The 72,089-nt window shown below is 38.2% G+C and overlaps 3 protein-coding genes and 1 pseudogene across 3 annotated transcripts; 1 reads left to right on the top strand and 3 right to left on the bottom strand.

Annotated features, from left to right (window-relative positions):
* Positions 1-12,160: 12,160 nt before the first annotated feature.
* On the bottom strand, positions 12,161-13,439 carry LOC149180177 (uncharacterized). Its single transcript, XM_089418146.1, has 2 exons — positions 13,173-13,439; positions 12,161-12,581 (listed from the first exon to the last, which is right to left on the bottom strand). The coding sequence occupies exons 1-2, from the start codon at positions 13,371-13,373 to the stop codon at positions 12,399-12,401; spliced, it is 384 nt and encodes a 127-aa protein (XP_089274272.1). The 5' UTR covers positions 13,374-13,439; the 3' UTR covers positions 12,161-12,398.
* A 7,205-nt stretch (positions 13,440-20,644) lies between these two features.
* On the bottom strand, positions 20,645-21,872 carry LOC149180176 (uncharacterized). The gene is made up of 2 exons (XM_089418145.1): positions 21,603-21,872; positions 20,645-20,878 (listed from the first exon to the last, which is right to left on the bottom strand). Exons 1-2 carry the CDS (start codon positions 21,804-21,806, stop codon positions 20,696-20,698), a joined length of 387 nt encoding a protein of 128 aa, XP_089274271.1. The 5' UTR covers positions 21,807-21,872; the 3' UTR covers positions 20,645-20,695.
* A 1,117-nt stretch (positions 21,873-22,989) lies between these two features.
* Positions 22,990-23,859, bottom strand: LOC149180175 (uncharacterized). Its single transcript, XM_089413786.1, has one exon. The coding sequence runs from the start codon at positions 23,857-23,859 to the stop codon at positions 22,990-22,992; it is 870 nt and encodes a 289-aa protein (XP_089269912.1).
* A 3,381-nt stretch (positions 23,860-27,240) lies between these two features.
* On the top strand, positions 27,241-44,056 carry LOC149180174 (uncharacterized; annotated as a pseudogene).
* The last annotated feature ends 28,033 nt before the right edge of the window (positions 44,057-72,089 follow it).

Here is a 72,089-nt window from a genome sequence, read left to right as displayed (position 1 = left end):
TTTGTTTCTAAGGCAACTGTCACACCTTAGTGGGATATGTAGAAATTTTGAATAATTTAACACATATTCAACAGAGATTATCCTGATCATGTACTATTGCGGAATACATACACAATACATAAGCTCCTCTACTTTGATCATCAATATAGCAGCATCAATAACAATAAAACATCAAGAGCATTCACACATTAACACAGTATGTAACCCGGGGAAAGCATCTCGCTAAAAACCCCACACTATCTATATATTAATGATTGAGACCATGTAACATTACAAAGTAAAATTCTTATCACAAGCAATCCAGTACCAGCTCCACCTGTTACACACAATACAGCTAAGATCTGATCTCCAAATCTATTCCACTGCTTGCCTGCCTCCACTGCTCAATACTTGCTCAAGAATGAATGAGAATGGTCTACCAAACTCGTATTTCACCTCCAAAGAATCACTCACAATGTGTAAGACGTGAGCAAAAGCTACAAACTGGGAAATACATGAGCAAACTCATTGGCATACTCAATCCCTTGATTGTGCAAGATCTGATGCACAACTATAGTCACAACTGATAGCAATCTGATTCTCTAACACCTGCCCCTGCTGAACTGAAAATGCACTGACATGCAACTGAGTTAACTGATGTATTCTATAGTTGTATTATGAGTTAATAATTAGTTTAACAACTCATCATTAGTCTATTTGCAGTTAGACTAACTAAAACTAGTTTAACCAAGTCAAACTGAACACAACTCCATCAACTCCACAACAACTCAACTGACTCATAAGAAAAGCGTACTTCCTTCTGACAGCTGCATGGGCCACATCTGTAGCTCAAATTGAAGTGCTCCAAGAGAATAAGATCAAGTTTATAGTCCAAATATTATTATGAGACAATAATATTTGACTTTTCTATTTTTGACAGCCAGTCTAAAAATAGACTTTGATCACCCACACTGTGGTCACCCACACTTTGGTCACCCACATTGTGATCACTCACACTGTGATTACTCACACTGTGGTCACCCACACTGTGATCATCCACACTGTGATCAAAAATAGAACTTGCGCCATAATTTTCCTGCGGGCCACTTAGTGAAGGCGACTCTTTTCACTAAGCTCCATCATCTTGTTGCAATCTCAACAGGATAGAGCAGTTCTAAATAGACACTTTTCCCTGTAACATAACCCCCCAATACATGATGTACAACATCACTGAATTGACCGTCAGTTGATGTAGGTATGGAATGGGTTGCCACATAATTGGCCCGTGGCAGGGATGATACCATTGGTACAAAAGGACAATTTAGGGAAGATGATTGATTGGGAGCCATATTTGGACCGGGAAATGAAAGCTGGTCAACAGTGACAATTATGCCTTCATGTGGGAAACAAATCACTCGAAAGAGTGCTAAAACAATAGCTCCCATGTCATAAACATAGTCACACCCCAGAAGTAAGCTGTAATCTAAAGGGCTTGGTACTACCATCACGTTCAGATGAATGATTTTTCCTCCCAAAGTAATGGGTAACTGAGGGAGGATCCCTAATGGTTGACTGGTTCCTCTGTTAAAAGCCAACAGATTCTGGGTAACTGGCACAAGTGGTGGCGAACCGAATGCTTGCCAAAAGGTTGAGGAAATAATACTCACTGATGCACCTTCATCTATAATGGTGTCAAATATAATCATATTACAAACTTGTACTATGATCTGGAAAGGCACATAGGAAGGAAGGCAGAATCCTGCCAGTCGATTCCAATCAAAGGAAGTGACTAGACTACTTGGAGGGGGTACCGTAGAAACGGGATAATTAACCCCTTGAGTTACGAGAACTGGAAGATTTTCTTCCTGTCTTGATGGAATAGGAGGACTACCCCCAAGCTCATTAGAATATGAAGAAACAAAAAGAACCTAAGTGGTATCATATTCATTCTCTTTAGGAAAGATACGATTACTTGAAGGTGAAATTGGGTCAACTGTTACCTCGACCTGTTGATTTGGGTCGGGTATAGACTCATAGGATTCACTTTCAAAGAGAGTGGGTTTGACCAACAGTTGATTTTTGTCAGTCAATTCATCAACTAGTGAAGGATTTAGGGAGAGTTTCCTGTAACCAGATGGAAGTCACTGCAGTGAAGCAGGATGGTTATCCAACACTCTTTTGGTTTCATCCAAATAGGGACAAAGGTGAATGGGATGATTCCCTTCACATAACCTACAAGGAAACTTAACTTTACCCTTATTTCCTTGAACTTTACTACCACTAGTTGATGGTGTGTCACCAACATGATCTCGAGAAGTTGATGACACAGGATGATGTGAACGGGAAGACCATTCTTCTAAGATCTAAGGAATATCAGGACAATTTCAAAGAAAATGGTCTCTCGCAAAAATTTTGCATGGATATCGAACTTTGTGAGGCTTGACGGATGGTTTCTCATCAGATGTTGCATTCAAAGCAATGGTTTCTTGATTGTCCCTCTGCTGAAGTTGCTTCTTCTTCTTCTTCCCTTTCTTCTTCTTCTTAGCCACCTAGTTACTAGTACCAATACTTTCATCAGGTGAAGAGGAAGAAAGGGAGGAAGAAACAATCGAGGAAGAAGGCAAAGGGTCAACTTTAGGATCAACTGGAGGTTGATTTTGTCCAGTTGGAGGAGTACTCGATTGCGTAGAAATCACGACATTTTGAACCAAGGAGGTTGAAAACAACCACATTGGCAAGCCAATGGTAAGTCCCAATAGGGATAATGTAGCCATGTAAGAAGCACCAATATTTCTAAAAGAAGGAAAAGGATTAGGATTCCCATCAAAAGGAATTCATTGATCGGTGGACTCCAGATTTTTCGCCATATGTTTCAACCTAAGATCAACTAAGGAGTGAGCGTGGAGGATGTTATCCGCGGTCAATTAATTTATTTTAATCAAAGTAACATAACAAAATAAAAGAGGGATAATCTAGGAAAAAGGTTTACTAAGCAATTGTGAATTGTAGAATACCTCCTAGCGAACCAAGAAGTACGGGCAGGAAATCTCCCCGAATGCTGTGTTTGGTGTATCATAGTTTACAAGGTGGCCGACTCAGTTACTTAAGTATGGATAGCAACCTAGAGTTGTCCTCCCATATATACCCGAAGGTACGTGGAGGCCTAGTCCGTATAAGTGTTGTCTAATGCAAAACCGCACAGTGAGAGCATTCCCATATACTTTACGTACTATAACACTGCCCTATATACCTGAAGGTACGTGGATGAGCTACGATATACTCACGTACGTGGAATAAGGTATCACACTCGAGATGTATTTCAGACAAGTTAGTGACAACTGCTTTGTTTTATGACGCCGGAACACGTCTCTAGCCTAGACCTCTAAATGTTTTTCGTTAGGTGACAATGCTCCATTAGGTAAATTCAAATAAATTTTAAGTTGATCTTATTTAGAATTTTCCTTTCAAGGTTCCCCATGTGATGTATTTTGTAATTCCTAAAATGCAACTAATATGATAAACAAACTTTTGATTTGGTTTGCATGATGAAAACCTTAGCTAGTAAGGGATAGAGCAATCATATCTTTGGCAAAAAGCAAAGAGCATATCTAATGCAATTTCCCTAGCTATTCCTATCAAGCATTCACAAAATTTAATATGCACAATGCATGCATTTCTTTTCGATTTCCCATAATGTGAATGAACAAAAAGGAAAACTAATGCATAATCGATCAATAAACTCTTTTCATAAAAATGACGATTTTGCGACAGTTTCTTTTCAAGGAAAGGAAGACTTTACGACGTTTCGTTTTCAAATAAATGAGGAATTATGACACTTTCAACGAAAATACTAATCATATGCACACATCAATCAATTGATCTTTCATGAATGAAGACTTTATGACAATTCAATATTGGAAGGAAAAGACGATTTTACGACACTTTCTTTCAACAAAGATCAATCAACCAAAACACTAAATTTCGACTATAGATTGAAAATGACAAAGTAAATACATAAGAAACATTTATTAGTCCTAGTATAATTAGGGCCAGCTGAGGAGATGAAAACCTATTTTCTAAGACATGACATCCATTTACAATCAGCAAACAAGCAATCAGAATAATTTTGGCAAAAAAATTAATTCCAAGGGTGGGAATCTGACCCTAGGAAGATCAGCGCAGGCCAAAGAAGAAGTAATTGCACTGTAGTGCATTGTCTCTAACTGGAGGGTGCATTGCAGCACACTGTCTCTAAGGCTAGCCTGCACTGATTCCTGTGAAGCCACTCAAGAGTCATCTAACCTCAAATTTTGACCAAAATTCAATGCAAAAGGATAAATTACAACAAGTAAAGTATGTCAAGGTGTCTAAGGAGGTGGATTAGCTACTAGGATTGATAATTGATCCCCAATGGAGTCGCCAATTTGTTTTGGGAAGTTTTAGTGTCTACGGATAAACGCTTAAACCCCTAGGCTAGTAGCTAAGTCTAGAACAACAGTGCAAAGCATTCTCTACCTTTTCTATAACCAATAGATTAAATAAGACAGTAAAGATGCCTTCTTGTAGCTTTCGCTTACTCCTTATCTCCCTTGACCAATTTTGTCGCTCCTTTCCGTACTTAATCTACTTGAAAAGTACCTGCACACAGACAGAAGACAAAAACCGATCAAAGCATATGATAATGATCAATTGATTAAACATAGAATGGAGTCAAGTTCATAATACACATATGAAAGCATCAATGGACAATACAAACATATGGAAAAAGCTTTGAACACTTTATTAGTAAAAGGAAGAGTTACGACCCAATTTGCTTGATTCAATATCACTCCTCCAGTTCAATCCCATCCTCTCCTCATAACAAGCAAGACATTTTGACATCATTACAATACTTGAAACCAACTCAAGTCTCATACTAACATCATCTCCCTATAATTCAATGATTTCCAGCCCCTGATCACTTAGATGAGTGGTCTTTTTATAGGTGAATGAAGGAAGTTATGCCATAAATGGTGATAATGAATGCCCTCCCAAACTTAGAATTTAGTTCCATGGAGGAAGGGATAAAGGGATTGATGTTCCTTAACTCCCTACCTCATCCAAATTTGAGCTCAAAGGAGTAGATAAACTTGGGAAACTTCTAGATGCATCCAATGGATAAGAATATTCCCAAACGCCAATGAAATTTCGTTCAAATTCGCCCAACACAGGCCAAATAGGGCTCAAGTGCATTGCATAGCACCCAAGAAATGTACTAGACTGCACTGCGGTGCACCCTAATGAAGGCCTACTTGTGCTGATCTTCTAAGAGGCAGTTTTTGGATGATTTTAGTCATGGAATCTCTTGGAAAGGAGGCATTCTGATGGTTGACTTCATTTAGGGCATGTAACAACTATGTTAGGGTTTGATGGGCCCTAATAGTACTGATCTGTAAGTTGGGGTTGATGTGCCCAAATGGATCTGTAACAATTGGCCTCCGACCAAAATATTTTTTGTGGTGTTCGACTTTAGCTCATCTATTCACACCATATGGATTGTATTGTGGTACCTTGAGAGCCATTAACATCATCGGTGGTTTCTATCGCGTCTGTTAACAACTTGCATCATTGGTCGATAATCATATGGTGTCTATCATGTTCGACTTTAATTCATTTATTCACATGGTTAGACTCGTACATCAAGAAATTGAATGAATGAGATAGAAGACCCCAAATTTAGTTCCATCCATCTGGGTTGTGATTTCATGATTCATACAATATCACAAAAGTATGACGGCTATGATCATACTGAAGATTATCGAAATATGATTCCACACTTTGTCATCAATGGATGAGACTTCTTGATCATTTTACATGTAATATTGGCTTATACGCTGAGCATGGGTATGCCTCCCTCAACAATGATATCATGATGAAAATGTATTGTAATAGATGATGATCTCAACTAGTTTTTCTTGATCCATACTTGTCACAAGGTAAGCACTTCGGTGCTCAGCCATTTCTTTTGACTTTATACTTTAGGGGGAAATCTATTATAGGTAATTTTGTCACATCAGCCCAAAAGGCATGCAAACTGGATCAATCAACATCCATGAACACTTTTTCATCATTCCTTCACAAATCCCTAAGCATCACTTCTCCAAAGAGTCTGATTTTATGGGACAAATTTCTCAAAAAACGTTGTTTTTAACCCTAGTGCTCCTTGCATGATTGGTCACCTATGTTCAGCGCATGTTGCATGCTTTTTCACCAGCGCTAGTCAACACCTATTGCTCCCTTCTACAGGTGCACCGATTCTAGAAATTCGAGAAAATAAAATATATTTCTGAAGCTTCCTCTTCCAGAAGCTTACAAGGTAGTTTTATCTGTTTACCATGTATAGAGAGCTCAAATTCCTATCTAATCCTATCTTGGAGACATTATCTCTTATCCCTTGAGCTCATCCTCCCATCATGTGTGGATATCAAGCTAATATTGGTAAATGTTAAACTACCACATTCATCCCATACATTTACTGCCTCCCATAAGGTCTTAATTGGATTTTGGAGATTGATAGTGCCCTCATGTTGCTTCTTTGAGCCTAAAGGAGTCACCATATTCATTCATTAGGGTTGATGATGAGGGTGCTTTGTGACAAGGAAGGAAAAGTCAATTTGGGGAGACATGTACAAAGTCAACTACTATTTACGGTTGTAAACTCTCTCTTATATTTGTTAATACAAAAAGTATATTGTTTTCATATATTTGTTGTGTTATGTTTCCACTCATGTATTTCAATTCCCTGTTTATTCATTGAATATATATTTTAGATTATGTTATGTGGATTTGTGGATCCTTTTCTTTTTTTAGTCGTGTGTGTAGGTTCTAATTATAACACTTGGAGCTAGAATTGGAGCTGATAAACGAGGAGGAAATAAAGGCTTGCTACAGATTCCAGGTAGGCTTCTTTCCCATACTCTAATTTCTCTAAGGAAAACTTCATATATATTTTTTTTAATTTTGTTGTTCTAGATCAGACCACTATATCTAGGGAATTCACGAAGCTTGTTTTCAATCATGAAAATTTTGTATAAAAGTATCCCTTCAGGGATAGAAGTGGTTGTTTCTCTTCTTGCTTTTGCATAGGTGATTCCTGTGTCTATGTGATCGACATACATGAAGGACACATGGCAAGGGTGTTTCATATGTCTAGGTGAAGTGGAACTTTTCCACCACCAATATTTGTGTAATCGAGGCTAAGCTGACACCTTTCCCTGGTCATCATTTAGGTCTTACACCTAGTGTATTAGGGATGGATGATATTGTGGACATGTTTAGAAGGTTTTATCATTCTGAATGTATTTGTGATGATTTTTGGTGGTTTTCAAGGCCCCGTTGGTGGTTTCCCATTCTGGCTGACGATGGTCATATTGTGTTTTGAGTGTATTGGTGGGGTCTACTAAGGCGATGGCACAAGAAAGGATAGGCATGTGTGACTCAACCCATGGGTTGGACGATCTGATTGAGATGACGATTTTGGATGAAGAAAATGAAAAATATTAGAGAGTAAGTTCATTAAGTGGGATCAGGCATAGTGGTAATATGCAAGGTTCTCGAGTAGATAGGTGGTAAGACTTTGAATCACATTGTAAGTGTGGAGGAGGTTTCGAAGAGTGGGACGAGGATGAAGGTGATTAAGGTGACTAATAAAGCCCAAATTTTAGACTTGGGTGTTGATATCTTTTGGGACAAGGTGGAAGGTTTGAAACAGAAGGCACTAGGGGGAATTCTTGAAAAGGTTTAGGGAGTAGATGAAGGGGTGGGTGGAGAAATGTTGGGCTCCTATTTTAAATTATAGGCCCAATGTTAGTGTCCTATTTAATGGATGGTTTGCATTCCATTTCTTGTGCTCTAAGGACGCAGATCGATTTTTTACCATTCCTTGGCTTAGAGGGAGGGGATTTCTAGCTCTCTAGATATGGCAAGTGGGTTTTAATACCATGAAGGAGTTTCCTAGAAGGAAGTTAATCTGGGCCAAATTACCTGGTTTGCTACTGGAGTTGTGGACAAAGTAGGCAATTGTGGTGATTGCTAATAAAATAGGAAAACTCTTCTTCCTTGAAGATGGGAGTTTGGGCAGGCTCGATAAGAGAATTGCTTAGGTGTTAGTTGAAATGGACTTCTCCAGCGGGCTTCTAGCAAAAATCGATCTTTTTTTGGGGCCATTCTCCTTTAGGCAATGCTTTAATCAATAGGGAATCCCATTTAGGTGCTTGAGGTGCCATGAGAAGAGGCATTTGTTGGCGGGATGTCCTCAAAGACTGGGTGTAGGTCCTCTATGGAGGAACCACAATGGAAATGGGAAATATGGCCACAAACAAGGTTCAAGGCTAGAGGTCCATGGTTAGAGTGAAAATTGCATTCAAAAGGATCCAGGTAAAAGCCTTGATTTTTCCTTCAACTGTGATGTTGTGAATGGTCATATTTTAGTCACAAATAAAGATGTTATAGATTATATCCAGTTGTGTATTAACCCTATCATTCGGGTGGGAAATAAGGGATCCCCTAAACCTTTATCCTTAATCATTGATGGCCATAAGGTTTCAAACATGTTGGGCCATAAAGCCCACATGTCTTCGTATGTAAGTTTGGGTGGAATTCAAGAGGAGGGAGATTCATATAGGAATGGGCCATATTTCTTTTGGCCAATAAAATTTGGGGCCCCATCAAGTAACATTTCACCTCTGGTCTCTGAAGATACAGAGTTGATAAGTTTGGAAAGGAGTGAGTCAGTGGGTTTGGCTCCTTTGACCATCAAGAGGTCCTTTTTTCCTGAGGGGGATATAAATGATAGCCCCAAATCCCGAAAGAACATTATGTATAGGAAGAAGAAAAGCCCTAGATACAAAAAAATCTCAAATGTGGTATCTATCTCTTCATACCTTCTTTCATTTTTCCAAGAGACTTAAGAGGAATACGTTCCTCCTTAGGGTGACGTCCTCTCACTCATGGTGGGATATCTAGATGATGCATGTCATGATACTCATGTCCTTAGGGGGATTGAACCGACAGACGCCCTCCAAAATGATCATTATGTCATAAAATGTGAGGGGTTTGGGATCTGCCCCAAAGAGAAGGTACTTACACTGCATCATCAAGATGTAAAAGCTGACCATTCTTCTAATTCAAGAGAATTTGGTAGATAAGGTTAAGGCTTGGCATTTACTGCTGAAAAATATCCTTCTTTGGAATGTGTGCGTGACCAGTGCCTCTGCCCACTCCAGGGGGATAGCCGCTATACGAGATCCTAATATTCTGGAACTCAATGCTTATTGTTCTATTGTTGGGATTATCCAGACATGTTATCTGTGTGGGTCAAAGTCTCATATATGTATTCTTAATATTTACACTCCATATACAGAGAAGAAGAGTTTTCGGGACTGAATAAACTCAAGGCGTTTGTTAGACCTGAGTTCTCTGATAATGGCATGGGATCTAAATTTATTCGTGGAGACAAGTGAGGCTTGGGGCTATAAGAGTAGAGTTGACAAAGAGGGGAGTTATATTATTGACCTTCTATCTCAAAAGTCCCTTTTGGATATCTCGTATGTTCCCTTTGGCCCTACATCGCGGAACGGGTGAACAGAGGATGAGGGTATTTTTAAGAGATTATTTCGTTTTCTAGCCAAGTATTTCTTGGAAGAAAAACTAGAGAATCTAAATTCTTGGATCCACATTTCTCACATTTCTAATCACTTCTCGATATTTCTAGAATGTTCTCGTACTCAAGAGTCTAAATCATTTCCTTTTAAGTTCATCAATTCCTTATTGAATGACGAAGATTTTGTGGCGATGATTCAAACTTTGTGGCAAAATACTTGCCCACCTGGTCACCGGACTAAAATGGAGGCGTTTTTTCAAAATTTAAAAGTGTTGAAATTAGCTACTCGTCAATGGATAAGGGAGAAAACAATGGTGATAGAGACTAAATTGATTTAGTTAGATGCCATATTTAAGGACATGGAGGACCCATCAAACCCTAGTTATTTCTTTGAAGCATGCAAGAATAAAATGTTAGATCTTGAGGAAAGAAGAAGACAAATCCTAAAGACCCAAGAAGAGGAGTAGATATTGAAGAGTAGGGCTACTTGGGTGTCTAAAGGAGACATGAACACTCATTTTCTTCATAACCAAGCTTCTCACATGAAAAAAACAAAATGTCATATTGTCCATCAAAGACGGAGAAGGTAGCATACTACAAAATGATATTCAAGGGGAAGCGATCCACTATTTTAGTAGTTTATATAAGGCCAGAGAAGGAGTTTGTTTTTATTGTCAGAAAGAGTTTATAGATTTATTTTTTTCCATGGTAAATGGAAAGGAGAATGCACATTTGGAGAGGACAATCATTGAATAGGAGGTGTTGGGCACTCTGAAATCGATGAAAAAGGAGAAGAGTCCATGACCAAGTGGTTGGTTGGTGGAGCTCTTCTTACATTTTCAGGACATTATGTTAAGGGAGCTCATAGAATTGGTAGAGGAATCTAGGTCAAAATGCAAAATATCGGGGGATCAATGTTATGTTCGTAGCACTCATCCCAAACACTGAGAAGCCCTCAACCTTTTTTGACTTTCGACTCATATCATTATGTAACACAGCCTACAAAATGATTTGGCTCAAAGCAACTCTATCAAGGCATGTGACTCTAGAACAATTTGGCTTTTTGGACAACTGACAGATACATGATGTGGTTACAATCACTCAAGAGTGTATCCACATTATCAAATCTTTTCAATTGGAGGCAAGCATCATGAAGATAGACTTGATCAAAGCCTACGACGGTGTTGATTGGGAACTATTGAAGATGATCCGACACAGGATAGGATTTGGTGTCAATCTTGTACATTAGATCATGACATGTGTGACTTCATTGAATTTTGCAGTAATTATTAACGAGATTCCTACTAATTTTTTTAAGGATTCTACAGGGCTCAAACATGGATGCACACTTTCTCTCCTTTTAGTTTTGCTTGTTATTGAAAGTTTGAGCAGAAGGATCTTGGAGGCATGTTCCAGGGGTAACATTTTAGGCTGCAAACTATCTCAGAATGTCACATTATCTCACATTATGTTCATTGATGATGTTCTAGTTGTTGGGGTGGCTAAATTGTCTGAATGGCGAGTCTTCTATCAGATTATAAGTAGATTCGGGGAGGCATCAGGTCTGTTATTAAGCAAGGGAAAATCTACTTTAATTTCTATGAAACATGAGGATGAACTGATGTTGGAGATTGTTAAAATCTTTGCTGTCAAATCAATAAATATGGATGATGGCTTTCATTATTTGGGCTTCTTTCTGAAGCCAAACAGTTATGAGGTAAAGACTCGTTATGGATTACCAAGAAATTTGAGAAGATCATTGATCTCACAAGTGGTTGTCGAAGGGTGGGAGACTAATCTTGATTAAAGAGGTCATGCTAAACATCTCCATATACTGGATGCATTTATTCAAGTTTCCCAAAAAGATCATCAACAATATTTAGTCAATAATAGCCCAAAAAAAAATTGGGTTGGTCATGGTATTACTCAGAAATTTCACTTCGTCCATTTCGAGGTGCTGACAAGACATATAGGAGATGTCGTTGGGATACCAAGGTCCCAGAACATTTAGCCAAATATCTAAAAACTGACTAAATGATTAGTTGGCATAATGCAGGGGCTCTGGAAAAGAAGGAAAATACACATATTTGGACTAGTATGATGAAGCTAAAGCATTGGCTATTGGGAAATTTGAGGTGGGAGGTAGGCTTGGGGACGAAGGTGGAGATTGGATTGGCATCCATAAAAGGTATGGCTATTACAAATGATAAAATATGTTTGTTTTATTATTAATGATGAAAGTAGGTTTGTTTTTTCGTCCTGAAAAAAATAAAATTCCCTCGGTTTTTAATTCATAAATACATAAAAAATCGCTTTATTAATTAACTCGATTGAAGCAATCCATCACTAGAGAATTTATAGCATAAAATTCTCCTCTCCCCTCTATATTTCCCTGATTCGTTTCCCTTTTACAATAGCTTGTCTGGATTTTAGTAAGTTGATTAATTCATTTAGTACAGTAATTTTTGCAAGTGTTTGAAACGCTGCTGCACGAACCAGAATTCCATGCAATAACAAATTGTAGTTCCATAAGCCGTGCATACGATTAAGGTTTATATATCTAGATAGAATGAGTACACAACGAGATAATCCAAGCTTATCGATCTAAAAGGTACAAGCAAGACTGAGTGAAGTATCAGCTCAATTCAGCTCTATCTGAATCTGATAACGCTACCGCATAAAATCCAAATGACAGAGGAAGACAACATTATTTAAAAGTGACCGTGGTCAGCTACAAAGGAAGAGGATATTATTTGAATGCACAAGTGACAGTGGTCCGCTAGAAAAAGTGGTGATGCTTTTTTCCGTGTGCTTCTTCATCTTCCTCTTCACATTCTTTCTTGTTGTGATGCTCATGAAAACCGTAACCCCCTTCTCCCACAGCTGCAGCTGCTGCAAGCTCCTCCTCGAGCTTGTGCCTGTGAGCTTTCTCTGGATCCTTCTTTTCTTCGTGCTTCTCGTGCTGCACACCATTACATGTACATGCCAACAACAGTGACTCAGAATTCAAAACTTACAAGTCAGTTTTTTGAATTTAGGTTAATGATTATAGATTTTTAGAATATTTCTAAAATGTATGGGTTAAGAGAGGTGAGACCATCTAATTTTAAGATAGGAGATATTCTCAAATCTAATCAAATTAATAGATTCTAAAATATTTCTAAATCCTCAATCTACCCATTACCCTGCCCATAAACTAAGCATAAGCATGGGATTGTCATTCCGTACATGATCAAAACATATTAAAGAAAGTAGGTCTCATAAAACTGGAAATTAAGATATAAAAATAATGATGTTATATAGATATTATTAGTAATAACTAATATTTTCAAATCTAATAAGCCATCAATTCGTGGGTAATATATATTCAAAATTAAATAAAAACAATTACATTATCCAACCATGAACATGTACTACCCAACATATTAAAAAGACCTATAGCCTGGTAGCCTCGGGTAGCTAGTGCATTGTATGATGAAAACATATTAAAGAAAGTAGGTCTCATATAACTGAAAATTGAGATATAAAAATAGAGATTCTATATAGATATTACGAGTGCAAAGCCGCCGGTAGCTAGTGCTCCCGCTTCAGCTAATTCCTCCATATGCTTGTGATGTTTCTCCTCCTTCAACGCGTTGTCGCATTCATAAGACTGAGCATTCCCCTCACCATACATATCTACGCTCTGGGGCACCTGCTCATCATCTTCCCTGTGGTGGTGGAACAGATGGTGGTGTTGTTTTTCCTCAGACATTTTCTCCAACAAAAACAGGACCAGCGTGACCCACACAATTCTTAGAAAGATAATAGAAATGGTTTAGCAGAGCAGAGCAGAATGCAGATGAGATGTGAGAAATGAGATGGGCAGGGCTTGTTTATATAGCCTTTGCTCATGGGATAGGCTGAGAGTGACGTGACTGGAGACGGTGCCTCTACCAATCACAAACTTGCTAGTTTTCCACGATTCTGCTGGTTGAAGGAAAGCCAGAAACTGAGTAAACTCTGACATGCACGTTGATTCAAATCCTAGCCTGCGCGGGTGTGCTGTGGTGATTAAATGGTTCCAACTTCAACTACTCTCAACGTGGCCGTCCTCTCAGAACACGTTTTGTTTCTGTCACTGTCACGGGGTCATGAAAATCAAATCCATATCCACATCCGCGAAATATATGCGACAAACATTGATTATTGTTTTGAAAAAAGTAAATGGAGCGGGTGAGGTAAGCATGTCTACTAAAATTCTATGATGGAGTAGTAAATTAGATAACCCGTTGCCACGTTGTTGGTGGAGGGCAAAACAATTGTTTTATGAATATCTCCTCCTTTGAAACCTGAAGACCCATTAATTTTTGTGCAGTTACACTTACAAAACGTGGGTGACACACAACTTAGTAGAATATACGTAGTATAACAAAACCCACAACTAAGTATAGTGATGTGTGGTTTGACGGTAAGTCATATGGGCGAAGTCTTGGCAGACCGAAGTTCAAATCTCATTGAGTACAATGACCTCCTGTGGTGGCAGCTAGAGGGGCGGATTCCCCTTTCCGGTGAGTCTGCTCTTGCTAAAATCATAGGAACTTAGTATCTAGAGGGGCGGATTCCCCTTTCCCGTGAGTCTAGGAACTTAGTATCTAGAGGGGCGGATTCCTTCCCATGAGTCTGCTCTTGCTAAAATCATAGGAGCTAAAATCATAGGAACTTAGTATACCCGACTTGCAAGTGGTTGGTTATGCTCTTGGTGTTATAGTGGCAGCTATGAGGTTTGATCCTTGGTCTCCCATAGATTAGGCCTGGCAATTACCAATTCACCATGTGGTTAAAAAAAGTAAAAAAAACAAAACCCACCTTTCCCGTGAGTCTAGGAACTTAGTATCTAGAGGGGCGGATTCCTTCCCATGAGTCTGCTCTTGCTAAAATCATAGGAGCTAAAATCATAGGAACTTAGTATACCCGACTTGCAAGTGGTTGGTTATGCTCTTGGTGTTATAGTGGCAGCTATGAGGTTTGATCCTTGGTCTCCCATAGATTAGGCCTGGCAATTACCAATTCACCATGTGGTTAAAAAAAGTAAAAAAAACAAAACCCACAACTAGAATATGCTTAGTGCAACAAAGTCCGGATGGTCGATGGGTCAAAATGAAATTTAATAATAACTTAGGAGAAGTAGATTAGTTGGATTGAATAAGGTTGAGTTTTCCGTTGGGTTTTAAGTTTATGATTACGGATTGAGGATGGAAGTTATTTTTGGAGAAGTAAATTATTTTAAGGGGTCTTCAAGTTTTAAGTTTTATAGGTTTAAATATTATGATTAGGGATTGAGTTTGGGAGAAGTAAACTATTTTTAAGGGTTTCCAAATTTTAAGTTTTATACAATCTAATAGATTCCGATAGATACAATAGTTTTTTATCCAATAAATTTTGCACAATCTTAATAATAATATTTCACAATAAATACAATAATTTTTTTTCCTAATATATTTTGCACAATTTTGATAATAATATCTCATTGGTAAATTGATAATAATATCTCACTAATAAATTCCAATGAATGAAATTCTTCTTTTATCCGATAAAATGACCCTGCCAAAACTCAACTTAAATATAATAAATAACTTTCAATTCAACAATCTAATTTTAGAAAATAATAAAAAAATAAAAATCTTTAAAAATAAGCTACAGGAAAACTATTTTTCTCTTCAAAGTAAATCAAGTCTTTCTTTTAATTCATAAGGAAAGGGGATTGGATTGAAATCATGAACGAATGGTATACCGCCTTTTTCATCCAAACCTTTGCAAGTCTCCCTTAAAAAGTATAGCATTTCGAATTATTTTCTATATTATGATTACTTTTTTAAATATAAAGCATTCTACGAAGGTACACTTTCAAATATAATCGAAGCGGATTAGGTTGAAACAAAAAAGACTTTAAGAAGAAAGGTTAGAATTCTCTCATTTCTAGATTGATTAAAAATGGTGAGTGTAATGCAGTGGTTAGTTGAATATTAATTGAATAATCGATGGGTAGTTTCTTTAATTAGGTTGATTAGTGTATATTAAGATTGAATGGTTAGAGATATATATTTATGGTAATAGATGTTCATTATATATATTTTTTTAATTATGTATGGTTAGAGATATATTTATGGCAATAAATGTTTATTATATATATATATATTTTAATTGCGTAGAAGTCAGTTATGCATTTAGTTATATATGGATGATATTATATATTGTTTTATAATAATATTTTTTATACATTGAGTTGTTGAGTTATGTTTATTTGTGTCCATATTGTTTTATAATAATATTTTTTATACGTTGAGTTAGGTTTTATATTAGTTTTTATAGATATTGTTTTTTTGGAATTTATTGTTTTTTATTTTTTTAATTTTTTTGGTTTTCTAACATTGTAGGATGGTTATTGGTTAAATACGGAAACCCATTACATATGATGCTTTAAAAGTTGTTGATTGTCTAGGCATTCTTGTTGGGTTAAATGTCACTAATATATTAAATGTCACTGGTATATTGATTCAGGATTAGATTGGGTTATGGTTTTGTAGAGTGATAGTGAGTTTTAAGCTTGTACTCTATTTTGAATGGTCATAACTATGGCATGTGTGTATAGGATATGGAATCACTATCAGAAAGAAAATCATTTTGGCAAGTTTTTAAAAATTTGGTTTTAGATCTTAATAATGAATAGACAAGTTCTCTTAATCAAAAGAAGGATGAAGTTCTATGAGTCATTATGGCATACATTTTTAAGGAGATTCTTTTTCTACAAATAATATTAAATTTATGAATCAATTATAAAAGAAGTTGAATATTTTTCAACAAGGTCAACAAGGGACATATGGATTGAAAAAAAGTTAATTTCTCAAAATCCTCTTTCCTTTGGCAAGATACAAGACAACATGGCCCACCTAAAGGATGTTTAGTTAAAGTTGCATTAGTGTGAAAATATTTTTTTGAGAAATGAAGCTGAAAAATTAGAAATGATCTTTGATGAATCTAAAGACGCCCTATGATGTTTTCTATTTAACATTCCCTACGAGAGTGAAAGCATGAAGATGGGTTACACTTTTGGGCCAAATGTGGAGATGAAATTTCAAGTTTTTCCTCTTTTATCAAATTGAAGCCCTCAAAATTCATATGACTCTAGAACAATTTGTATTTTTGGACAACTTACAGATACATGATGCAGTTCCAATCACCGGAGTGTATCCACACTATCAAATCTCATCAATTGGAGGAAAGCATCATTAAGATCGACTTGATAAAATCTTACGACAGTGTTGATTGGTAACTGTATAAGATGATCCTACACAAGATAGGATTTGGTGTCAATCTAGTAGATTGGATCATGGCATGCGTGACTTCAATGAATTTTGCGGTGATTATTAACGAGATTCCTACTGATTTTTTTAAGGCTTCTAGAGGCCTCAGAGAGGGATGTACACTTTCCCCCTTTTATTTTTGCTTGTTATTAACGGTTTGAGCATGAGGATCTTGGAGGCACGTTCCAGGGGTAATATGTCAAGCTAGATACTATCTCGAAATGTCACATTATCTCACATTATGTTCATTGATGGCGTTCTAGTTGCTTGGGTGTCTAAACTATCTGAATGACAAGTTTTTTATCAGATTATAAGTAGTTTCGGGGAGGCATCAGGTCTGTTATTAAGCGAGAGAAAATCTGCTTTAATTTCTATGAAACATGAGGATGAACTGATGTTGTAGATTGTTGGAAACTTTGGGGTGAAATCAATCAACATGGACAATGGCTTTCGTTATCTGGGATGAAGCCAAAAAATTATGAGGTAAAAGACTGGTTATGGACTACCAATAAATTTGAGAAGAGAATTGGTCTCACAAGTGGTTGTCGATGGGTGGGAGACTAATCCTCATTAAAGCGGTCATGCTAAGCATCTACATATATTGGATGCATTTATTCAAGTTGCCAAAAAAGATTATCAACAATGTTTAGTCAATAATAGCCAAAACTCTTTGGGTTGATCATGACAGTATTAAGAAATTTCTCTTGATACATTTTGAGGTGTTGACAAGACATATAGAAGATGGAGGTTGGGATATCAAAAACCCAAAACATTTCAATGTGGCTCTAATAGTGAAAAATCTATGGAAGGATTTAAATGGTGAAGGAATTTGGCAACAAATTATTAGAGCCAAATATCTAAAAAATGACTAGGTGATTAGTTGGCTCAATGCAGGGGCTCTAGAAAAGAAGGAAGATACACAAATATGGAGTAGTATGATGAAGGTAAAATGTTGGCTATTGGGAAATTTGAGGTGGGAAGTAGGCTAAGGTGAAGATTGGATTGGCATCCATTAAAGGTATGGCTATTACAAATCCTCTATCTATTCAATTGCTGAGTTTCTTACACAATAATGGTCTTTTTTATCTAAATAAAATTTATGTGGAGCGCAATCCCCTCTTGGTCTAGAATGTATGGTTAGGGGTGGGGGAGATTGGACTTTCAAGTCCATTGAGAGAGGAATGGGGCCAATACAAGATACAATTGACACTTGTAGTTATCTATTTGTCAGAATAGGAGGACAGGTTGAGATGGGAAGGTAAAATATATAAAGGCCAAATCTATGTCAAAGATATTTATTCTCAAATTTCCAAGGTTCTGAATTTGGATGATAGAGCATTATGGTTTCAAAAGGTTTGGAAATGGGAGATCCCATTCAAAATGAAGTACTTTATTTGGTTGGTAGTCCACAACCAGAATTCTAACGTGGGATAATTTATTGAGAAGAGGTTTCTCGGACCCTGGGCATTGCAGTCTATGTGGGGTTCAGTCTGAAGATACAAGACATCTTTTTCTCACTTGCTCATTTGCGACCTCTGTTTGGTTTGAGTTTTTATAGACTAAAGGTGTTTTCCACTTGGGATAGGTCTTCGATTGGTGATTGTCTTGCTATTTGGTTTAAGGATTATAAGGAACATAGGGGGTTTCCATTTTTCATTATGTGGGGCATACAAATAACAAGAAACAGACTCTTTCCTCTAATTTTGAATTACAATGGTTAGGGGAGTTCTTTTACAGTTGCATGTTTTGATGATTATTGGTTATGGCACTTTCGATTTGGACACTTGCACTTTTCTGGTTTAAGATTGTTGCAGCAAAAACAGATGGTCAAAGGATTACCTCCCATCAAAGAATCTGCTAGTACTTGTGAGTGTTTCATCTTGGGAAAGCAACACCGTGAAAGTTTCCCAAAAGGAGTTGGATACAGAGTAAAGCAACCTCTTGAGCTAGTGCATACAGACTTGTGTGGACCTATGAGGACAAAATCGATTGGTGGAAGTTGTTACTTCTTTACTTTCATTGATGATTATAGTAGAAAAACTTGGATTTACTTCTTGAAGCAGAAGTCTGAAACTTTTGCAAAGTTCAAAGAATTCAAAGCCTTAGCAAATAACCAAAGTGATCGATAGATCAAGGTATTGAGCTTAGATCATGGTGGAGAATATGACTCAAAGAAATTCCATGATTATTACAAACAACATGGGATCAAAAGACAGTTTACAACCAGGTACACACCGCAGCAGAATGGTGTAGCAGAGAGAAAGAACATGACAATTATGAACATGGTGAAGAATGTTGAAAGAAAATTGTCTAATGAGTATTGGCCAGAAACAGTGGTATGTACTATTTATGCGATCAACAGATCTTCTAAAAGAGTGTGATGAACATAGGGCCAGAAATGCTTGGATTTTTTAATAGGTCGCACCCGTCATTAAGAGAACTTGTAACAAGGTGGTGGCCTATTATTTGGAGAATGGGCCTGCGAGGGTAAAGATCACAAGAAGCAGCTGTCGATTTAAGGATATTTGTTCTAATCTTCCTGTCTGGCTATTTGATGGAGTGTCGTTTTTCAAGGCATGTGGCAGTTATAGTTTTTAAGGCCAAGACACTTTCTACACTTTTGCTGGTCGAGAGGAGTTGAATCTAATAATAAAGCAGAGCTCTTGACTTTGTGGGGGAGTCAAGTGGGGAGTCATCTTTTGCGTCAAGTGACTCGAAATAGAGGGGATTGATATCTTGGGAGATCCTAACGTCATCATTGATTGAGTCTTGAGGAGATCAGAATGTTAATCTTGACTTTCAAGACGATCACTTTCTCTCACATTATAGAAAACGAAATCAGGTAGCATATGGAGAGTCAAAAGAAGGATGCAGTATGGAGGCGGGGAAGAACAAGTCACTGAGTACGGGAATGGCCTCATTCAACGGTCTAGAGACATTCAGATATGAAAGAATCTCGGTATTTGTCACTTTTTTGAGTTTTTGAACGTTATTGAATCTGTAATGATCTGAACAGATTAGAGTTTAGAAAACACTATATGGATATTGTTAAAGACCACAGGCACAGTTGGAGAAAATAGTAGATAGTCCTCTGTAAACATAGAGTGGGACAGTTAATGTTTTTTTTTTTTTTTTTTTCTCCTGGTAAAGAACAGAGGTTCGAAGGTAAATGTAACTACTTTTTATTATTAATGATGAATGTATGTTTTATCATCCTGAAAAAAGAGGTAAAATGAGTTAAAAAAATAAAAAAATCCCATGGTTTTCAATTCAAAAATATATAAAGAATCGCTTTATTAATAAACTGGATTGTAGCATAAATTCTGCCCTCCCCTCCATATTTTCCCTGATTCGTTTCCCTTTTTACAATAGCTTGTCTGGATTTTAGTAAGTTGATTAATTCATTTAGTACATTAATTTTTGCAAGTGTTTGAAACGATGATGCACGAAGCAGAACTCCATGCAATAGCAAATTCTAGTTCTGTAAGCCGTGCATACGATTAAATTTTATATAGAGAGAGAATGAGTACAGAACGAGATAATCCAAGCTTTATCGATCTAAAAGGTACAAGCAAGACTGAGTGAAGTATCAGCTCACTTCAGCTCTATCTGAATCTAATAACAATAGCACATAAAATCCAAATGACAGAGGAAGACAACATTATTTAAAGGTGACCGTGATCAGCTACAAAGGAAGAGAATATTATTTAAATGCACAAGTGACAATGGTCAGCTAGAAAGAGTTGTGATGCTTTTTCCCGTGTACTTCTTCAACTTCCTCTTCAGATTCTTTCTTATCGTGATGCTCATGAAAACCGTAACCCCCTTCTCCCACTGCAGCAGCTGCTGCAAGCTCTTCCTCAAGCTTGTGCCTGTGAGCGTTCTCTGGATCCTTCTTTTCTTCGTGCTTCTCGTGCTGCACACCATTACATGTACATGCCAACAACAGTTACTCAGAATTCAAAACTTAATTTAAAACTTACAAGTCAGTTTTTTTTTTTTTTTTTAATTTAGGTTAATGATGGTAAATTTTTGGAATATTTCTAAGATGTATGGGTTAAGAAAGAGGTGGGACCATCTAATTCTAAGATATAGTCAGATTATCAAATTCCAAGATCTTTTCCCATCTAGTCAAATCATCAAATTCTAAAATATTCTGAATCCTCAATTTATCCATTACCCTGCTCATAAACATAAGCATAAGCATGGGATTGTCATTCCCTGTAATAAACGTAAGCATAAGCATGGGATTGTCATTCCCTGTATGATTAAAACATATTAAAGAATGTAGGTCTCAAAGAACTGAAAATTAAGATATAAAAATAGTAATGTTATATAGATATTAAGAGTGCCCCAAGCAATATTTCCAAATCTAATAAGCCATAAATATAAATTCGTGGGGCAATATTTGCCCAGAGTTAGATTGAAACAAGTACATTATCCACAACAATGAACATAAACCTATACTACCCAACATATTAAGAACTCGATAGCCTGGTAGCCTCGGGTAGCTAGTGCCATTGTATGATGAAAACATATTAAAGAAAGTAGGTCTCGTATGACTGAAAATTAAGATATAAAAATAGAGATGTTATATTGAAAATTAAGATATAAAAATAGAGATGTTATATAGATATTACGAGTGCAAAGCCTCCGGTAGCTAGTGCTCCCGCTTCAGCCAATTCCTCCATATGCTTGTGATGTTTCTCCTCCTTCAACGCGTTGTCGTATTCATAAGACTGAGCATTCCCCTCACCATACATATCTACGCTCTGGGGCACCTGCTCCTCATCATCTTCCCTGTGGTGGTGGAACAGATGGTGGTGTTGTTTTTCCTCAGACATCTTCTCCAACAAAAATTGCGAAAACAGGACTAGCGTGACCCACAAAATTCTTAGAAAAATAATAGAAATGGTTTAGCAGAGCAGAGCAGAATGCAGATGAGATGTGAGAAATGAGATGGGCAGGGCTTGTTTATATAGCCTTTGCTTATGGGATAAGCTGAGAGTGACGTGACTGGAGACGGTGCCTCTACCAATCACAAACTTGCTATTTTTCCACGATTCTGCTGGTCGAAGGAAAGCATGCACGTTGATTCAAATCCTAGCCTGCGCTGGTGTGTTGTGGTGATTAAATGGTTCCAACTTCCATTAGTCACAACGTGGCCGTCCTCTTAGAATACGTTTTGTTTCTGTCGTTGTCACTGGAGTCTTGGGCCATGCAAATCAAATCCATATCCACATCTGCGAAATATCTGCAACAAACATTGATTATTGTTTTGAAAAACGTAAATGGAGATGCTCACTTTCTAGACGTGGCGGAGCGGGTGAGGTAAGCATGTCTACTAAAATTTTATGATGAACTAGTAAATTAGATAACCGGTTGCCACATTGTTTTTTTTTTTTTAACAAAATCGGTTATACTTTGTATTAAAAGATAGTCAAAATCAGCGGGCAGATTACATTCAGATAGCCCAAGCATTGGCGGTCCTCAACGGATAAATAAACTATTACTATAGTCTTAATGTTCTGGGTCTTCTTAACACCGTCAGACGAGTCGATTTCCCGAATTTTCCCAAAAGTAAAAGATAGTAGAACATGATAAACAGAATTAACGGACCAGATCCCAATCTTCAACCCCGTCTCTTATCCGAGTGCCAACAGGAAGGAGGACAACTTTATTAGCTTCCACATCCGCTTCCTTGTTATTCTGTCGAAGAACGTGAAAAAAGTTCACCTGAAGAAAGGAGCCTACGAGCTTCCTTATTCTGGTAACCACTCTTGCTAGCCGGAAATCATGAGGGAACGTGTTATCCACGAGGATTCTAATCAAGGATTGGGAGTCACCAAGAATAATGGCTTTCTCAATACCAAGATCCTGTAAATGCTTAAGGCCCTACAACAAGGCCATAGCCTCTGCTTGCATGTTGGTACTATGACCCAAGCCCCAGGCATACCTGTTCACTATGCTGCCATCTGCATTCCTGGTGACACTACTATGCTGCCATCTGCATTCCTGGTGACACTACTATGCTGCCATCTGCATTCCTGGTGACACTACTATGCTGCCATCTGCATTCTTGGTGACACCTCCAGCCCCAGCAATCCTCGGATTGCCTTTGGCAGCCCCGTCAAAAAACAAGGAGGAGCTAGCACGCTTTTGGAGCCACATGTGGAATTCGCCCTCAGCAAGCCTAATCTGCCAGTCTTTCCAAGTGCTATACTGTCTCTCACCATCAGAATACTGGAGACCAAGCACACTCCCCCACGCCAGGTCTTGAGGACTTAGATTTTTATTCTCCAGCTTCCCAAACTTCTCACCAAGAGTCTCCTTGAGCAGGCTGTTGGCTTTTGACAAAACAAGCTTACAATTCTGCACTTTCTCTTGAAAAATTTTGTGATTGCGCTCTAGCCAGATGTGCCAGAAGATGAATTTCGGATAGGCCAGCCAAGCTGCCTTGAACCATTTGTTCTTGGGGAACTTCTTGGGATAGAGGTGAGCCCAATTGGCAAAGAAGCTAGTAATAGTGTTGGGCAGAGTAACTGTAGATCCCCATGGGGAAATCGCCTCTTCCCAAATACTTTTGGCGAACCTGCATTCAATCAATAAGTGAGAGGCATTTTCCTCGTTTTCCAAGCAAAGGGCACATCTAGAAGGGCCCAGGAAGCCTTTCTTCTTAAGTCTGTCATCTATTAGAATGTTGTTGTGACACAATAACCAGTTGAAGAAATCGATTTTCGGCACACACTTCTGCCTCCAAAGACCTCTCCAAGTCACAGGGCAACAAGGAACATGGGGAATTTTTTTGAGTTGTGCATAGCCTTGCGCAACTGTGTAAGAACCAGTCTGAGAGCCCCAGCCTCTCTTATCTTGTTTCCTGGTATTAATCAGGCCCATTCCTCTCAGCTTTGTCAACAGGAAGGACCACGCCTGATCAAGAGCAATCAGAATTTGTGGTTTCTTCTAGCCTGCCCACGCATTGTCCTTCCAACTAGAAATATCCCACAAAGTTTTAATATCATTGTTCAACGTCCAGCTTCGGAGCTCAGCGAGCTCTTGGACAACACCTAAAGGTTCTTCGTTCATAATTTTGTCATTCCAGATATTGATGAGCTTGCCATTGCCCGGAATCCAAAAGGAATGCTTTTGTATCAGTGGTAAGGCTTGCATGCAAAGCCTATGAATTTGAGATCCTTTAATGGTGGGAGTAGGATCATCCAAGCTCTGTAACCTATGGTCCCTGAAATATTTCTTCCATAGTGCCTTTTGAGCCCAACCAGGCTTTGGGGCTATTTGTCTCCACAGAATCTTAGCCCCATAGCAATATTATGTATCCACAGGTCCTTGAAGTTCAGACCTCCTTCTAGTAGAGGTTTAGTAACTTTGTCCCAACTGACTAGGGGGATCTTCCTGTCATTCTGCTTGCCACCCTTCCAGAAAAGCCTACGAATCCACTCCTCCATCTTCTTGAGAATGTTGATGGGTGCCAACATGACTGAGAATTGGAAATAGGCAAGTTGGTCAGAATAGATTTAATAAGAATTGTCTTCCCAACAAGATTTAGCCACGAGAAGCCCCAAGACTGGATTTTATTCTTGAATTTCTCAACCATCGGGAGCCAATCTTTGCTAGAGAGACTCCTTTGGAAGATAGGAAGGCCCAAATAGATGAGTCAATTCCAATTAGTAGAACCAGCGAAGCCCAAACATTTGGATATTGAGGAGAGATCGTTGTTGGATATTTAGCCTCCTCTGCCATGGATGAGTTGGGCTCATCCTAGGTTCCTCCCATCTCCCAACCGTCCTCCCCTTCTGTTGAAGATGCTGCGTTCAAGACCCTTCTGGCTTCGATGCCAGTCAAGAAAAAATCGAATGCTTCTAAGTTTGTCAAAAAATTGGAAAACATTCCGGTGGTTTCCCTTCCTCCGGAGGGACCGATTAAGGTAGCTTTGTCACTGGCAGAGAGGGCCCTGGTAGGACAGTTCACTAGCCTTTGGCCTTCTCCCAAAGCCATGGAAGCCTGGATCTGCAGGAACTGGAGGCCATTAATCAAGCAAAGTGTCACCTCGTACTTTCTAGGGCAAGGCTATTTTCTGTTCGAGTTTATTTCAAAAGAAGACAAGGATCTAATCTTCAGGAATGGGCCATATTTTATGGGCCCTCAAGGTCTCTATTTGAATAGATGGACTCCCGACTTTGATCCAGCTGAAGACATTCCATCGGCAGTTCCAGTGTGGGTAAGGCTTTCGAACCTTCCTGTGCACTGCTGGAACTGGGATTCCCTTAAACATATAGGCAACGCGCTGGGAAAATTCATAGATCGTGCAGGTACTAAGGACCAATACGACTGCGCTAGGATCTGTGTCGAAGTGGATCTAGAAGTGGGGCTGTCGGAGGCCATAAAGATAAATGTAGGGAGTTGGACTCATGTGCAAAAACTTGACTATGAGCAGCTCCCATTCAAGTGCCGCAAGTGTCAGGAATACGAACATTTCGCCAAGAACTGTACCAAAAATGAAGAGGCGGTGCAAGGTAAGGAAGAAGGTTGGAAGCAGGTCAAAAGAACAAGGACTAACCCCAAGCCCTCAAACCCTCCTGGAGCTACAAAGGGAAAAGGGCAGCAACCTCCTTCTAGTAGCCAAGGACAACATCCAAAGGCACAAGAGAATGTGTTCGAGCCCCTTTTCTCAACCTCAGTTGAAGTGCAAGAAACAGGACAACAGCAGAAGGAGGCAAATGAGAAAGAGGTCCTTGAAAATTCTAGGCAAGGCGAGAGTGCAGCAGTAAGCCCTAAGGGAAAGGCTACAGAGATGGAAGAGGAAGAACAAGATTCGAAAGAATTTGAGGAGGAAGGAGAAAAAGGCGACTCTCAAACATTGTCCCGCAGATCGACAAGAGGAAGGAAAACTAACCGGGAAAAAAGAGAGCAAGAAACATATAAAGACAAGCTCGAAGGCGGTCAACCAACGCTGGAGAATCTTCTAGCAAAAACACCAAAGGTTACAAGAAGTCAGGGACAAGGCCTCAAAGGGGCCACCTAATCTCAGAAAGGTAGATAATGAATATTGTCTCCTAGAATTGTAGGGGGTTGGGGAGTAAGAAAAAAGAAGAAGCTATGAGAAGCTTGATTAGGATAGAGACCCTAGATATACTACTGATCCAGGAGACCAAATTGGAGGAGAAGATCTTCCTCCGTGTAAGCAGGAATCTTTGGAGGAAAAGTGGAGGGTAGGCTGTCTCAGCCGGAGGACCATCGGGAGGGCTGGGAGCTCACTGGAATTGGTCAATGGAAAACAAAACACTCACTGGCAGCTTATGCAATTCATAAGCCGAGAAACAAGGGAGACCTTTAGCCTTTTCAATGTTTATGTGCCGGTAAATGCAGGGGAGAAGAAGCAGTGTTGGGACTCAATCAAACTCATGGCTGAGGAAGAAATTCTGGGAAATATTATCATTGCAGGTGATCTAAATATAACTTTAAGCCCTTCCGAGAAGCGAGGAGGCAGCTCAATAAGGGATCCAACGAGGGAATGGGTGGAGGACATCATGCAAGATTGGGATCTTCTTGACATCAAGCCCTTGAAAGGTAAGTATACTTGGTCAAATAAAAGAATTGGTCCTGGCCATATTGCTGCGAGATTAGATAGATTCCTTGTTCAAAGTTCCTATCTTCTCCTTGGGTTAGAAGCTAGGATGCTCATTCTGCCATGCAGTATTTCAGATCATAAACCCATAAGGTTGGAGCTCTCAGCGCACAGAAACCTTGGGCCCATCCCTTTTCGATTCAGTCCTTTATGGATTAAGCATTCAGACTTTATGGATAAGGTTAAAGAAAGTTGGAATCAACCTGTCACAGGGTCTCCCTTTTTTATGTGGGAGGAAACATTAAGAAGAGAAAAGGTTGTCCTGAAGGGCTGGCTAAATCTCTTCCTAATCCGACTGATGAAAGGAATATGGCCCATGCCTCCCTCGGGAAGCACCAACTGCAGATGGAGGAGGAACCCCCCTCGGAGGAAACTATAGCCAAAGAAGGAAATTTGTAGCAAAGCTTCCATAAAGCTTGCTTGCAAGAGGAAGAATATTGGAGATAGAAATCTTGTAGTCTGTGGTTGAAAGTGGGAGACAGGAATACCTCATTCTTCCACAAGCAAACCCAAGCTAGAAGGTCCTTTAACTCTATATTGAAATAACGGAAGACCTCGTTACCCACAAGGACTTCACAAGCATCAAAGGGGCTGCCTTCTCCCATTTTGAGAAACTCTATAGTGAAGTCGAGGTTATGAGTCAGGGCTCAAGGTTCTTGGATGTTATCCCCTCCAAGATCTCTTTAAGTATGAATCACCAGTTGGAAGCTAAAGTTACCAGACAGGAAATAAAGGCTGCGCTGTATGAAATGGAGCCGGACAAAGCTCCTGGTCCGGATGGCTTTACAGCCAGATTCATCCAAGTCTGCTGGAAAATAGTGAAAAAGGACCTGCATAGAATGGTTTTAAAATCTCATATCTGCCAGAAAATTGGTGGTAGCATGAATTCTGCCTTCCTTGCCCTCATCCCAAAGGAGAAGGGTGCCAACACTTTTAACAGGTTTCGTCTGATTTCGCTATGCAACATTGGTTACAAGATCATAACAAAGGTGATTGCCAACAGATTGAAGGTCCTCTTGCCCTCTATTATACCTGAAAATCAAGGGGGGTTCGTTCAGGGTAGGCAGATCATGGACAATATAATCCTCGTGCAAGAGGCCATTCATTCTAGTTTACAGCGGAAAGAAAAAGGTATGGTGGTTAAGCTAGATCTAGCTAACGCGTTTGATCATGTTTGTCACAATTTCCTCTTTGATGTGATGCATAAGTTCGAGTTTGGTCAAGAGGTTATTAGATGGATCCGGGCCTGCATTTCTGAGCCCTGGATTACCCCTCTGGTGAATGGTTGCCATGTTGTTGGTGGAGGACAAAACAATTGTTTTATCTATATCTCCTCCTTTGAAACTTGAAGACCCCATTAATTTTGTCAAAACAAAATCGTGCAGTTACACTTACAAAAAGTGGGTGACACAACTAGTAGAATATACTTATATAACAAAACCCACAACTAGAACAACAAAGTTTCGATGGTTTAAATGGGTGAAAATAAAATTTAATAATAAACCATATTTGTTGGTTCGAAATGCTTTGGTCATTTTTTTTGATGTGATTTCTATGGAAAGACTTTGCTTAATTCATTATGGATCACATAATCCTGAATACAAAAACTTAGGAGAGGTAGATTAGCTGGCTTGAATAAGGTTTAGTTTTTTAAGTGAGTTTTAAGTTTAAATATTATGATTAAGAATTAAGAATAGAAATTACCCTGAATACAGAAACTTAGGAGAGGTAGATTAGTTGGTTTGAAGAGGTAGATTAGTCGGTTTGAAGAGGTAGATTAGCTGGTTTGAATAAGGTTTAGTTTTTAAGTGAGTTTTAAGTTTAAATATTATGATTAAGAATTGAGAATAGAAATTATTTTTGGAAAAAATAAACTATTTTAAAGATCTCCAAGTTTTAAGTTTTATACAATCAAATAGATTCCAATAAATGTAATGATTTTTTATCCCATAAACTTTAAACAATTTTAATTATAATATTCACAATAAATGCAATAGTTATTTTATCCAATAAATTTTACTCAATCTTAATAATAATATCTCATTAGTAACTTGATAATAATATCCACCAGTAAATTCCAATAAATGAAATTCTTAAAGTTATTTATTATATTTAAGTTGAGTTTTGGCTGGGTCAATTTTAGAAAATAATAAAAAATAAAAACCTTTTAAAAATAAGCTACATATAAAGTATGAGTCAAACTATTTTTCAATTCAAAGTAAATCGAGTCTCTCTTTAATTCATGAGGAAAGGGGACTGGATTGAAATGATGAACGAATGGCATACCACCTTTTTCATCCAAACCTTTGCATCTCACTTTTCAAAAATATAGCATTTCGTAATTATTTTCTATATTATGATTACTCTTTTAAATATAAAGCATTCTACGTAGGCACACTTTCAAATATAATCGCAGCGGATTAGGTTGAAACACCAAAGACTCTAAGAAGAAAGGTTGGAATTTTCTCATTTCTAGATTGATTAAAATGGTGAGTGTAATGTAGTAGTTAGCTGAATGTTAATTGAATAATCAATTGATAGTTTCTTAATTAGGTTTCTTCAATTAGGTTGATTAGTGTATATTAAGATTGAATAGGTAGAGATATATATTTATGGTTTATATTTTTTTATTTTGTAGACGTTAGTTATGCATCTAGTTATATAGGGAAGATATTATATATTGTTTTCTAATAATAATTTTTATATGTTGAGTTATGTTCCTCTGTGTTTTAGTGTTTATATTAGTTTCTATAGATACTAATTTTTCTTGGAATTTATTGCGCTTCATTTTTGTAATGTTTTTGGTTCTTTAACACGGTAGCATGGTTACTGGTTAAATATGAAAGTCCATTATATATGTTGCTTGTAATGTTTTTGTTCTTTATTTGTTCTTTAACATGGTAGCATGGTTATTGGTTAAATATGAAAGCTTGGTTATTGGCTTGCTTTAGAGGTTATTGATTTTTCAATTATGTTGATTAGTGTATATTAAGATTGAATAGTTAGACATGTATATTTATGGTAATAAATGCTTATTATATATTTTTTATTTGGTAGAAGTTAGTTATGAATTTAGTTATATATGGATGATATTATATATTGTTTTATAATAATATTTTTTATATGTTGAGTTATGTTTCTTTGTGCTTTAGTGTTATATTAGTTTTTATAAATATTATTTTTTCTTAGAATTTATTATTTTTCATTTTTGTAATGTTTTTGGTTCTTTAACAGGATAGTATGGTTATTGGTTAAATACGAAAGCCTATTATATATATGTTGTTTTAGAAGTGGTTGATTGTTTATGCATTTCTGTTGGGTTAGATGTCATTAATATATTGACTTAGGATTCAAATTGTAGATTGGGTTATGGTTTTGTAGAGTGATAGTGGGTTTTAAGCTTGTACTCTATTTTGAATGGTCATAACTATGGCATGTGTGCATAGGATATGGAATCACTATTAGAAAGAAAATCATTTTGGTAAGTTTTTTAAGATCTTGGTTTTAGACCATAATAATAATGAATATACAAGTTCTCTTAATGGAAAGAAGGATGAAGTTCTATGAGTCATTATGGCATACATTTTCAAGGAGATTCTTTTTCTACCAATAATATTGAATTTATGAATCCATTATAGAAGAAGTTGAATATTTTTCAACAAGGTCAACAAGGGACATATGGATTGAGAAAAAGTTAATTTCTCAAAATCCTCTTTCCTTTGGCAAGATTCAAGACACCATGGCCTACCTAAAGGATGTTTAGTTAAAGTTGCGTTAGTGTGAAAATAATTTTTTGAGAAATGAAGGTAAAAAAATAGAAATTATCTTTGATGAATCTAAAGACACCCTATGATGTTTTCTATTTAACATTCCCTACTAGGGTGGAAACATGAAGATGGGTTACACTTTTGGGCCAAATGTGGCAATGAAATTTCAAGTTTTTCCTCTTTTATCAAATTGAAGCCCTCAGAATTCATATAAGCATTCTGAATTTTGATTTGGTGTAAAAATACCAATTGTGGATAATTTTGTTGTTGTCCTAATGGTATTTTTTGCAAAATTATTTAGTGTTGTATAATATGTAAATTTTCCATTAAATGAAATTCTTGTCCTTTCAATTTTTCACACATCTTAAGAGGTATGCATGTGTTCACGTAGCATGATTTACATAGAAAGAGCTAAGTTTTTCATATTATAAAAAAAAATGCAAAAATATATTTTTTTTATTATTTTTCGAAGTTGGCGAAGTAATATTTCAATTGCATTTTCAAACACATGTGTTCGCATAATTTTTTTTCAACTATTTCAATAATTTGAAAAAACAACAGTACCCTTTTGAAGAAGACTCGTAAACAAAGATAGTGGTATTTTTTGAAATTTTTTAGTTGTATATATTTTACGATATTGAATTTTTATTCAACCGCTTTAAAATAGTTCAAACAAATTTCAAGTGTTATGTTTAAAAGAAATTAGATGAAAAATATCATATCAATTCAAAAATGTCAAACTCATATGCCATTAGATAGAGGATTCCTTCATGAATTCAACGTGATAAACTCTGCCACCTAAGGACAAATTTAGCCCTAAGTCTGCTAGGGTACAAAATGGAGTTGTATAAAATTTTGCGGATGGAGTGTTGAAATTGTTGATTTTAGGACTTAAGAGGCTCAATCGAGTGCTTAAAGCGTTTGATCAAGCGCCTAAAATTGAAATTTAAATAGCTTGATCAAGGGTTTCATAAACCCTTGATCGAGCCATTTATGTGGTTAACAAGAGTTCGATCGAGCGCTATGGCTCGATCGAGCCTCTATAATTTTTTTTGAAGTAATCTAAAATTAAACTTTTACCTCATTTTAAAATTCCAAATATTATTAGAATTTTTGTTATAATTTCATGTAAAAACCTTATTAAATTTAATATTAATATTAAAAGAATATTATTTTTATTATATTAAATTAAATGATAAAATGATATTAATATAAAAAAATTAATATTAATATATTTTAATGTTAATATTAAATTTATTAATTTTGGATTAATATAATATTATTAACTTTAATATAATATAAAATTTCTTATATTATAATATATACTAGCACAACCACATTAATAAATGTGGTTGATATATGCCATAGGCATCAACAAAAGAGTCATTAACACAAAAAGAGTCATACAAGCTCACTCAATATATATGTTACTAATTTTATTTAACTTATTTTTTATAAATCTAACATAATAAAATATATAATATTTTTAAAATCTTGAAGTAATCATAACCTAAAGCTACCTTTAAAGAAATAAAACCTAAATAGTTTCAATTGGAAGACATGAAGCACTCTATGTATCTTTGATGGAGGTAGTTGGAACATTAATATTTTGGAAAATTTTAGATAATATTTCCATGGAAAATTATCATTTTCCCTCCAGGTGAATGTACAACACACATTTGAAATCTTGCATTTTAAATATGTATTATATAAAAAAATAAAATTGTTGTATGACATCAATCAATATATATATATATATATATATATATATATATATATATATATATATATATATATATAGTCAAAGTGTTTTAAAATTTTTGAAATATGGAGTGAGAGAGAGTGGGAGAGAAGGGTAAGAGAGTGAGGGAGACACAAAGATGGAGAAGTGGAAATGGAGGAGAGAGTCTCTGAGAAAGAGAGGGAACTCGAGAGACGGAGTTGGAGGAAAAGATAAGGAAGGAAGAAGTTCAAGATAGAGAGAGAGAAAGAAGGAGAGCAAGTATGTTTGTGGGCGAGATAGAAAGACAAAGTAGGACTCTATATGGAGAGAAGGGGGAGAGAGAAGGAGAGAGGGAGGGAGATAATCAACAGAGTTGTGGGAAAAAGCTTGAGAATGAGAAAGTGAGTGAGTGAGTGGTGTGGGGGAGAAACTTAGGGAGGTGGGAGAGAAAGGAAGATAGAGGAATTGAGAGGGAGGGAGAGAGAGAGATGGAGTTGGAGGGGGAGAGGGAGAGAGGTAAGAATAAAGACATATAGAGAGAAAGGTGGAGAGAGAGAGAGGGAGTGGCAAGGGAGATGGAGAGAGAGAGAGAGGAGGTGACAACGGAGATGGAGAGCGAGGGAGAGAGGAGAGTAGGAGGGAAGAGAGATAGAATGGAGACAAAGGAGAGAAGGGGAAGAGAGATAGAAGGGGATATAGACGGAGAGAAGGGGAAGAGAGAGAAAGATGGAGAGGGAGAGGGAGGGAGATATAGATAGATATGGAGAAATAATGTGTATGTTTGTGAGGTGATATAGAGAGATAAAGAAGGAGAGACAAAGGGAGATAGAGATATAGATGGAAGGGGGAGAGAGGGAAGAAGAGAAATTCCCATCATATTTGAGTTTTTAAAAATTGAATAAAACTTAAATTTCCATCATAAGGAATTGATTAAAATACTTGGATAACTACTTGTAAATTTAGGAAAGTTGATACCATTATATAAAATTATAGAAATGTTGCCATATATTGTTGTTTGACCTTTATATTAAATTTCAATACGATTGACTTATATCATGTTATAACTAAGCTCTTGTAGATAATCTCAAAATAAATAATGTTGAACAAAACCTTTTGTTGTTTACATGACATCTTTTAATATCAAAATTGAATAAAAATTATTTTAATCATATTTATGTTTTGTAATTGAACCTTGAGATAAGAAATTGATTGAAATACTTTTAAAAAGTTGGCCATGCAGTGGTATATGGGTTGGTCACAAAAAAATTCACACACACACACACACATATATGATAATACATATGACTTTATAGTTCAAATAATTTATTTTTAAAATTGAATTGTAATAACACACATGTTGATTGCACTAAAAGACACTTTCTACAAGCCAATATGAAGCATGATTGGAATTATTTCCATGCTCAATATTAAATCAATACATGATATATTTTAGTTCATTTTAAGTATCAAAGTGACCTGCATCATAACTTTTAAAATTATACTTTTTTCCTTAGTCTATGAAACTAGAAATCAAAACTGAACATATATTTTACTAGTAAAAGTTATAGTATATAGAAAAATTATTAAATTAGCGAAATAATTTTACCAGATCCATTTAAACTTAAAAATGAGAATCCATAAACAAGATTAATACAAATCCATAAATGGAAACACTGAATACATGTATCAATAAACTATCCATATGAAAGTATATGCAAATTACAAATATCACATGAACACCCATAAACTGAAATAATAAGCATCGATAAACTAAAATAATGTCCATGATGTACATCCATAAATTGTCCATGTATGACAATATACAAAGTCAGTGTCACACATGTGAATATGCCATATGAAATGAGCCAGAAAATATACAAACTATGACACTCTAAGTACCACTAGAACTCCTATATGAGTTCTACATGCAAGATAAGTGTCCATAACATGGTACTGCAATATTATAGCACATTCAAATTCAAATTATTTAGATAATTATTTGTAAAAAATAGACAATATGGAAATAAATTATATTGAACCACATTTTTAATTACATATATACATGACTCTACTAACCTTAGTCAAGTCCAAATACAATTCCAATAGGATGGGGGTCTAATAATGAATATGGGTTTGGTGCTCACTTGCTTGTGTCTTGATGATTTGGGCTTGCATCAATGGACCTGCATTATTAGTGCCTATAAACCCAACATCCCACTCATATATCCACATAATAGTGGCATCAACAACACCCTGCATATGGGCCTATGTACACAGTGGAAAGGACAAATTGTAATTAGTCTACAAATTAATTAGCATATTTATGTAACCTAAAAAAATAAAATGTTGAAATATTAGGAATAAATCATTTTACCTCAACTAAGGGTCCATGTGGTTGTAGATATTTAATCTATTGGTCCATGTGGTTGTACATAATTAATCTCCTCCACATTAGTGAACATACAAGGTGGAGGTGGAGGTGGAGGAGAATCCATGGAAATGTGTTATGGTTGAGGATGCCTGGGCTAATCAAATTCCCCCTTGGATGACCTCGTAAGCTCATCCATGTAGCTAGGATGTGTATACATGTTATCATGAACTTATTAATATAAATTATGCAATCTACTATGAACTAGAAATTTTACTATAAATAATTATGCATAATTTGACAATAAGAGTCAAAATTTATGTATATATATGTACCTGGTCTGTGTCACGCAGGCCATGCACCCTCCAAGTCTCATGAATAGCATCAAGATACATATATGCATGTGTCAAAAGCTATTCAAAGGGTAAACTCATGATAAATCCATCATCATATAAGGGAACTTGTGGGTCACGAGATAGTGGTGGTGCTCTCTTAATCTCTCCATCAAATAAAACACTGCACTAGCCAATGACACCCACATGGTGTTTGCAATAGTCTCCTGCATCTCGCCATTGAGTTGCAACAAATCCTTTAGTTCTATTGGTAATAACAAGCTCCAAGACGGTACTGGCAAGAATATTGGAGGTGGGGGTACATGCCCAGGGTCCCTATGATCGCCCTCACACTCATAGGTATGTCCCATGCCAGTACCATAAAAATGAGATTCGATATCAGTGTAATCTGACCTCATATGTAACAAAAACTCTGCATATAAATGCTAAGCAAAATAAATGGTGACCTGGTCATGGTTGGGGAATTTTCCCCAAGCTCCAATTAATATATCATACACGAAAGGGGCTACATGAACATTACTAAAATGTTTCAGTGGGATTGAACCTTTATTTCTACCAGGGATATTTAGAGGGATGTCGAACAACTCCCCATGAACATCAATGTCCTTGGTGGCCTCTTTCATCACCTCCCAAGAATTTGGGCCTCTAACCTTATACCTCCTGACCCTATGTGATCTGAATTTAAAGAGGAATGAAACAAATTACAGATATAACCATAAATACAAAGATGCAACAGAAATAACACTTCATTTCATTAATATAAAATATTGAACTATGCTTACAAACAAAATGGAAATAAGCCTAGCTCGGTTGATGGTAGCTTATCTCTGAGACGAAATGTGGCGGCTACATGCCTCTGAATTGTGTTACAATGAGGCTCAAGGGACTATTTATTATTGAAAAACATGAGGAAACCCTAAACAACCAAAGCCCTAACCCCAAGAGATGAAACACCAAGAGTTTATGGGCCCCATTGAGGTTAGTTGGGCAGTCAAATTCCCAGGGTCGTAACTTGGTCATATTATCTCCATTTGGCACGTCAATACCTTGTTGGAAAGGCCTCTTTGAGTACTACAATTTTTTCTATAGGCCCTTGCCCACAAAGATGGGCCTGCAGTGGACCTAAAAAAACCACCATTTAGGGGATAAAAAATGCTCTGGAAGTTGAGGACCCGAAAAACTACTAAAAATAGTAAACGCTGAAATAAAAAAGGAAACAATTGAAATTGATTGGAGCTCTAGGTGGAATAGGTGGGTGGCCACCAATATCCACCTAGATAATCCCCCCCCCACAGTAAGAAATAGTCCCCATTGCGTGCAGAGCCTCCATGAGGTGAGGAAATTTCTGTTGAACCTGGTCCCTGGTGAGCCACTTGCCTTGGTGCAGGAGTTGGCCAACTTTGACAACTCGATATAGTTGGATCTTCTACTGGCAAGTGTCCTTGACCTGTGTGTCCATAATATGATCAGTTGTGGCTTATTCCATGCATTTTGGATTTAAATTTGTTGGTGTGAGCTATTCTGCAATGTTTGATGTGTCTAGTAATGGTGGGAAGTATGGTCCAAGGCAGTCCACATTGAACACTGGGTGTAGACCAAGGAATGGGGGAATGACGAGCTCAAAATCATTGTCTCCCACAATATTGGTAATGGTGTAAGGACCATACTGGAGTGGTCTGAGCTTCCAATGGGCTCCGGTAAGGCATTCTTTCTGCAAATGCAACCAAACTTTGTTGCCTACCTGAAACTTGTGTGGCACCTGATGTTGCTCATGTCATTGCTTCTACTTGGAATTTGAATTCTCCAGGATGTTGTGAACCTGTTGGCTCATGTGTTGGATGCGTTTAATAAATCTAGTCACTTTATCTACCTCAGATGATACGTGTGTGGATTCTATCCATTTAGTCACCCAAGGCATGGCAACATCAATCAGACACAACAGTTAAAATCCTAGACCCACTTGAAAGGGACTGTGACCAACCGAGATATCGAGATATCTATTATAATTGTGTTGCACATATGGAAGAGTCTCATCCTAGGTTCAAGGATGCTTGGTTTTGTACATGCGGAGTAAGTGAACTATCATCCTGTTAATGACCTTCGTCTTGACATCAGTCTGGGGATGGAAGGCATTCGAGTTCGTGAGCTTGGTGTCCAATCGTATCGAGAGGATTAACGAAAATGTGCTCAGGAACCTGGTATCTCGATCTGATATAATGGTCTATGGGATCAAAAAATGTACTCATACTCGTTCATTTGGCAGTGTCCTCTGTTGTGATACTCTTCTTACAGGATGCCAATATAGCCATCCTAGAAAATTTGTTCATGAGCACAAATACATAGTCATTACCATGTTTGGTAGAAGGGAGGCCAGACATATAGTCCATGGAGATGGATTCCCACGACTGATTGGGAGTAGACAGAGGAGTGTACAGGCCTTGCTTCTTGATGGATGGCTTGGCAATGGCACAGGCAGTGTAGGATTTGATATATTTCCCAACATTCAATCAGAGTTTGGTCCAGTAGAAGTATTTTTATATTACAACCACAATTTTATCCACACAAAGTGTCCTGCGGTCCGACTGTAGTGTGCCTCCAAAATCAGTTTGGTACGCTCACTTGAAGGAACACAAATGTGGCCCAGGTATCATAATAATGCATCTTAGAGGTGGAAATCAGGAACTTTTTTCCCATCTACTAGCATCTGGTATGTGGAGGTGAACTCTGGATCATTTTTGTATAGTTGCAACCATCCAAAGGTCTTGTGACCACAAGAGTTGAGAACAGTAATCAATGCTACAACTAGGGGTCGACTGAGGTAGTTTGCAACATGATTGGTGCCACCCTTTTTGCATTTAATGTTCAAGTGGAATTGTTTCATATATGTACACCACTTCTAATGGCAATCGTTCTTCAACTTCCCCTGTGTTTATATAAACTGAAGAAGTTGGTGATTGTTGTGGATGACCCTCTCCTTCCTTAGAATGTAGTGCTTCCACTCTCGGCAAGCCTGCATGATGGAATACTTCCTAATTGTATTGGAATGTGTCTCAGTATGATAGGCCATTGAATGCTTGTGCTGGGAGAGGACTGCACCAATAGCTAACCTGAGGTGTTTGTCTCCATTTCAAATGGTTGTTGCAGGTCTAGCATTGTGAGTACGGATGCAGAGTAGAGGAATGCCTTTTGTTGGGACTCAGACTAGGAAAGCTTTGCTTTCGCCCCACCTTTAGTAATCTGACGCAAAGGCCAAGTGATATGGGAGAATCCCAACACGAACCTCCGATAAAAATTTGCAAGGCCCAAAAAGTTGTGAAGCTCTGTTAGAGTGGTCGGGGCTGGCCAATCCTGAATGATTTGGATCTTGGTCAGGTCCACATGCACACCACACTATCAATGATGTACCCAAAGTATTGGACTTGGTTCATGCCAAAGGTGTAATTCTCCAAGTTGGCACATAATTTGTGTTGTTGAAGGGTTTGAAAAACCAGCTGAATGTGTTGCAAGTGCTCTTCCCAACTCTTGTTGAAGATGAGGATGTTGTCTAGATAAACCACCACAAATGAGTTGGTGAAGGGCCGCAAGATGTCATCCACTAGCCTCATAAAAGTAGCGAAGGCATTTTTCAACTTTAAGGGCATAACCAATCATTAAAAATTGCCTTCCTTGGATTTGAAGGCAATCTTCCATACATGTGTGGGCTCTATTGGAACCAAGTGATAACCAGAATTCAGATCGATCTTGCTGAAATATTTGCCCCCCTTGAGTTGGTCCAGCGGGTCATTAATCTGTGGGATTGGATACTTGTTCCTGACAGTGATTTTGTTTAATGCCTGATAATTAATGCAGAGCCTCTAGGTTCCATCCTTCTTCTGTACCATTACAATTGAGCTCCCACAAGGCAAGGAACTTAGTCAGATGTGCCCTTTTTGCAGCAACTCTTGGATTTTCAGCTTGATCTCTTCGTTTTCCAGAATGGAGTGGCGATATACCAGTCTGTTGGTCAGATGTGCTCTAGGAGTCAAATCGATTGAATCCTTGACTTGACAATGCATGGGTGCCCTTGTGGGTGAGGAGAAGATGTCCTTGTATTCTTCCAAGACCGCATCCACCTACTTTTGTTGCTTGGAGGAACCCTTCCCAGGGGCCATGGACGTGGCTATGACCTTCCCCTTACTTTGAGAGTGAATCAGAAAGAAAACAAATTTCCCAGTCTGGGAGATGACCTTACTGCATTTATTAGCAGAGATCAAAGAGATGGTGGTAGGTGGGGCTACCTCCAGTATCCTATATAACTTAGTACCCAAAGAAAAATTAACAAAGTGAGGTATAAAATCATATAAAACATGCCACCTCCATAAGTATGGTTGTCCTAATAATACATCACAAACTTCAAGAGTAGAAACATCACATAATACCTCATCCATGAAGGGTTTGATACTGTCGGGAAGGTGACACTACTAGCTAACATGGATATCTCGTCCTTGGTGAAGCCACCCGATGGTGTATGGCTGCGGATGTGTTGTAGCCGGTAAGCCTAATTGCTTCACAAAATCTACTGAAATGAGGTTCTTTTGACTCCTACTGTCGACAATGAATTGCAGTGGAGAACCCTTCACCCACATCTTTGAGTGGAATAGGCACTCCCCCTCTTCTAGATATTCAAGCTTGATCTTCTGGATCTTGGTGGTGGCCACAGTGGCACTAGTCTCCACATCAATGATCTGCTTCCCTTTATCATTCCCCTTGTCGAGTTCTCACTTAGATTTAGAACATGCGTTGGACTCAGAAGCCTTCACCTCGACCACTAGTGATTGCATGGCCCAACATTCACTTATGTTGTGAGTGGAGCTCTTATGGAACTCACACCACTTTCCCGTGTCCTTCTTATTCTTTGTGGTGTTGTTCTTTTCTTTCAGCCTTGACAGGTTATCCTGGGTCACCCCGCCTTGTCTTTTCCTTTTTCTTTGCGGTTTGGGGGCACCTTTCCCTTGCTTCGTATTCGTAGATCTAAAGTCTCTCTTTTTATGTTTAAGCTTTTTCTCAATCTTGACAGCGTATCAGTACGTTCTACCAAGTGAGGATATGTCCAGGAACTCCAACTCATCCTAGATGTACTTGTGTAGGCAACCACGGTACTTGATTACCAAATGTTTCTTAGAATCCTTAATACCCAACTTCATTCGAAGGGTATGAAAAACATTAGTAAACTATGACACATATTCGTCCCTTCCCTATCGTTGTGTGGTCCATTTTATGTATTTATCCTCATAGCTCCTCACAGGGTAGTACTGCTCCTTGATGGCGTCCCGAAAAAAATCCCAATTGGGTGCGGCTGAAAATAGTGAGGACGTACTTTCATCCTTCTTCTCGCACTAGGTTTCCCACTAGTACTTGACGTGGGGGGTGGCTTTGAGAAGAGAAAAAGTAATTTTTTTCCCGGCTGGAAAAATCATGAACAAAAAAATATCCTTCCAGCATATTTAACCATTTATCTACGACGTTCACATCTATTTGACCCTCAAATATGGAAATGTCAAAGTTAACTTGTACCTTAAAGGGTGTGGCACTTCCAGAGTAGTTGCTGGAAGTAGATGCGTCGCCCCTGGGTAGCCGCTAAAGGATCTGGGTAAAGTTGTCCATCATCATGTTCCTTTGTCATTTGAGGGCTTCTTTGAGCAAGATTTTGATAGGATCTCCTACCCCCTCGTCTTTCTTTTCTTCTACCATGGGATGCTGTTGGGATTTGCGAGGTTGGTCTTGCAAAGGTTTTCCTAGTTCAAGCCCTAACTTCTAACCTCGTTGGGGACATGGAAAGAAAAACAGAGAAAGAGAAGACCGCTCTAATACCACTGATCCAAATTTAAATAGGAATGCAACAAATTATAGATATAACCATAAATACAAAGATGCAACAGAAATAACACTTCATTTCATTAATATCAAATACTGAAATATGCTTACAAATATAATGGAAAAAAGACTAGTTCAGGCGATGGTAGCTTATCTCTGAGAAGATGTGGTGGCTACATGCCTTTGAACTGCGTTACAATGAGGCTCAAGGGCCTATTTGTTATTGAAAAACATGAAGAAACCGTAAACAACCAAAGCCCTAACCCCATGAGATGAAACACCAAGAGTTTATGGGCCCCGTTGGGGTTAGTTGGGTAGCAAACTTCCCAGGGTCGTAACTTGGTCATATTATCTCTATTTAGTGTGTATGATACCTTGTTGGAAAGGTCTCTCCGAGTAATACAATTTTTTTCCATAGGTCATTGATATTATTTTACGCATGCAGTTGACCTCCAAAAAACATCGTTTATGGGGTCAAAACTACTCCAGAAGTTTAGGACCCGAAAAACTACTAAAAATAGTAAATGCTGAAATAAACAAGGAAACAGTTGAAACCGACTGGAAGTCTAGGTGGAATAGGTGGGTGGCCACCAATATCCACCTAGATCACTATGTATGAACTGCAATATATGGCTATGTGGGCCTGACCTTTGGTATGTTTCAATCAACCTAGTCATGTTATCCAACATCAATGACAATGCAAGATGAGTTAGTGAATTGGCAGGGATCTTCTCTATCTTTGTTGTGATCTGTGTATGACAGGTTGTCACATCCTCTAATGTGATCTAAGTTGTAGCATCATCCCATGAAGGGATCGATGTTGCACTCTGATTCCCAACTTCGTCCTGATGAGGACCTATAAAAACATAATTTAACATATATATAATTAATAAACTAGAAGCATAATAACATATACATTAAATTCAAACACATCATTTGAAGACAATTTAAAAATTAAAGACAAATTCAAGACATAAAAACATAAAGCTTAAAGATGATTTAAAAATGCATGAGGTCTACTTGAAATGGGCGAAGAAGGTCCACTAGATGTAGCATGATCATCAATAGAGACAAAAACACTGCCTCTAACACTTCGACTGGCATGAAAGGAAGAGTCTATGAGGGGAACATGAATTCTTGGTGGGCTATGTGATCTATCACGAGCCTGACCACGTATAAAAAAACCTCTTGCACTATGATGGCCTGCAGTTGGGGCGTGTATATGGGATGCCTCAACATATTACATATAATACATATAAACTAATCCAAGAAAAAAATGTTGACAAAAAAACCATTTCTAAACTCAAGCAGAATAATCTAGCCTGAAGTCCTAAACTTTAGAGTCCATTTTTTGATAATTTATCAACCAAAGTACATTGAGTTCCATGTAAACACAATTGAAATAAGTGATCAAATCTACCCTCACACTTTTTCTCGTTTCTAAATAATGCATTTTATTCATAGCGCATAAAATTGAAATAAACCTATTTACAAAACTAATAAAATTTCATGCCAACCAAATACTATGATAGACTTTACATTCTTAATGTTTGACTTTGACACATGACATGTACTAGGTGCAAGCACGTGAAGACAATGTGATGTAGGAGCATAGACTCGGAAAACTTCTTTGTATTTATTAAAACTAAGGGGTCTCATGTTTTTGAGAAAACATTAAATTTATGTAAATATTAATAGGCTTTTGAGTGATTAAATTATATTTGGTCAGTGGAGGATGTAAAGGGATGGGAGATTTTTCTAAATATTAATTTAGAAATTAGTTTCATTAATTTTGGGTGAGAGAGGATCCTTAGGGATTCAGGAGTGATTTTAGGATTTTGTTGAGATATTTGAGGACTTTGTTGAGTGATTAAAGGGATTTGAACCTAAATCAGTTCAATTCAATTTGTATAGATTAATGAACTTAGAAGGCAAAAATATAGATCAGGTAGATTAGAATAGGTTTTGTGTGGAGCGTAAGCTTAGAATATGGGTAAACTGTATCGGTTGACAGGGGTCATTTTTACTGTGTAATTGGGCCAAAGGCCGAGAGTTGTTCTGCTGTTTATTGTGATTTTAATAAATATTGAATGCACCATTATACAACGAATTGTGAAGTTCGGACATTGTTCTTTTCTGAGAAATTGTTTGAAATGATGGTAGTCTGTGTGTTCTTATGAAAATTATATGAATTCTGTGTTTTATTCAATCTCGGCGCTGTCAAATTTTGTGCGTGTGGAAAAGTCATTAACATAAAAATTGTGAGTGAGTGAATTCTTATTGGAACAGGGTGATAACACAGAGTGACACGAAGATCATCAACGTGGCAATTGCTTCAAAATATTGCCAAAGGAAAATAAACGGTGTTTGCTGTATCGATTCTGTGTAATTGTCATCGGAGCGGGAGAAATTGCATATCCCATCATATTGCAATAAAACCAGAGGCCAAGATTATAATCAATTTTGGAGTGAATCGGTTCCAAAATTGTGGCATCGGCGATATGAACTATGCAAAACTTGCGTGACATATCATTTCGGCAAGTGGTGATCCCAAATAGAAATTGCATCGGCGTTATGGTAAGAAATCGAAATTTGAAGAGTTTGCCAAGAGCGATTTAAACCCACCAATTTATCATACAGCTGTGCAGATAAAACAGGGGAGAGTTGCGGTGTTTATATACAGATCAACCTGTTATAAAGGTGTTTTAACGCTAATGTAATTGGCTGAGGACACTTATTTGCATAAGTTAGCATTGAAGCGAGTTAAATCAGTACGTCGGATAAGAGAATAGCAAGGGGCTTACCGACACAGTGCCTGTTGGCGAGGTCGATAGCATTGAATGCGAAGCAATGGGGAAGAAGAAGCCGGCTTGTTGTGAAAGCGGCGGCAAAGGATATTGCCTTCGATTAGGTGTCCCGCGTTGCATTGCAGATAGGCATTGACAAATTGGCTGATGCGGTTGGGGTTACGTTGGGACCTAGAGGTCGTAATGTTGTGTTAGATGAATTTGGAGTTCCAAAAGTTGTTAATGATGGAGTTACAATTGCTCGTGCTATTGAACTTCCTGATGCAATGGAAAATGCAGGAGCAGCTTTGATCCGGGAGGTTGCAAGTAAGACCAATGATTCAGCAGGTGATGGGACAACTACTGCATCTGTTTTAGCACGGGAAATTATAAAGCTGGGACTTTTGAATGTCAGTTCAGGAGCCAATCCAGTTTCCTTAAAAAAAGGGAATTGATAAAACTGTGCAGGGCCTTGTTGAGGCGCTGAAAACAAAGTCCAGACCTGTAAAAGGACGGGAGGATATTAAAGCTGTGGCTTCAATATCGGCTGGAAATGATGATTTCGTAGGAACTATGATTGCTGATGCTTTAGATTAAGTTGAACCTGGTCGAAGATTAAATTGATAGCTGAAACGATGGTTTATTATGGCGTTGAATGGGTTGGCTGTTCAACCAATATCAAGTTTGTTTTAAAAAGGCAAGGGCGTGCTTAATTAACAGAAACAGAGTCGATTTGTTAAATTCTTGATATTTGAGTGGTGTTTGACAAACTTCTGCATGAAGTTTTGAAGCTTAGGTTTAATCCCATGGAAAATTGATTGTGGAGTGTATGGTTTCGTACCATTAGCAGGGAAAAGATTTCCATTCATGAAGGAACCTTTGTGTGAAGATTGTCGGGTTATGATTTTATTGCATATGTTTAAATGCTTCCGCATATTGAAAGTGTTTGGGGAATAGCTGGAATGGGGAATTTCGGAGCTTGATATTGAAGATGCATTTGTATACGCATGAGATGTAAAAAGATTCTGGGTTTTGCAGGGTAACCTGCATCAATTTTTGGTATCAGAGCCTGGCTCTGTTGAGATTGAAGAATGTTTGTTTTCTGAATGCAGACAGAAGGTTTTGTTGAAGAGCTGGAATAGCTCTGGGAGAGGATTCAAGTTTTTTTTAATTTAATTTAGTTAATTGCATGTGGTGAATGAATGTCGGATTGTGAAACTGATGAAGATGGCAGCACAGGTATGCAAGTGCAGTTGAGGAAGGAAGCGAGATCAACAGGATCTTGAAAGGTGAGATTGTGTAGTTGATATTTAACTCTGGTTTGAAGACTATTTACAGAATTTGGTTGCAGGCATAGTGGAGAAATCTCAGCAGGAAGAAGCAGATCACAGCTTGAGAGCAGTGATGGAATCCAACAGAGGATTCTAGGTGTGTGGCAGAACCTAAAGATTCAACGGAGGTTGAATGAAAAGGACAAGTGTGTTCTTAAGAGTTGCAGGTGAGAAAAGCCTGAAGGAGCAGTGGAGAATGCTCAAAAGGTTCCAGCAGAGGACCGGGTGATTACCAAAAGACCAGATCTGGAGGAAGGGATTGGTGAGGTAAGTGGCAGTTGAGAGGTTATTGTTGCAGAGGCTTGATGCAACTCATGAGTGAGAAACTCATGGCGAAGGAAATGACTACTGAAAGTCATAAAGGAGAAAGCAGAGGTTCGGAGGGAAACCACATTAGAATGAGGGAGAAAGATGCTAAGGCAAATGGCATATTGAAGCAGTGGACTAATGAAGAGTACGAGAAAGAGAAAGCTGAGATCACAATTCATCTTGAGTTATTGATGGAGTTGTTGCAGGAAAATATGAAAGGCCAGAGACATGGTTGGCTGATGAGGAAGAGAGTGAAGTGGCAGAGGCTACAACAGAAAAGGGATCGACAGATAAACATGCAGTTAACAGAAGAGCTGAAGAAGCTCGAGCAGATGATGGATGTACAGTTGAGACGGGAAGAACTCAGAGCAGCTGAGTTGGAAGAGGAGGTTTCCATTGATGAAACAGAGGAGGAGATCATTGATGATTTCTTGAGTTATTGGGTAGATCCAGACCAGCTGGATAATGTGAACTCTTGTATTTTTGTAGCTGATAATTTTGATGTGGTTACAGGGGCTGAGGAGGATGCGCAATCTTGTGAAGCTGTCGCAAGTGTGGAAAGGAGTCTTTCAGGAGATAAGTACTCTGAAGAAGAAAGCAGTGATGCTTTTACTGTTACAGTACAGGAGGAAGTTCATATGAATGAAAAGGAGATTCAGCTGGAAGAGTTGGTATATGAACCGACGGTTAAAGTTGTTGAAACTTGTAGTTTTCAAACTGACAAGTTGTGTATGAATGCAGGGATGATACATGATGATGATCAATTGTTTTTATTAAGTGATGGACAGATAACTGAGTTTATTGCAGGAGTTCAGAATCAGAATTATGTTCTGATAACAGATGATGAGATGGTGACAACAGAAAGCTTGGCTTGTGAAAGTATTGAAGATTGCACAAAAAGTTTCTCAAAGGAGATGACAGGTTTATGGCATGAGTTAAGGGTTCTGGAGCAGAGACTAGAAGCACAGAGGATAAGTGTTCAGAATATAAAAACAGAGATGAATGGAAATAAAGAGGTTCCAGAACACATAGGTATTCTCGAAGAAGATGATGTCAAGGAAAGACTAACTAATAGTCTCAAGAATGATTGGGATCAGCATACTGAAGTGCTGGCAGTGGGAAGTAAGGCACTAAGGCCTTATGATTTTTATTCTAACAAGTGTTTTGTGAATGCAGGTATTGTTGCAGGTACTGGTGAATATTTGACTCAGTCGAGCAGTCAAATGAAGGGAGAAGAGGTTTTCTGTTCCAGAAGACAAGAGGGAATGGATGATCGGGTGGCAGTCAGAACAGAAACAAGCATAGAGGCAAGAAGTCAGCAAGTGACAGTACAAATAGAGAAAGTAAAAACTGAGCAAGCCGTCTTAGCTCAGCAGGCAGCAAGAAATCAACAGTCTGAAGATTTATTAGACAAAGAAATTGATTTAATCAGAAGAATCATGTTGAAAGTGTCTCAGAGGAAGACATCAGCAAGTAAGAGAAGCAGCAACAGCAAAATGAAGACGGAGACAGGTTGTGAAAGTGCAGCAAGTGGAGCAAGACAACATAAGATATGGAGACCTGGAGAAAAGAAGCAAACAACAGATATAGATGATGAGTTACAAAACAAAATGTGGGATCCAGGCGGACAAAGATTTAAAACGCATGATCTGGAGATCATGATCATTTTCTACCTTGGGAGTCTGATGCAGGAGCATAGACTCGGAAAACTTCTTTGTATTTATTAAAACTAAGGGGTCTCATGTTTTTGAGAAAACATTAAATTTATGTAAATATTAATAGACTTTTGAGTGATTAAATTATATTTGGTTAGTGGAGGATGTAAAGGGATGGGAGATATTTCTAAATATTAATCTAGAAATTAGTTTCATTAATTTTGGGTGAGAGAGGATCCTTAGGGATTCAGGAGTGATTTTAGGATTTTGTTGAGATATTTGAGGACTTTGTTGAGTGATTAAAGGGAGTTGAACCTAAATCATTTCAATTCAATTTGTATAGATTAATGAGCTTAGAAGGCAAAAATATAGATAAGGTAGATTAGAATAGGTTTTGTGTGGAGCGTAAGCTCAGAATATGGGTAAACTGTATCGGTTGACAGGGGTCATTTTTACTGTGTAATTGGGCCAAAGGCCGAGAGTTGTTCTGCTGTTTATTGTGATTTTAATAAATATTGAATGCACCATTATACAACGAATTTTGAAGTTCGGACATTGTTCTTTTCTGAGAAATTGTTTGAAATGATGGTAGTCTGTGTGTTCTTATGAAAATTATATGAATTCTGTGTTTTATTCAGTCTCGGCACTGTCACATTTTGTGAGTGTGGAAAAGTCATTAACATACAAATTGTGAGTGAGTGAATTCTTATTGGAATAGGGTGATAGCACAGAGTGACACGAAGATCATCAACGCGGCAATTGCTTCAGAATCTTGCCAAAGGAAAATAAACGGTGTTTGCTGTATCGATTCTGTGTAATTGTCATCGGAGCGGGAGAAATTGCATATCCCATCATATTGCAATAAAACCGGAGGCGAAGATTATAATCAATTTTGGAGTGAATCGGTTCCAGAATTGTGGCATCGGCGATATGAACTATGCGAAACTTGCGTGACATATCATTCCGGCAAGTGGTGATCCCAAATAGAAATTGCATCGGCGTTATGGTAAGAAATCGAAATTTGAAGAGTTTGCCAAGAGCGATTTAAACCCACCAATTTATCATACAGCTGTGCAGATAAAACAGGGGAGAGTTGCGGTGTTTATATACAGATCAACCTGTTATAAAGGCGTTTTAACGCTAATGTAATTGGCTGAGGACACTTATTTGCATAAGTTAGCATTGAAGCGAGTTAAATCAGTACGTCGGATAAGAGAATAGCAAGGGGCTTACCGAAACAGTGCCTGTTGGCGAGGCCGATAGCATTGAATGCGAAGCAATGGGGAAGAAGAAGCCGGCTTGTTGTGAAAGCGGCGGCAAAGGATATTGCCTTCGATCAGGTGTCCCGCGTTGCATTGCAGATAGGCATTGACAAATTGGCTGATGCGGTTGGGGTTACGTTGGGACCTAGAGGTCGTAATGTTGTGTTAGATGAATTTGGAGTTCCAAAAGTTGTTAATGATGGAGTTACAATTGCTCGTGCTATTGAACTTCCTGATGCAATGGAAAATGCAGGAGCAACTTTTATCCGGGAGGTTGCAAGTAAGACTAATGATTCAGCAGGTGATGGGACAACTACTTCATCTGTTTTAGCACGGGAAATTATAAAGCTGGGACTTTTGAATGTCAGTTCAGGAGCCAATCCAGTTTCCTTAAAAAAAAGGGAATTGATAAACTGTGCAGGACCTTGTTGAGGCACTGAAAACAAAGTCCAGACCTGTAAAAGGACGGGAGGATATTAAAGCTGTGGCTTCAATATCGGCTGGAAATGATGACTTCGTAGGAACTATGATTGTTGATGCTTTAGATTAAGTTGAACCTAGTCGAAGATTAAATTGATAGCTGAAACGATGGTTCATTATGGCATTGAATGGGTTGGCTTTTCAACCAATATCAAGTTTGTTTTAAAAAGGCAAGGGCGTGCTTAATTAACAGAAACATAGTCGATTTGTTAAATTCTTGATATTTGAGTGGTGTTTGACAAACTTTTGCATGAAGTTTTGAAGCTTAGGTTTAATCCCATGGAAAATTGATTGTGGAGTGTATGGTTTCGTACCATTAGCAGGGAAAAGATTTCCATTCATGAAGGAACCTTTGTGTGAAGATTGTCGGGTTATGATTTTATTGCATATGTTTAAATGCTTCCGCATATTGAAAGTTTTTGGGGAATAGCTGGAATGGGGAATTTCGGAGCTTGATATTGAAGATGCATTTGTATACGCATGAGATGTAAAAAGATTCTGGGTTTTGCAGGGTAACCTGCATCACAATGTTTCTTGTACAACACACTACATAATGAAACAATATGGTATAAATTAGAAATTTGAGTCTAAATGCTTTTATTTACTAGACCAAATGCACTTTTCATGATGGATTTAATGTATCTATCAATGATGCATTGTTGAAACATGAATTTTTGTATATATACATGTTATGTTTTAAATAATTATGCTATGTTCAATGTTATAGTTATGCAAAATGTGCATGTTACACTATGTTAAATGTTATGAACTATGATATATATATATATATATATATATACCGTTATTCAAGGAAAACCACGCTACTCATTAGGGTAATTTTGAGGTCTAAAATGGGCCTCCTAAGAAAAATGTACAACCAAAATAAACTTTATAAGAACCAATAGGATTCAAGATGATGATGTCAACCATGGGGAATGATTCACCATTTTTGGAGTTAAAAAGTAAATATTAAAAAACAATAAAATAATAGAACTACTTTTTCAACTCATCTTTTCAACTTATCTCCTTCAGGTTTTACTAAAATTTCGAGCAGGAGTACTTTTTGGCTGAAAAATTTAATTCCTCATTTAAGGAGTACCCATGTTGCATACTTTTGATGGACCCTGCTATATGAAAAAAGAGAAATACATGAAAAACGTGATTGTAATAATGTTTTTTCATGTATTTATCATTTTTCATGTAGCAGAGTCCATCAAAAGTATGCAACATGGGTATTCCTTGGACAAGGAATCAAATTTTTTATCCAACGAGTGCTTCCGCTCAAAATTTGAGTAAACCCATAGGGATATAAGTTGAAAATACGAGCTGAAAATTAGTTTTCTCTTTTTTATTTTCAGTCTAAAATTTGATGATGTAATCTAATATTATTTATTATTTCCACTGTTATTTTATAATTTCCTTAGGAGGCCCATTTTAGACCTCAAAACTCCCCTAATGTGGAATAACCCACTGGTGGTCTGTAAGGGGGCAAGCTTTCACTTGTGCCAGATGCCTCTAGGTCTTGGGTTGTTAACCTGTTTGCTTATGTCTGAGGAAGATGAGCTCTTAGCCAAGCGGAAGCAATTTTAGGGCAGACTCTAGGCCCAAATATATATATATATATATATATATATATATATATATATATATATATATATATATATATATATATATATATATATATATATATATATATATATGTTATGTTAAATAATTATAGAACTATGTTATGTTAACTAATTTTATGTTATGTTATAAATGTTAAATAACAAGTTAAGTTACATGTTAAATAGTTATAGAAAATTTTCTGTTATGTTATAAACAATGTATATAGAACTATAATATATCTAATTATGTGATATGTTGTAGCTTTATAATATAGTTATATGTGTGTGTGTGTGTGTGTGTGTGTGTTACATCCTATGCTTTTTTTTCCCAGGAAAAAGCGTAATTTTATTAATGAAAACAAAATTACATGTTGCATCTTACTAAGAAACATAGCATCATCAAGTCCATGACTGATGATAATCAGAAACCTACAAAAAGAAAACTAATATACATATGAAGAGAAAAGCTAGGTTTTTCTCCCTTTCTTTTTCTCGACCTTGCACCATTCCCCTTGAGACGACACCAAAGAGACAAGTGCGAGCTGATTCCCAACTTCAAGTCTTGCATTGTCCTTGTCTAAATCTGAATTGCCTGATGAGTGTATACACTTGTTCCCACTATTATCCCTTTCTTTTGATATCATTTTTGATTGCATCAGCTGGTTCTGAGGTTCAATTAGGTCTTGTGGGGTTTCCCCCTACGTTTCTGGTTCATTTGGTGTTTGGTTATTCCCATTGGGTGAGGGTTCATCCTCAACTTCATCCTTCTCCTCTTCGGACTCGGGCGGGGGAAATTGCCAACCTTTGGGTTCTTTCCCAATCTTCTTCTTTCTTCAAGTATCATTCTTGGCTTCAGGACAAGTCTTATGAAGGTGCCCTGTCTGCCTACAATTTCTACACCTGAAAGTTGTGTTCTCATAATCTATAGTCTATGTCCACTTCCATTTTCTGTGGGTCAGTTGAATGTGATCTAGTAATCTTTTGCTAAGATCTAATTCCACACATATTCGTGCGAATGTGAAGACCCTTTCCTCCATTCTTTGGGTGTTTGTCTTGATGTACTTCCCAATGTTGTTCCCTATGCCTGCTAGGACCCGGTTGTCCTAGAAATGAAGGGGGAGATTGTGTAGCCGAACCCAAACTGGCATCCTGGAAACGACCATGGTATTTGCATCAAAATATGGAAACCAAGGTGTGATGAAGAGGCCCGACGATCCCCAGAACCATGGTCCTTCCTGTAGGATAATGTCTCTTGCCTTTGATGATGGGAATTTTACAATGAAGAAACCTTTGGAGCATAGGTGTATTTCACATTGTAATGTCCAATTATTAAAAATCCAGTGAAAAATCTATACTGGTTTTGGCTAGAAGCAGTTGAAATGGAAAATAAATGGCTTGTGTTTCAAATGTGGCACAATGCTCATTTGTTTCTGGAGTGTCTATGTTTAGTTTTGGAGTGTAGTTCAGTTTCTCCACTATGTATGGACTGGGTGATGTACCAGCTTGTTTTGTTGGTTCTGTGTCTGTGTTTTTTCCTTGTAGAATGTTCTTGAAGGATGGTCCTCCATTTATATTCTTTTGTTTTAATGTTGTGCTTTTTTATGTGCTTCTCCCAATACCTCCTCATGCACTTTTAATTTTACTGGAAGTCACAACTCCTCCTCTAAGTCTCAGGTTAATGGTTATGGAGGATGCTGATAGGATGTAATAATCCATGAGGAGCACGTAAGCCTACATTATTCTGCCCTCGTATATCAAGTTTTTCATATGTGTAGGGTATCCAATTTTATGTGTGATGTAATGCTTCAGTTGTATCGCTTTGCCTAATATATTCACCCAAATTAATAAGGAATTCCCAACAAGGGTCTTTAGAAATATTTGAAAGCAGGAAGAATTTACCAGTTACCTGGTGCCTGCCGAGAATCCGATCTACTTCAGCTGTTCCATATGGTCCTGTGCTCTGACTGGTCCGATTGATGAAACAGGTTGAAACAGGGGATGCCCCTTCTGAGCCAAAGCACAGTTGTTGATCCGGTTCTATGTTAGTAGAGTGTGAAATAGTGTGGCCATCCTATATCCATGGGTCTTTGTCCCATTTTACTACAAAACCATGGGCACCCAAATAAGTTATTCTCCCCTCCAGCTTAGAGGAAGCACACAGGTATGGTAGTTTCGAGTGCTTGACTGCCACAACAATACCGATATGTAGGAATTTCAACATATCTCGGAAAAATATGGTTTGTCCAGACAGGTAAAAGACATAAAAAAAGATGAGACTGTAGTGGAGTCCTGGAGAGTGGAACCAGAGATACCCAAATGTTGAAAATAGCAACAAGAAATGCTAAATATAGAAGTGTTAAATTTAGTACTAGTATAAATAGCATTTAAGGATACCTTCCTATTTTAATTATTCCCTGAACTAAAATAGAGAAGTAAAATTCGAATTTGATCTTAGCAGTGGTTTGTAAAATAATTAATTAATTCATCTTGAGTTAATTAGTTGTAGAGAATCAAAACGAAGTCTATGTGGGGACATGCAATAGTTTCTCCATTGATTGAGGAATTTATCCATCGGTTAAAGAGATAAGGATGAGTTGTAATATTGAGTTGTAATTAGTTGGCTCAGTTAACTGAGTCAAGTCCAGTTAGATTAGTTCAAACAATTTGTTGAATTAATTGTGAGTTCAGTTAGTTAATGCATGCATGCATGTAACTGCTGCACTTTAGATAACTGAATATTCTCTCATAAATAACTCATGCATGTCAGTTCAGATAGAGACCCAGTTGAGATCAGATGGAGGGATAGTGTACTATTAGTTACAAGAATATTCCATTGTGAATATCTCTTGCATGCAGAAGGAATTCATTCCTTGGAGATTGCGTAGTTACTTCTTCAATTTAGTGAGTGTGTGATGAGGCCAATCACACAGGTGGCATCATTGGACCCCAAGAAAAACTGCACAAGGAAATAGGAGGCTTGGAGGGTTGAGGAAAGGCATATCTTGTGTCTACTCAGTCTATGAGTTGTATTGTTTGATTGCAGAGAGAGCAGGATAGCTTGTGAGCTAATTCTTTTTGTAACTTGAACATATTTCCACTTGTATGATAATACAGAGATTGGGGTTTTAGGCTGAGGCTTTCCCCGGGTTATTCTTCTATGTTCATGTGTGATTGATTTCTCATTCTCAGTTATATGTGTTCTAATTGATCTTGCTCATATTCGATTAAGCTTCCGCAAAGTTTGTTGTAGAAGTAGATCTTGTATTTTGCTTTAGTATATTGCATAATTTGTTGATCTACAGTGGGAATTTCTACATGGTATCGGAGCAAAGGTGATCAAAGCGAAGAACAGTATACAAGAAGGGAGAAGTTCGAAGTTTGAAGTTCTTGAATATAGAAATCAAGTTCTTATCACATCTCAATTTCACCAATGGCGTTCAACGATTTAAGACTCGAGTATGTCCTTGATGGCAGCTCGAACTATATAGCCTGGAAGGATCGCATGGAAGTAGTGTTATGGGATAACCGTCTAAAGGACTTCATTGATCAAGAAGTCCCCAAGCCGATTGATGCTACAAAATTAGCGGAATGGAAGAAATGTGTGGCTAGAGCAAGGAGAATCCTTCTGGAGGGAGTTCGAGACCACATAGTCTCGAGTCTCCATGGGAAGGAGACACCATTTTCAATGCGGAAAAAATTGAAAGATCTATATCTAATAGCAGTGATGAGAGGAAGTTGGCGCTAAAAGACAAGCTTCGGAAAATCAAGTGTGAAAAGGGTGACACGATCTCTACATATCTGAACAAGCTCACCACCTATAGGGATGAGCTTGGAAGTGTAGGGATCACGACAACCGATGATGACATGGTGAGTCTTGCACTCCTCGGTCTCCCTAAGAGCTGGAATAGATACCAAGACTCGGTTAATGGAAGAGAAAAACTGCCAGATTGGGAACGACTTTGGTCGGATTTGATGTAGGAGGAGATATGAAGAAGCATCGGAGATGGATCCTCATTAAAGAAAGATGATGAGGACAATCTAGCCTTAGCGAGTAAGGTGAGGAAGGGGAAAGGGATGGCACCCATTCCAAATCCAGTTCTTTCCATGGTGGGAAGAAATTTAACAAATTGAAAGTGCAATGCTTTCATTGTCATGAAGTGGGCCATTATGCTATGAATTGTCCACAGAAGAAATCCAAGAAAGGATCCTTGAAGGGATCTGATGGTGAGGCATTGGCCTCACAGTTTGAGTTGGATTTCTCTCTTATCGCATGCATGGTTTCATCCATGGTGGGATGTGTGTGGTACCTGGACAGTGGAGCTTCATTCCACATGTCAGGTGACAAGAATCTTTTCAGCACCTTGGAGGAGAAGGATCTCCAGATGCAGATTGAGATGGGCGATGATCGAAAGTACCGTGTTTTAGGTGAAGGTATGGTTATGTTTCATAGGGAGCATGGAGCTCCCATCACCCTGACTGATGTAAAGTATGTACCAGGTCTGAAGAAGAATATTGTGTCTGTTGCTATGCTACAAGATAAAGGCTATGATGTAGTCTTTTGTAAAGGAAAGGTATTACTGAGGTATATCGGTACTGGGAAGACCAAGCGAATCAGGATTCGAGTAAAGAATCTCTACAAGCTGGAGGTAGACGACTATGCTGCATTGAGTTCCAAAGCTGGGATGGTGCAGAGCCAAGATGTTGGCAAGCTATGGCACAGAAGATTGGGCCACTTGCACCATGGAGCCCTGAAGATCATGCAACAGATTTCTACTGGACTTCCCAAGGAAAAACTGGAGCAGATGAATACATGCAAAGGTTGTACCTTGCGTAAGTATGCGAAATCTTCCTTTCTGGATCGAGACAGTAGAGTTGTTGCAATCCTGGAGCGAGTTCACTTAGATGTTTGTGGACCATTCTCTACAGCCTCCACCGCTAAACAAAGGTACTATGTTATTTTTATTGATGATTTTTCTCGTAGATGTTGGATCTACTTTATGCAAAAGAAGGATCAGACCTTCTTGAGGTTTTGTGAGTTTAAAGCCTTGGTAGAGAAAGAATCTGGAAAGAAAATAAAAGCCTTGCGTAGAAAAAATAGTGGAGAGTATGTCTCCTAACCTTTTAAGAAATTCTGCGCTGCAGAAGGAATTAAACGGGAATTGACGGCACCCCATAACCCACAACAGAACGGAGTGGCCGAAAGGAAGAACAGATCAATTGTGGGAGCAGCTTGAGTAATGTTTCATGACCAAAGCCTACCACTGCATTTGTGGGCTGAGGCATGCAATACAGAAGTATACTTGTAGAATATAAGCCCGCACCATATACTGGGAATGAAGACACCTATGGAGGCCTATTTCGGGAAACGACCAGATGTGAGTCGCTTCCAAACCTTTGGATCATAAATTTACTGTCATGTGACCAAAGATGCCCGGAAGAAGCTAGATCCAACAAATGAGTTGGGAATACTTGTGGGGTACACGGATACACCCCACACCTATCAGGTGTACCTGCCTACTAGTCAGAGGACAATGGTATGCAGGGATTTGAAGTTCAACGATCAAAAAGCCATGTGAGTATCACTTGAGAGTGAGCTCAAGTTGCATGTAGAGGAGGAACTTTCAGTTCCTAAGGAGGAGGAGCCTCATATTGATGCGGAGCAGCTGCATGCAGAGGATCTAGGAGTGGAGACATCCACTCATGATGAGACTTCGAGAGATGGGAAAAAATGCTCAAGGGAAGCTAACAGTTTGATGCTGGATGCGTGGGAGAATGTGGGACAACCATCTTCTCAGCGCAGACAGAGGAGGTCGCCCAAGCTGTACACTAGGTACATGGACCTGGTTGGGGAGTGTGTAGATACCGAACCTTCTTCATTCGAGGAGGCAGTGCAGCAACCAGTCTGGAATAATGCAATGGTAGAGGAGTATGACTCTATCATTTGGAACAGTGTGTGGGATGTTGTCCCAAGACCTCAGGGCAAGTAAGTGGTGAGTTCTAGATGGCTTTACAAATAAAGTAGGCAACTGATGGCAGTGTTGAGAAACATAAGGCAAGGTTTATTTCCTGAGGTTTCTCACAGGTCGAGGGGATTAACTACGATGAGACCTTTGATCCTATAGCAAGGTACTCATCTATCAGATCGATGTTGGCACTATCAGCTCATATAGGTTGGAAGATCCATCAGATGGATGTGAAGACATCATTCCTCAATGGGAAAATTGAGGAGGAGGTGTACATTGAGCAGCCAGAGGGTTTTGAGACCTTCGATCGTAAGTCACATGTGTGTTGACTCAAGAGGGCTTTGTATGGGCTAAAGCAAGCACCCCATGCTTGGTACACCAGGATCAACAACTATTTCACCGGGTTGGGTTTCACCAAGAGTGAAGCAGTTTCGAACCTTTACCACATCATGTTAGAAGGTAAACCATTGATCATTGTTCTTTATGTCGATGATCCAATTTTGACAGGTGATGATCATCTGATATAGTCTTGTAAGGAGGACCTTGCAAGAGAGTTCGAAATGAAAGACATGGGTCTTATGCACTACTTTCTAGGCATGGAGGTGTGGCAGAAAGATGGTGAAGTATTTGTGTCTCAAGGAAAGTATGCCAATGAGATACTCAGGCGCTTTCACATGGAAATTTGCAAGCCTATGCAGACTCCTCTAGCTGGGAACTGGAGAAAGGAGGATGCTACTTCAGGTGAGGTAGTAGCTGCTACTATTTATCGATAGCTAGTGGGTTCACTTATGTATCTGGTGAACACATGACCAGACTTATGCTTTGTGGTGAACTAGCTGAGTCAAGCTATGGTTCAGCCTACCAGGTTGTTTTGGAAGGCAACGAAGCATGTGCTGAGATACCTCAGAGGCACATCTTAGTTTGGATTGTGGTACAGATGGACAGAGGGAGTGAATCTTCAAGGCTTCATAGATGCAGATTGGGCAGGGAGTCCATCAGATCGGAAGAGCACTTTTGGAGGAATCTTCAACCTTGGTTCAACTGCAGTTTCTTGGTACAGTAGGAAATAGAGATCAGTTGCACTTAGCTTAGCAGAGGCTAAATACATGGCTACCAGTCAGGCTGCATGTGAGGTCATTTGGATGCAGAAGATTCTAGTGGGATTGTTTGGTCAGAGGATGGATCCAAACGTGATCTACTGTGATAATCAGAGTTGTATCAAACTCTCTGAGAATCCAATTTTTCATGACAGGTCCAAGCACATTGATATCCCATATCACCATCTTCGAGACTATGTGGTCAAGAGGATCATGTTGTTGTTGTATGTTTCGATCAGGGAACAGGATGTAGCTATTTTGACGAAGGCATTGTCAAAATACAAGTTCGAGTTCCACAGAGATAGGATTGGGGTTACTGATAATCCCTTTCTTATTGAGAGGGAGTGTTGAAAATAGCAACAAGAAATGCTAAATATAGGAGTGCTAAATTTAGTACTGCTATAAATAACATTTCGGGATACCTTCCTATTTTAGTTAGTCCCTAAACTAAAATAGAGAAGTAAAATTCGAATTTGATCTTAGCAGCTGTTTGTAAAATAATTAATTAATTCATCTTGAGTTAATTAGTTGTAGAAAATCAAACCTGAAGTCTATGTGGGGACATGCAACAGTTTCTCCATTGATTGAGGAATTTATCCATCAGTTAAATAGATAAGGATGAGTTTTAATATTGAGTTGTAATTAGTTGGATCAGTTCACTGAGTCAAGTCCAGTTAGATTAGTTCAAACAACTTGTTGAATTAATTATGAGTTCAGTTAGTCAATGCATGCATGCATGTAACTGCCGCACTTCAGATAACTGAATATTCTCTCGTAAATAACTCACGCATGTTAGACAGAGACCCAGTTGAGATTAGATGGAGGGACAATGTACTATCAGTTGCAGGAATATTCCATTGTGAATATCTCTTGCATGCAGAAGGAATTCATTCCTTGGATATTGCACAGTTACTTCTTCAGTTTAGTGAGTGTGTGATGAGGCCAATCACACAGGTGGCATCATTGGATCCCAATAAAAATTTCACAAGGAAATAGGAGGCTTGGAGGGCTAAGGAAAGGCATATCTTGTGTCTACTCAGTTTGTGAGTTCTATTGTTTGATTGCATAGAGAGCACGATAGCTTGTGAGTTGATTCTTTTTGTAACTTGAACATATTTCCAGTTGTATGATAATACAGAGTTGGGGTTTTAGGCTGAGGCTTTCCCCGGCTTATTCCTCTGTGTTCATGTGTGATGATTTCTCATTCTCAGTTATATGTGTTCTAATTGATCTTGCTCATATTCGATTAAGCTTCTGCAAAGTTTGTTGTAGAAGTAGATCTTGTATTTTCCTTTAGTATATTGCATAATCTATTGATATATAGTGGGAATTTCTACACCAAAGACAAAGGCCACAATATAATCTGTTTCCGCCTCCGTCCAAGTAACCTTGTTCATCCAATCCAATAATTATGTGTCAAATCCAACAATCTCGAGTAGGGTTGCAAAATGCTTGCACCAGAGCAAAAACGCCATTGTAGCCCCGATTCTGAGACTCACCGCTTGGCCATGTTTTACTCCATCTGAATGTTCCCAATGCCTTGCACTCCACCAACCAAGATGACCTCACCTCTTTGGAGAAGCTGCAAGCTCCCACCCAAATTTGAGCGCCCACCAGGGGCTTGTGGCCTCAGTCCTGTGTTTTCCCTTTGCCTCCACCGAGAGGCAGTTCCTAGTTTCCAAAACTCTTCCCGCATTTCCACTCAACAAAACCCTAATTCATACAAGCACCATTTTTTCCTCTCTCCTAGTCACCTCTCTTGTCACATCCTATGTTATATATGTGTATGTTATGTTAAATAATTTTATGTTATACATGTTAAATAATTATAGAGTTTTATGTTATAACTTTATGTTATGAACTAAATAGTTATAAAAATGTTGGGTGTGGAGCCTGATTATCTTCTCTATTTAGAGGTATCACCACATTGGACCCCAGTTCGTAATGTGGTGGCAACACCACTCGTAAAATGTATGCCGCTAGGGGGGTCTAGCGGTGGGCGACGAAGATTATTTGGAGCCCCCCCTAGTGGGGGATCGGGGGCAGCACCCCCGAAGCTAAAAACAGATGTAAAATTGCCTTCTAAAATGTTGTAATTTCGTATTCAATCTGGGTTTTTCATTAGGTAGAGATTTGATGGTAGAAGTTATGTTTAATTTAGGGTTCTTTGCCCTAGAAGGCAACCCCTCGCTATATATGAGGGAATTGTATTGCATCTATGTAGATATCTATTCTGAGTGATAAAGAGAGAGAATATTGTGTAAGAGCGAAGAGGGAATTACAACATATCTATTGTAGGTTGTACCTCTTTAGTTTGCTAGATAATATAAAAGGAAGGACTGGCTGTTTCTCCATGGACGTAGCCCAAATTGGGTGAACCACGTATATCTATGTCCCTCTTGTTTTATGTGTTTTTTGTGTTTATATTTCTGCAATATATTTTATGTGTTCCATTGCTCTGTAATATATAATTTTCTAACAATTGGTATTAGTGGCGAAGGTCTATTTGGATGTTAAACTCGCAGGAGAGAAGGGTTCCTAGTTCGAGTGGGAGCAATGACAGAAGATGGTAGGTTTAGGGTCGAAAAATTTAATGGCCAAAACTACGAACTATTTAAGATGTAGATGGAAGATTATCTGTATCATAAATATTTGTACCTACCATTAAGCAAAAAGACAAATAAGCCGATGAGTATGACAGTCACAGAGTGGGATATTCTCAATAGAAAGGCACTTGGAACAATACGGTTGTGCCTAGCGGCGTCGGTAGCATTTAATATTTCAAAGGAAACAACAACAAAGGGTTTAATGTCGACATTGGCTAAACTATATGAAAAACCCTCGGCCTCAAATAAGGTATTTCTTATGAAGCTTTTATTTAATATGAAGATGTTAGAAGGTGGATCTGTTGTTGATCATTTAAATGAATTTAATATAGTTACTATTCAATTACATTTTGTAGGAGTTACTTTTGATATTGAAGTTAGGGATCTGTTCTTTCTATGCTCATTGCTAGAAAGTTGGAATGGTTTAGTTATGTCCATTAGTAACTCTGTCTCTAGATCTAGTACTTTAAAGTTTGATGATGTTTTCGGTGCAATCCTTAGTGAGGAAATGTGACAGAAAAGCTCCAGTGAGACATCAGGTAATGCTTTGACTGTAGAGACTAGGAGAAGAAAAATGGAAAGAGGAAAGAGCCCAGGATATCGCAGTAAGTCAAGGAAAGGAAGATCCAAGTCCAGATTAGGGATAGTGTGCTGGAAATGCGGGACGAAAGGAAACCTGAAGAAAGACTGCAATTCTTAGAATGGAAACGAAGGAGATGCGCAACAAGAAAACAATCATGCAGCGAATGTGACAAGTGATGTGTTGCAAGATGCTTTGATTCTTTCATTAGAAAATGTTATTGATGTCTGGGTGGTAGATTCAGAGGCCTCATTCCATGCCACACCTGATAGGAAACATTTTCATGATTATGTTCAAGGAGATTTTGGACAGGTTCGATTGGGTGATGATAAACTCTGTAAAATCATTGGAATGGGTACAGTTTTAATAAAACAGCAAAACGGAAATCAATGGATATTGAAGGAGGTAAGGAATTTTCCAGATCTGAAGAAAAATCTGATTTCAACAGGGAAGTTTGGAGGTGAAGGCTGTGTAACTACTTTTACAGATAAAACCTGGAAGGTCACTAAAGGAGCCCTGGTAATAGCAAAAGGAGGAAAGGTTGGTACATTGTATTTATGCAATGGTATTTCTAATTATGTTAATGCTTTAACCTTTACACGAGAAGATACGTCACTGTGGCATCATAGGCTTGGGCACATGAGTTAGAAGGGGATGTAGATTCTTCACTCAATAAATTTGTTGCAAGGTTTGAAGCATGTTGATTTAAAATTCTGTGAGAATTGTGTTTATGGAAAACATAAAAGAGTGAGATTCCTCAGAGTTGGGAAAGAAAAGAAGAGCGAAAAATTAGAGCTTGTGCATACAGATGTATGGGGACCTGCTCAAGTATCATCTCACGATGGCTCTCGTTATTATGTTACTTTTACTGATAATGCAACCAAACAAACTTGGATTTATTGTATTCGAAATAACTCTGATGTATTTGATACTTTCAAGAAATGGAAAGCTTTGGTTGAAAATGAGACAGGAAAAAGGTTGAAGTGTCTCAGATTAGACAATGGAGGTGAATATTGTAGCAAAGAGTTTGATAGGTACTGTTCAGAGAATGGAATTTGCAGAGAGAAGATAGTTCCAGGAACACCACAAGAAAATGGTGTGTCAGAAAGGATGAACAGGACAATCATGGAGCATGCAAGGTGCATGAGATTGCATGCAGGATTGCCTTTACAATTTTGGGTAGATGCTGTAGATATTTTTGTTTATCTAATAAACAGAGGGCCTTCAAATTCCTTGGATGGTCATATTCCAGAGGAGGAATGGATAGGTAAAAAGGAAAACTACTCATTTTTAAGGACTTTTGGTTGTGAAGCCTTTGTCCACATTAATAAAGAAAATAGAACAAAGCTTGAGGCAAAATCAAAGAAATGTACCTTTATTAGATATGGTGTTAATGATTTTGGTTATCACTTTTATGATTATGAAAAACACAAAATCATTAGGAGTAGAGATGTCATATTCAATGAAAAGGTTTTGTATAAGGATCAGATGCAGGAAAAGAAAACAGAGAATACATAGTGCTTAATGAGATCAAAAAAAAAGTGAAGGTGCCTGAAAATCATAATGATCAACAGCCAGAACAACAACAACAAGAAGCACCTCAAACACCTGAAAGTGGTATTACAAGATCTACCAGGATAAGTAGACCCCCTGAATGATACTCTCCTTCATTATATTATGTATTGTTGACTGATTCTGGTCAACCAAAATGTTATGAAGCAACACTCTAGGTAGAAACCAAGAAGAAGTGGGAGCAAGCCATGAAAGAAGAGATGGACTCCTTAGCACATAACCAAACTTGGGACTTAATCAGGTCTCTTTTAGGTAAAACAACATTATAGAACAAATGGGTTTATAGGTTGAAGGAAGAAGATGGAGGTAGAAAAAGGCATAAAGCTAGACTTGTGGTGAAGGGGTTTGCATAGAAAAAGGGTATAGAATTTAATGAGATATTTTCTCCTGTTGTTAAAATGACTTCAATTCAAACTATTTTAAGTCTAGTAGCATCTAAAGATTTGCATCTTGAGCAGTTAGATGTAAAGACAACCTTTCTCCATGGGGATTTGGAGGAAGATATATATATGCAGCAGCCACAAGGATATGAGGTAAAAGGGAAGGAGAAGCTAGTGTGCAGGTTGAAGAAGAGTTTGTATGGCTTAAGACAGGCTCCAAGGCAGTGGTATCTAAAATTCGACAGGCTTATCAAGGTTATACTAGATGTCACTTTGATCATTGTGTTTATCTCAAAAGGAAAAATGATGGTAGCTATATTATATTTTTATTGTATGTAGATGGCATGCTTGTTGCAAGTTCTAACATGCAAGAAATAAATGTGCTCAGAAGAAAATTGGCGAACTCATTTGCAATGAAGGATTTTGGTGCTGCAAAACAAATCCTTAGTATGAGAATAAATAGAGATAGGAAGAATCGAAAATTAACATTGTCTCAGAGTGAGTACATAGGAAAGGTGTTGAAAAGATTTAATATGTAGAATGAAAAACTAGTTAGTATACCTTTTGCTAGACATTTCAAACTAAGTAAGGAGGTGTTTCCCAAGACTTAGGAAGAAATGGCTTATATGTCTAAAGTTCCATATGCATAAGCAGTTGGAAGCTTAATTGCACATGCAGTGGGAGTTGTAAGTAGATACATGAACAATTGAGGAAAAGAATTTTGGATGGCGGTGAAGTGGTTTCTTAGGTATTTGAGAGGTATCACAAATGAAGAATTATTCTTTGGTGGTTCAAACATTGCTCTACAGGGATATGTTGATGCAAATATGGGGGGCGATAGAGATAACAAGAGGAGCACCACAGGGTATGTGTTTACTGGAGGTGGAATGACTATTAGTTGGGTTTCAAAATCACAAAGTGTTGTTGCACTCTCAACAACAGAAGTAGAGTATGTTGCTTCTACAGAGGCTAGTAAAGAAACGATTTGGTTACAAAGGTTTCTAGATGAATTGGGTAAGAAGCAGGAGTTGGGAAGGTTATACAATGACAACCAAAGTGCCATACATCTTGTAAACAACTCTGCATTTCATTCCAAGACTAAACATATAGAGCTCAATTACCATTTCATACGATCAACATTGGAAGATGGACAATTGAAGCTGGAAAAGATACACACTAGCCAGAATCTTGCAGATATGTTAACAAAAGTTGTAACCAGGGAGAAACTGAGATTCTAGTTAGTTTCATTGGTATTCAAGTATGATGAAGAAGATGAGAAACAACTAGGTCCAAAGTGGAGTCATTGTCCAACAAATGAAGTAGCAGTGGTGTTTCTATAATCAGTCTCCAAGTGGGAGATTGTTGGGTGTGGACCTTGATTATCTTCTCTATTTAGAGGTATCACCACATTGGATCCCAGTTGGTAACCGTAAAATTTATGCCACCAGGGGGGTCTGGGGGGGCGATGAAGATTATTTGGAGCCCCCCCCCGGCGGGGGATTGGGGGCAGTGCCCCCGAAGCTAAAAATAGATGTAAAATTGCCTTGTAGAATGTTGTAATTTCATAGTCAATCTAGGCCATTCATTAGGCAGAGATCCAACAGTAGAAGTTATGTTTAATTTAGGGTTCTTTGCCTTAGAAGGAAACCCCTCGCTGTGTATGAGGGAATTGTATTGTGTCTACATAGATCTGTATTCTGAGTGAGAAAGAGAGAGGAGATTGCGTGAGAGCGAAGAGGGAATTACAATGGATCTGCTGTAGGTTGTATCTCTTCAGTTTGCTGGATAATATAAAATGAATGACTGGTTGTTTCTCCGTGGATGTAGCTCAAATTGGGTGAACCACGTATATCTGTGTCTCTCTTGTTTGATGTGTTTTCTATGTTTATATTTCTGCAATATATTTTATGTGTTCCATTGCTCTGTAATATATAATTTTCTAACAAAATCTATGTTATATATATATATATATATATATATATGTTATGTTAAATTAATATATAGCTATGTGATATTATAGTTAAATAATAGTTACATGTCACGTTATATATGTTATGTAAAATGTTATAATTATATATACCTCTTGACATGATGTTATATATTTTTTAGTTTTATATATATATATATATATATATATATATATATATATATATATATATATATATATATGTATGTATGTATGTATGTATGTATGTATGTATGTATGTATGTATGTATTGTGAATTAGACTTTTTATTAATTGCCAAAAGATTTTACATACAATACTAAAAAATTAGTGGTCTCATTCTGACCAGGTTTGTTGACCATCGATAACTAACCATTCCAAAACATTCAAAATAAACTAAGGGTTTCCACCCAAATTCGATGAGGCCAAAGAAACCAAAAGACCTACAAAATACATAGCACCCCAGTCATCATGGCTAGACATTGGAAGCGATGGACGCTAGATTGCTAGGCCCTATCCCTGGAGGGGAGGAGGGCAATACAAGTAGTCTACATTCTGCTCCAAAAGAGTCAGTCATGCTTCCAATTTGTCCTACCTTTCCGATAGAATATTTTGGCCATACCACACCACAAACAAATGCTCACGAAGATGGCATTGGAATTATTGCAACTGTTGGAGCGTTGCCATCATAGTATCATGTTCCTCCCGATGAGTCTTATCCTGAGCATCCAACATTTCTGGAACATATTACACTAATGTCCTGGAATTGGCCGCACGACGATGAGGACCCCCACTCCCACGCCCATGCCTAGCATGGCTCCTATTGCCACCCCTACCACTACATCAGGTCATTCCACCACTACGACCATGTCTTTTGTGAGTATGCCTACCTTCTCTTTGACCACGACCAACCTTTACACCCCATGCCAAATTCTCCCCTCATAGCGAGGTAGAGCAGGGGGGATTTGACCAAACGAGAAGACCATGAAGTTGACTTCATATTAGCTTCTACCTCACCAACACCACCAGAGAACCACTTGACATGAACACAGTCAATTATTTTCTGGCCACCCTAAAACCAGTTTGAACCTCCCAAGGAGTGCACCGACCCTTGGACTAAGTGGCCTTTATCCACACTGTAAGGAATAACAAGGAGGTTCCCCCTCCAGAACCGCCACTCTCTCCTTTCTGGCCACTGTGCAACCATACACTAGACACAACCTCGACAACTTCCACCACAATCGATAATTCCCCCACTACCAAATTCCCCAAGCTAGCTTGGAGTGCTGACATGCCTAAGGGGGAATTTCCTTTACTGTGACCATGAATAATATCCCCACAACATTCCAGAGTTTGTCAGGCACCCCAAAAAGTAACACAATTTCCTCCTAAATCGAAACTTTAATCGAAGGAGAAGCAATTCTCGATAACACTGAATATGAAAAATCCCAAGAAGCAAAGGATAATATTGAAACTAAAAACTAAAATATCCCCAAAGAACCCCATGAAAAGTCCACCATAAGAACGCAGGACCTTGATAAAATTGGTTTGACACCCACACCTCCTAGACCTTATTCAAATACTAATTTACAAAGAATCCAAATGGCTAAATGCAAAATGGACAAAAAAATGCAAGATGAGAAGAATTACCAAAAGAACCTTGACACCTTGGAATCTAGGTTCTCCCAAACTGTCGGAGTCTCCTGGATTCTTTTCTATGCCGTAGTCGGAAAAAACCAAATTTGTTTCGAGACCCCCACTGGTATACAAAAAGAGCCATAATTCTTGTTCTCCAAAATGAATTAACCACTAAATGGTATGACCAGGCATCTTCCTATGTCTTTAAACCCATCTTGTTGTATTTCCAGTATCCCAAAGGTGTTGAAAAATGGAGCAAGGAATTCTCAATTTGATTTTGTCTTGATTAAATTGAGAAAATTCGAATTTCCACATCAACAGACAACTTCGATGATGTTAAGTTGTGTGACATGGATTGTGTTACCCAGTTTACTCAATAAATTTGAGTTGGAGGAGTTAGAGTTTAGTTCTGCACGAGTGATTGCTAAACTAGTTAAACTAGTTCCAATTTTGGGAGGAACTAGTGGAAGGCCAATTAAGGAATGGGACTTCAGTCAAACTCAGTGATCATATAGTCAAATAATAAATCAACCAAAAATAGCTAGTGCATGAAGAGAATTCAGGTTACCCAGTTGAGGTGGAGATTCCAAGGAAGTGTAACATCAGTTATAGACTAGTCTGTAGTGTACAGATGTTGCATGCATTTAGATGATCAACCTAAAGTAATTGTGCAATTTAATTGAGCGATTTTCCTAAATAATAGGGGATGATTCCTCAAGGAATAACATAAGGAAATAGGAGTTCAAGCCGAGGCAAGATTTGACATAGTCTGGGTCAGAGGCCTTTAGTGAGTAGAGAGAAAGGTTGCGCATTTGCAAGGTGAGGCCAGTTGAGCAAAGAAATTTTAATACATCTCTATTTCATTTGATTAATGCAAGAGGTATTGGGGTTTTTAGTATATTGTTTTCCCCATATAAAAATACTTTTTTCATGTATGTTATTTGTTCTTGCATGTCTAGAATTTTTTTCTCTAAATTGTGAATTAATGTTCGCAAAGCAGTAGTGTAAAACTGTGTCTTGTGATTTAGATTAAAACTTCATGATCAATTGCAAATATACAACCTAATTTCTACATGGTATCATAGATGGATTCACATTAGAGAAGGAAATTCGAAGTTGGATCTCAAAGGTTAGAATTTGAAGAATAGTGTAGCAGGATTTCTTCAGAGTTGAGAATATGGCCTTCAATGGACTAAGGCTAGAGTATGCCCTAGAAGGCACCTCTAATTTTGTTGCATGGAAGGACCGCATGGAAGCAATATTGGATGACAATTGGTTACTAGAATGCATCCATACAGATGTTGCAAAACCATAAGAATCTGATGCCCATAACCCAGACCAGTAGAAGAAATATGTGGCCAAGGTGAGGAGAATCATCTTGGAGGGAGTATGAGATCATATTGTCTCGAATATCCATGGAAAATAAAATTTGTTCACGATGTGGAAAGCACTGATATAATTATTTGAGAATAGCAGTGACCACAGGAAGCAGACGCTTAAGGATAAACTTTGAAGTATCAATATGAAAAAGAATGACACTATACCACATTATCTGAGGAAGTTTACATAGTGTCGTGATGAACTTGGCGGGGTCGGTGTTAATGTCCCTGATGAAGACTTGCTAACCTTAACCCTTCATGGCCTTCCCAAGGGCTGGCATAGCTATCAAGATTCAGTGAATGGGAGGGAGAAATTACCGAGTTGGGAGTGCTTATGGTCTGATTTGGTATAGGAGGAAATAAGGCGGAATACCAGCAATGTGACTTCATCCAAGGGTGAGGATGAAGAAAAATTTTCATTGGATGGAAAGGAAAATAAGGGAATAATGAAGAAATCCAAAACCAAACCAAATTCCAGTCAAGGGGGAAAGAAGAAGGGTCTACCAAAAATTAAATTCTTCCATTGCCATGAATTCGGGCACTATGCCACGAAGTGTCCACCTAATAAGGAATTCACAAAGACATCAGGAGGAGTAACAGGTGAAGCTTTGACTTCAAAGTTTCAGCTTGACTTTACCCTCATTCCATTCATGCCCAACACAATGATGGGCACCATTTGGTACTTGGAATTAGGTGCATTGTTCCACATGATAGGCAATAGATATTTTTTTAGTGACCTAGAGGAGAAATATTTGTAGCTGCACATTGAGATATGGGACAAAGGAGGGTATAGCACAACCAAGATTGGTATAGTCACCTTTCAGAGGGAGTCAGGATCCTTGCTCAGGCTTAAGGATGTCATGTTGTTTTGGGCCTAAAGAAAAACCTTGTGTCCATTGCAGTTTTGGAAGACTGTGGTTATGATGTGATCTTCAGCAAAGGAAAGGCATTCCTAAGACACATAGCCATGTGACAGGTGAAGTAGATCAGGGTTAGTGTGAGGAACTTGTACAAGATATATGTGGAGGATTGTGATGCATTAAGTACAAAGGTGGAAAAGGTGCAAAGTCACAATGTCGGTGAACTTTGGCATGGAAGACTTAGCCATTTGCATCATGGCACTTTGAAGATCATGCAACAGATAACCACAAGCCTCCCCAAAAGAGCACTTGAGCAAAAGGATGTACTTTGGGGAAGTACACGAAAGCCACTTTCCATGATTAGGACAAAAAAAAACATGTAGTTGTTGAAAGGATCCACTCTGATGTCTGTGGACCTTTATTGACAGCCTCCACTGTCAGGCACATATATTTTGTCATTTTTATTTATGAATTCTCACAAAAGTGTTGGATCTTCTTCATGCAGAATAAGGATGATACATTCTCCAAGTTCATAGAGTTCAAGGCATTGGTTGAGAAAGAAATGAGAAAGAATGTGAAGGCTCTCAGGAGGGATAATGGAGGTGAGTACATGTTGAATGAATTTAAAAATTTCTATGAAAAAAAATTCATTCGACGAGATTTGGTAGCACCCCACAACCCACAATAGAATGGGGTGGTTGAGAGGAAGAACAATATAATTGTGGGAGTAGGGAGGGCGATGTTGCATGATTAAGGCCTACCTATGAATTTTTGGTTTGAGGCATGCCACATGATAGTCTATTTGTAGAATCAGAGTCCTCATTAGATTCTTGGCATGATTACACTGGAAGAGGCTTTCTCGGGGAGAAAGTCAAATGTATTGCACTTCAGGATTTTTGAAGCCTCTATTTACTGTCATGTCTCCAAAGAATCAAGGAAGAAACTATATATGACAATAAAATTGGGGGTATTTGTGGGTTACATAGAAACTCCCCACAAATACCATGTGTACTATCCATCCCTTAGAATGACAGTTGTGCGAAGGGATGTAAAATTTGATGAAGAAAAATAAATGCAGTGCTCTCATGACAGTGAGCTTCATATCCTACCAGAAGAGAGGCTTTTAGCTCCAAAGAAGGAATCTCAAGAAGTTGTGGAGCAGACACAAGTTGAGGAGCAGAGATTGGAAACAACAACTCAAGCAGAACCATACAAAGAAGGTAGAAAAAGGACTATGGAAGTTGAGAGACTTGTGTAGGGTGTGAGGGAGAATGTGGGTGCTCCTTCAAATCAGTGTGGGCAGAGAAGGTCATCATATCGGTACATTGGCTACATGGCTCTATTGACTGGGCTTGTAGAGACTGAGTCATCCTCTTTTGAGGAAGAAATAGAGAAACCTATATGGGTTGAGCCAATGGTGGAGGAATACAAATCCATTGTAAAGAACAATGTTTGGGAAGTGAACCCAAGACCAGTAGATAAATAATTTGTAGGTCTGAGATGGATCTTCAAGGTAAAGCATGTAGTAGATGGAAGCAAAGAAAAGTACAAGGCCATATTTATGGCCAAGGGGTACTATAAAGTTGAGGGGATTTACTATGAGGAGAAATTTTCTCTTGTGGTAAGGGAATCTTTAATTAGATCAATTATTTCTCTAGCTGCACAGATGGGGTGGAAGATCCACTAGATGGATCTGAAAACAACATTCCTCAATGGAGTTATTAAGGAGGAGGAGTATATCGAGCAACCAAAATGCTTCGAGATTTTTGATTGGGAGTCTCATGTGTGCAGAATCAAGTGAGCATTGTAAAGTCTCAAACAAGCACCTCGTGCTTGGTACACCATAATCGATAAATATCTCATGGTTTGGGCTTCACCAAAATGAAGTGGATGCAAACATCCATCATATTTTGATAGAAGGTAAATTGTTGATTATTGTCTTATATGTTGATGACTTGATTTTAACTGGTGATGAGCAGTTGATCAGATCTTGCAAGGAGGACCTTGTAAGAGAGTTTGAAATGAAGGACATGGGTCTCATGCACTACTTCGTCGGATTAGAAGTATGGCAAGGTGATGGGGAACCATTTTTCTCTTATGGCAAGCAGGAAAACAAGATACTTCAGAGGTTCCGCATGGACAGTTGCAAATCCATGGAGACACCTCTAGTGACCAACTAGAGGAAAGAGGATGCCATTTTAGGTGAGGAAGTGGATGCTACTATTTACCAGTAGTTGGTGGGTTCACTATGTACCTTGTGAAAACACGAACAAATATGTGCTATGCAGTCAACTAGCTAAGCCAAGCTATGGTTAGGCCAACCAAGTTATTTTGGAGGCAAACTAAGCATGTTCTATGGTACCCTAGAGGCACTACCCAGTTTAGAATATGGTACAAATGGATAGAGGGAGAGAATCTATGTGGCTTTATAGACGTAGATTGGGCAGGGAGTCCATAAAATCAAAAGAGTACAATAGGTGAAATTTTTAGTGTTGGGTCCGCAACTGTTTTCTGGTAGAGTAAGAAGAAAATATCTGTAGCACTCATCTCGGTAGAAGAAGAATACATGGCCGCCAATCAAGCAACATGTGAGGCGATATATATGTGAAAGATACTTGTTGTATTGTTTGGTCAGATGATGGGTTCAACTATGATCTAATTTAATAATCGGAGTTGCATCAATCTCTCTAAATATCCTATTTTTCATGATCAATCCAAGCATATATATATCTGGTATCACCATTTACGGGACTATGTGCAGAGGTGGTTTTGGCAGTGCTGGACTCACCAACATTCAGGGGACCACCTCGATAAGAAGTCCCAACTAGACCTCACACCGTTTGGTGTGGGAGTCCCATCTGGTATGATGGCCCGGTTGCCATTGTCTTAAGGATTTTCCTCAACTCTTGCTTTTCAGCATAGGAGAGTGGTTTGCTTTGTCTTTGAGAAGTGAGGTTCGCATTCTTGGTGAGTGTAAGTGTACTTGTGTCAATTTTTCTTTCATTGTGAGGGGAAGAAGGTGAAGGTGAGTTCCAGGTTGAAAGGGATTTTCCCAACTCGGCTAGGAACACACAACACAAAGGACATACACATCTTCCAGTGGAGCAGTCCACTCAGATGTGACAGTCACATCATAAAAGGTAAGATAACACGTACAACACTCACATATCAATGCAAATGAGTGCAACAATTGTTACATCAAGGTTGATGTGAAAAATCTATCTAATGTCTGGTAGAGCAGTCGACATGGATGGGACAACATTAGCAGAAAACACATTTCCATTAATATATTATGCATTACAACAAATGAATCAGTTCAGATGTAGAACAAAGGTTAAAGAAACATGCATTACAAGTGTTAGATATCATTCTTACAACAAATACAATACATGTGTGAAAACGTGTTGGCCTGTTGATAAGATTCTGAATTAAGCGAAAGTTCAAAGACGCATCATTACACCATACATCACTAGCCCTGTTAGCGGGGTGTTTGAGCCACTGCTTACTCCTCAAAGAAAATATTGCGGACTCTCTTGGCTATGTGGGAGGAGATGAGGTGAAAAGTCCCTTCATGTACAAATGAGGGGGTTATTTATAGCCAAGGGTGAAACTAGCCCTTGTGGCTATTCGACTACCCTCATGACCGTTCGACTTCCATGACTGTATGTTCAATAAGTGGGTCTCTTGGGCTTCCACATTACATCACATTGATTGACAACAAGCCCATTATGGAGATGTGGGAAACATGAGTCATGACTTGACTCGACATCACTTGACATAATAATGCTAGTACATTCGTGCTGCTACTGGAATGCATGTCGAGCTATAATGCTGCTGAGTGATGGATGTCTTCATGGTGCATCATAGCTTCACCTTCGCATGGTGAAGTGCACAGAGCCTTCGATGGTCCTTGGTTTGCTTGATGAAGCTTTAGCATGTTGTTCCTTTATTTCATGCCAGAAGGCTTAAC

This window comes from Pinus tabuliformis, chromosome 3_2 (assembly GCF_031772625.1).
Source record: "Pinus tabuliformis cultivar Carrire ecotype Pingquan chromosome 3_2, CPIR1, whole genome shotgun sequence".
NCBI lineage: Eukaryota > Viridiplantae > Streptophyta > Pinopsida > Pinales > Pinaceae > Pinus > Pinus tabuliformis.
The sequence above is the reverse complement of the archived record's forward strand: the minus strand, read 5'-3'. Positions and strand labels throughout refer to the sequence as shown.

Bases quoted from the DNA above. Each gene is read 5' to 3' on its own strand.
- LOC149180177 (XM_089418146.1), bottom strand. From the start codon at position 13,373: ATGTCTGAGGAAAAACAACACCACCATCTGTTCCACCACCACAGGGAA. The intron at 12,582-13,172 runs GTAATATCTATA...AATGGTGTGCAG, and splicing joins CTACCGGCGGCTTTGCACTC to CACGAGAAGCACGAAGAAAA.
- LOC149180175 (XM_089413786.1), bottom strand. From the start codon at position 23,859: ATGGGCCTGATTAATACCAGGAAACAAGATAAGAGAGGCTGGGGCTCT.
- LOC149180176 (XM_089418145.1), bottom strand. From the start codon at position 21,806: ATGTCTGAGGAAAAACAACACCACCATCTGTTCCACCACCACAGGGAA. The intron at 20,879-21,602 runs GTAATATCTATA...AATGGTGTGCAG, and splicing joins CTACCGGAGGCTTTGCACTC to CACGAGAAGCACGAAGAAAA.